Source organism: Pinus tabuliformis, chromosome Q (genome assembly GCF_031772625.1).
Source record: "Pinus tabuliformis cultivar Carrire ecotype Pingquan chromosome Q, CPIR1, whole genome shotgun sequence".
NCBI classification, from domain to species: Eukaryota; Viridiplantae; Streptophyta; class Pinopsida; order Pinales; family Pinaceae; genus Pinus; species Pinus tabuliformis.
In genome coordinates this window covers 466196365-466268453 of record NC_142296.1, presented here as the reverse complement: position 1 = coordinate 466268453, position 72089 = coordinate 466196365, and positions in this window count along the sequence as shown.

Genomic DNA, 72089 nt, shown 5'->3' with positions numbered 1-72089 from the left:
TGGAGCTGTTGAATAAGAGGAAGGCGAACAGTTGGTTGAGACAGTGCCCTCTTCCACATGAGATTGTGTAGCTCCATCAACGAAGAATGTTGAGCAAGGCTTGATCTCAAAATTTCTCTTGGGATGAGAAGATTTCTTAAGGCAGTACTTGAACCGGTCCCAAAGATAAGAAAATTTCATATGGCTCCTTGGATCTTGAAACTGCAAGTCATGGAAGCGCTGCCAAAAATCAATAACAGATTCATGCAGAGCCCTTCGTTGTTGTAACAATTTTTAGTCAATATGGTCTGGATCAAAATGATAGAACATGTCTTCAATAAGATCACATAAGTGCTCAAATGAGTGCATAGTGTCAGCTAGTAGGCTGAGCATCCAATGAAATGGAGATTCGCAAAGTGTGTATGTAAGCAACAAACTGGCCTGTTCGTCAGAAAACTCATCTGCCTCACGAATCATGGAAAGAAAGTTATGTAAGTGCTTAGGCCAGGCCACTTCGCCTTCACCATCATACATGTGAGCGGACAAGAGATCGAAAAGCTTCCCCGAGATGGAGACATCTTCACGATTCGAAAAACACCTTGGGGGAAGAAGAGTGCAATACTCCATGAAAGATATGCAAAGGTTCAAAACTAGATGAGAGGACATAGCTTGTCATTAGGCCCTCCATCGAGCGTCAGAAATGTTGACAGTGCTGGACTCACCAACATGTCAAGGGGATCTCCCCGGTAAGAAGTCCCAATTAGACCCCAAACCATTTGGTGTAGGAGTCCCAACAGTGGGTCATAAGGTGATTCCTTGACCGTGATGTCGCACAGAGGAAAGTAAGATAAATCTGTCAGTAACCCGGGTGTGACTGATGCAATGAGTCAAGGAAGGTGTATGAGAGGTTCTAACACTTCAAAGGGAGAAGAAGGTAAAGGTGAGTTCCAGGTTGAAATGGATCAGTCCCAACTCGGCTAGGAACACACAACACAAAAGGACATGCACAACTTTCGGTGGAGTAGTTCACTCGGATGCGACTGTCACATCATACAAGGTAAGATAACATGTGCAACACTCACATATCAGTTCGAGACGAGTGCAATGATTGTTACAACAAGGTTCATGTGAAAGTTCTATCTGATGTCCGGTATAGTAGTCAACACAGATGGTGACAACATTAACAACATATACAACACATTAACAACAAGATTCATATAATTGCATGTGAATTAGTTCATACAAAAGTACGTAAGTTAAACAACATACATCATTAACGCAACCGGAGTAGTCCAACTACAATAACAACATATGCATGAAAATTTGCTAGCTCTTATTATATAAAGAAGTGTAAGTCTCAATCATATAATACATCCATGTAAACCTACTATCCCCAACAGTGGAACGTTACAGCCACATCCACCTACTCCTCCAAAGATATTTACTAGCTCCGTGCAGTGGAGAAGCCAAGGCGCATTACAATAATGTCCAAGCCTTCTTCAAGATAGTCTTAGTAGAAGCTTGACTGACCAAAAGCCCTTACAATGAGTTATGAGGGACTATTTATAGAAAAGAGTGGGGTGACCCTTGAAATTACCCTTTGTGATCATTCAACTACCCTCATGACTCTTCACCTACTCTATGACTATTACATCCACTATTGAGACTTGACTTACACTTGACATGACTCAACATTACAATGCACATGTACTCATGTGAGACAACATGGCTTGAGCAAGCCTTTCAAAACATCACTGACACTCGATCTGTTGTGATGAGACCAACTCTTTGACATGCTTGTGATGGTGAAGGTGGTGAGCTGATGCCAATCTTGGTCGTCCATGATGGTGTGCATGCACCTCATGGTGACATCTTGCTGAAGCGAACTCTTGCCTCCGTTGCAACCGGTGCATTGGTTCAGACCCTTCATCCAACTCATCTGCTAACATGCACATGGTCTTCTTGGGTACGGTTGAATTGGAAACACACTGATGCATATTGTCCATGTTGATCTTCAAGTGTCTTTTGGTGGTCATGCACATCAACTTGCCAAAGTACATGTGCATCCCCAGTTGGACTTGCTTCTTGTCTTCGGCTTAGTGACTGTGTTGAATGGGTTGGATTGCATGCATGTGCTCAACGACATGCGTGCTGCTAAATCCCTTACATACGATCAACAATAATGCTTACCATGTTTCCTCTGTGTCAGCTGCTGGGATGGATCCTTAACTTGTATGGGTGCAGTTTCATCCACGAGTGCATGTTGCGCCCACTGTTATTCCTATTCCTATTGCAACTCATTCGTGTGTCTGTGTAGCTTCATCTTCTTCCTAAGTTAATACTTCAACACATGCAACTCCTTATTTGTTCCATCTTCTGCCCTTACGCGGTCTTCATGTCGCTCCGTCACTTCATAGTCGGAGTCTTCAAAGTTGCTTTCATCATCAATGGACCTGCTTGAGCTTGCAACCTTGTTCCGCCTCTGTGTTGTCAAAAACCCTCCTCTTGCATTCGTTGCATTTGGTATGCTATCTTCAACTACTGTTCATGATGCTGCTTGCTGTGATGCTGTTGCTGTCATATCTTGATGTCTTTGTCTATGAAAAACTTGATTTCTTCGTGGAGGGGCAAGTCCATGGACACTTGATCGAATGCATCCCTAAGTGTGCTCTGAAGTGTGTCTTCGCCTCTGATCTCCTGGAAACCATTGTATCTATTGTAGAAATTCCCACTGTAGATCACCTGATAATGCAATATACTAAAGCAAAATACTAGATCTACTTCTATAATCAAACTTTGCGGAAGCTTAATCAATTTGAGCTAGATCAATCAGAACACATATAGCAGAGAAGAAGAAATCATACACATGAAACACAGAAGAATACTTTGGGGAAAGCCTCAGCTAAAAACCCCGATCTCTGTATTATCATACAAGTGGAAATATGTCTAGATTACATAAAGCTTTAGCTCACAAGCTATCCAACTCTCAGTACAATCCCTCTGCTACTCATAGACAGTTAAAGGATTCTCACAAACCTTCTCATCTGACCTCCAAGCCTCCTATTTCCTTGCACAATTTCTCCTGGGGTCCAATGCTGCCACTTGTGTGAATTCACCTATCACACTGCTCACTAAACTGAGAAGTAACTACGCAATCCTGAAGGAGATGATTCCTTCTGCATGGATGAGTTTCCTATATGGGAAAATTCCTCCAACTGATAGTACATTGTCCCTTCCTCGGATCTGAACTGGGTCTCTGACTGAACTGACATGCATGAGTTATTTATGAGAGAATATTCAGTTATTTGAAGTGCAGCAGTTACATGCATGCATGCATTAACTAACTGAACTCACAATTAGTTCAAAAAACTATTTGAACTAATCTAACTGGACTTAACTCAGTTAACTGAGCTAACTAATTACAACTCAAAGTACAACTCATCCTGATCTCCTTTAATCAAGGAATAACTTCCTTAGTCAATGGAGAAACTGTTGCATGTTCACATAGACTTCATGTTTGATTTCCTACAACTAATTAACTCAAGATGAATTAATTAATTATTTTACAAAGAGCTACTAAGATCAAATTTGAATTTTACTTCTCAATTTTAGTTCAGGGACTAACTAAAATTGGAATCTATCTCGAAATTCTATTTATAGCAATGCTATTTTTAGCACTTCCATTTTTCATTCCTTGTTGCTATGTCCAACACTGGTACCTGAAATGCTATTTATAGCAATGTTATTTTTAGCATTTCTTATTGATATTTCCAACACTCCCTCTCAACAAGAAAGGCATTCAACTTGAACCCAATCCTGAACCTTTGGAATGTTCTACATGCAACACTTCTCCCAAGTGTTGTTGCTCCAATAACTCTAGAAACAAAAAATCTCCCAACTGACCTCCCTGTTGGGCTAGAAACACCCTCTGATGCTGAAGCTCCCTCTGCTGCTGACAAGTGCTCCCTCTATGACCTCTGAGTTGCTGCAACACTCCATGCATCTCGCACTGTTGCACACCTCTCTGTGCCATCCTGCACTGGTGCAACACTCCTGTGCCTCTCGCATTGTTGCAGCCTGCTAGCTCTGCACTGTCTTGGGATTCTTGCATTGTAGCTCTCTCTTCTACTCCATCCGCATCTACCTCTACCCACTTAGCTAGTCCTGCTACTCCTCATCGGGGCTCCCGTAGCAAGGTCTAATCAAAGAGGTTGGGTACCTCAATGATCCTACCCCTATTCCAGCCTTCTTGGAACTGTCACTCCATATCGCCCCACCTCTAACCTGGAGGAATGGATGCATGTGATCCCTCAACTCACTTGGCTCAAAATTTCCCCCTACTAGAGGTCTCTGCATGAGTGGATGCCTCCACTTGGTCTCCTCTCAGCTTCTCTAGTTGTGGCTTCTCCACAACCTCCTGAAGCTGCTTCACCAATTATGGCTCCTCCACAATTGTCTGAGACTTCTTCTGGCATTGCATGTTGAGAGGTAATGTACTCTCCCTCTCCACCACCAAGTCTCCAACAGTTTCCTTGCTCCTCAAGGCTTTGCATCCATCTTGAACCTCAAGAGCATACATTTTCTTGACTTGTGAACCGATATGCTTCACTTGTCTCGTGGTGACGTGTCTAAGGAAAACCTTTCCCTTACTGAAGACTACACCACAGCCTGTGTCTTCCAGCATTGTGATTGATACCAAGTTTTTCTTCAGTCCTGGTGTTATAGACATTTTTGGGCATTGCAACCCCAATCATATATGTCCATAAACCAAGGGCTCCTAAGTCCCTAAAAGTGTTGTTCCAACCCCTAAAAGAACAAGGTCAACTGATTACATCATCTCCCAGAAGTTCTCCATGAAAAACTACTCAGAACTGGTCAAAACTGGACCATCTCACCTGCTCCATGGTCAAAGTGCACTGCATCCCACCTAAATGCACACGGGAGGTGCGATGCATACTAAAAAGCCCTTCTATGGGGTGCGATGGGCGAGAGTGGACAAATGGCAGAGTAAATTTGCGAGGTGGAGGATCATGGAATCTTCCAGAAACTTCTCCTGTGACACTTGCCTCTCTGCATTCGCCCAGGGATGAGTAAGAGATCATCCATCTCCAAGTGGAATCAAGAACTATCAGAGAGAGGACACTAATCAAATCTCAGAAGCTGACTCACCTCCCTGTAATCATCTATATATGGATCCCTCATCCCAGAGATCCGGAGGCTGGAATTTTGTATCTTGTAAGGAAGTGCTGCTGGTTTCTTGGTGTAACATCATAGTGTTGGGTGATCTAAGCTTTTCATGAGGTGAAGAAGGGCTTTCTTGCTGAGAGGATGACACTGGGTCAGAACAATTGGTTGTAATCCTCTTTTCTATTCTTGATATTAATAAAGCTATTCAAGTTTTCCTCCACATTCTTGTATGATTGATGATATATGCATTTGTGTGGTCAATATATATATGGTCCTATATTGTTTATGATAGTAGATCTCTGTTCTTGGATAGTGTTATGCTGCTTTGATTCCACAAGTACTCTTTGAAGCTGGGTAGATGAGGAAGCGAGTGGCAGAGATCTATCAGAAGGGAGAGGAATCAAGCGCAAGACAGAGGTTGGTCTCCTTTGTTCCCCTCTTATCTACTTTTCATAAAGGAAAATGAAAGTAGTTTTAGTTTGTTTGTTTCTAAGATATCTACCAGTCTTAGTGGGACTAGTAGCTCTGCATAGACACTAGATTTCCTGGTAACAAAATGGTGACTCCACTGGGGAGTGAATAGATTGTTTGTTTGTCTATATTTGTTTGCTTTATAAACTTACAGACGGAGCCTGAAGTCAAGCCAGCTAGCCTTCGAGCTACATTTGCTATGCAAGTGCAAAGTAGATCAATGCTACTTCAGTCTATCTCCGGGTTTTTTTTATGAACTGAACAATCGATTTACAAACTCTCTAATTTCCCTTGTGGTGGCTCTAGTAACCTCCTTAGATCTACCCCTATGATTTATTTACTGATTATCACTTGCTCGGCCTAAATCCCTGAACTGTGCTGCAAACTGTGATCAAGAACTGGATCAAAAGTCTCCAATGTACCATCGTACCCTCTCTTCAAGGATATCAGTATGCATCGCACTTCCCATGTGTTGTAGGTGGGATGCATACTGGAATCCCTGTGTAACAGGTGCGCTGATCAGAGAAGGCTAATTTTACCTCCAGACTTTGGTTTTTCTTCACTTTCTTCAGCTCTATTCAGGAGTTTTGCTGTCTGTAATCAGTATACCTCTGTGGAAACCCCCTTCCTTGCCATTATTCCGCCTCCATTGTGCAAAGAACTGTAAATGTTTTTATGTATTGTGAGCCATTTTCGGTTCTCTTTTACAAAGAAGTAGCATAATTGAACTGTCGTTTCTTGATTTGGAAGTGTCGCAAGTGTCGTTTTCAGTCATAGAAGAGAATCCGATTATTCTTGATAGTCGATTACACTGTTACCCTTGTATTTGATTTGAATTAGTAGTTTTTCAAGTGTCGAAAGTAAGTTTTCAATTCCAAATCGCAAAGTGTCGTCATTGTCTTCATTTTGTCTTGAAAAGAAGCTTGTTAGTAATGTCGCTTTGAAAAATAATTCAGATTTGTGCTTCGCTTTATTTTTATCATTCACACATTAAGAAGGCTGAAAACAAATACATGAATGTGCATTTTCATTTAGACTGTTGTTGGTTTGATTTAGGACAGTGCATATAGTGTGTGCTCTCTGCTCTATGTTGAAAGAATATCATATCTCTTTCTTTAGTAGCTAGGATTTTCATTGCAAAAAGAAGATTAAACGATTGTTTATCATCTTAGATTGCATTTTAGGAATTGTATATCTACATCACGCGGTGAACCTGAAAGGAAAATTTCTTAAACAAGATGAACTGTAAAATAAATTTAATGATCTAAAAACACTTTGGAACCTAACGCACAACATTTAGAAGTCTAGGCTAGAGACGTATTTCGGCGTCGTAAAGCCTGGTAACTGTTGTTTTCATCGTTGGTTGGGTGATTCCTCCACTTTGAGACGACAAGTGCCAGTACGGACTTATGCTCCCACGTACCGTCGAGTATATATTGGGAGACCACAATAGGCTATATCCTTTATCCATAGGAATCTGTTTCTACCGCCCTATCGATCGCAATGCACTGAACACAACATTCAGGAAGATTGACTGCCGTACCGTAAAAAGTATTCTGCAGTTTTGAAATTGGTTTGGTAATCCCTCTGTCTAGATTTCCAGAGTAGTCTCTTTCATTCCTTTTCAGACTCCTTAAAGGAAAAGGTCCATCTGAGCACTTGTCACTTCAAGCTCATTAAAAATTGAAGGCGACTAGAGTCATCTTTTGTTTTTTCTCGACTCTTAAAAATTGAAAAAACAAGTTGCGTCAAAGCGTCTAAAATTTATTTTAATCGGAATAAACATCACTTTTCCTACATTGGTCTTAGGTTGAGGAAAATGGAGTCCACAAACCAAGGATTTCCCCTTGGAGGAAATCCTAGTCCTTTCTCCTCTTGGGGAGATGTTGGTGCACCCCATATGGCCACATTGTCGCTTCCAGGATTGACAATCGGCCTGCCCATATGGCTCTTCTCGACCTCTGTCGTTCAGAACACTGTGATTCCTGAGCAATCAAGCAAGCAACTAGACGATACCAAAGCTACCCCCCAACCTTCTACTTCGTCTGATTCTCCCTCTCCTCCTTCCTCTTCGCTTGATGAAGCTAGTAAAGCCAAAAGTCAAGTAACTAAGAAGAAGAAGGAGAAGAAGAAGAAAGAGAAGAAGAAGAAGGAGCCAAAGACGACAGGGGGCAACCAAGCATCATCTAGTGAAAATCCACACACTGCACTGTCAAAGCCTAAATCTCCATGTGTCATTTGCAAAGGAGATCACTATCATCGAGATTGTCCTTGCATCCCTCGGATCTTAAGGGACTGGTCTCCTCGTTTGCACAATCTGGTGTCAACAACCTCTGATGATCATGTTGAAAGTACACCGTCAACTAGTGAAAGCAAAGCGTCGGGACAGAAAAGGAAAAGTAAATTCCCTTGTAAACTGTGTGAAGGTGATCACGCCGTCCACCGTTGTCCCTTCCTAGACGAGGCTAAAAGAGTTTTGGACGATCGTCCAGTTTCACCGTTACGGCTTCCTCCTGGATATAAGAAACTCTTGCCAAGTCCATCACTAGTTGAAAATCCGAGTGACACACCATTGTGGTCAGTCGAAGCATCTATCATTGAAGATAAACCATCTGAATTCACACCAGACGAAATTCAAAAGGTCGAGGCGGCAGTTGACCCGGTCTTGCCTTCAGAAGGTCCATCTTCAGATGATATAGTGACTGGAGAGAACAAGAACGACACCGTTCAAATTCTCTTCGTAAACACAGACTCCGATGAACATGGGAGCAGTCTACCCATCCCTTTACCGCAGGAAGGAAGTTCGTTAGAGTCATATCCGGCCGTCTATTCGGTCCCACCTACAAGCAACCTAGTTGTTTCCTTCGATTGGAATCTACTAGGCAGACCCCGTTTATCGGCTAGTGTACCATTTCGAATCATCACTCAAATATACAGAATGGTCATGGCCGGTACCATCATAGATGAAGGGGCTTCTGTGACTTGACTTTTGGCTTTCAACTGCTTGGAAAGCACTTGGTTCACCATCGCTTTTGCCTGAAATGAGAAATCTAACAGGCTTTGAAAAAGGAACCAGTCGACCGTTAGGGATCCTTCCCAATGTGCCGATAACATTGAGAAGGAAAACCGTTCACATGAACGTAATGGTAGTCCAAGGACCCTTAGATTATAATCTACTCCTTGGACACGACTATATTTATTGCATGGGATCCATTATCTCCTCGCTCTTTAGAGTAATGCGTTTTCTGCATGAAGGAAGAGTGGTCAAGATCATAGACCAGCTTTCATTCCCCGGCTCACACATAGAAAATAGTCAAATACCATCCCTGAATGGTCTTTTCACGCAAGGAATGTCTCATCAATCCCCAGTGTGTCCACCTGATGAGCGCGAGTGATTCGGGAGGACATGACTGAAACCCAGGGGGCATGCAGCCTGGTCTGTTTCGGCAGGAAAACCTTGGGTATAGGGTAGGTTTCCGTGAAGGATATATGACTGGTTTATGAAATTAGACCGGAATAAGATACCTCCGTTAGAAGGTAGGCCTTTCCCGATAGAACAAATGTTTTGTCTTCAAATTGAAGGGTAACCTGGAAAAGGTAGGCCTTTCCCGATAAAACAAATGTTTTGTCTGCAAATTGAGGGGTAACCTGGGAAACTTTAATTCGCTATACCTGGGGGCATGCAAACCTTTTGGCATGCAAGCGAAGAGTGACCATTCATTTTTTAAATTTGTAGGTCCTCTAACCCTTTAAACTCGTAGCATTGGTCGTTTCCTAACTTGCATAAAGAAAGGATGCGGGGCAAAGCTTTGTAAAAATGCCATCTTAGATGAGACATCCTTATTATACGACTGGAGCGAGCAGTTTTTATGTGGAGTTCAAGCTCGTTAAAAAATAAACATAAGCAATGAGAAAATGTTTCCCCTAGAGTTTAAGCTCATTCGTTAAAAAATGAACCAATTTTTTCGGTAAATAACCATCGTGAATGCATTATCATCAGCCTTTGAAGCCTTGGTCGTGTTCTCGTCATCACCTCCACTCTATTTTGGCCGATCATTCACCTCCATTTGATTGTTTACCCTTTTTGAGGAACAGCTGCGAAGAGTGATCCTGTTAGCCATCCTTGTGACACTACCATGATTGGAAAATTCCAAACCTTACTTGGAATTAGCTGCTACCTGAATTTATCACTCGTTCCTCGAAAAACGAGTCTCCTTTAAGCTCTTTTCATCTGACTCGTAAAACATGAAAAGATTGCTGAGTAATTGGCCTCTCCAGCTCGTTAAAGTGACCGAAAGTGCTATCCCTCCTTTAGATTTTAATCTTTTTGGACCTGAGGGATTATTACACAAAAAGATCGAGCGCTTGTTTTGTTCGGCTCATTAAAATTACCAAAAATTCATCCCTTTTGTATTATTTTGTACTTTTTTGGACTTAAGGGATTATAAGACAAAAAAGGATTATTGGAGTTTTCTTTACGTCCCTTTCAGACTCTCTAAAATTGAAAAGTATTGAGTTATCTTTGTCGTTAAACTCGTTAAAACCGAATAGCGACAAACTTGTCCATACAGACAAGAACAAGTTTCACTATTGCTAGGATCGTTGAAACATAGCGATGGGTTTGCCTGAAGGGAAAATTATAGAACAAGCATATGTTATCCTCCTCAAGCTTGACAAAAATAAAGAGGTACTGGTCAGCAATGACTGGGGAAAAATTGGGAAGAAAACTTGAAGAAACTTTATTGGTAGCAAGTCGCTCTTGAAAATGACACTTTCACTCCGCATCCGAGTCGGGTTGGGTTGTTCTGTTCACTGGTCATATCACCATTGGTCCATCACACCATCCATATTTGGGGTTAATGCTACCAATCCATCATGTTAGTGTCGCCGGTATGTTCAAGAGAAGTCACTCAAAGAATTCACCTGTGTCTCATCCACTGCAATACATTCACGCTCCATTCTTTCATGACCGCCACCCTGAACCTTATATCATCAGATCGTTTTTCACCTCCAAAATCATTTACTCTGTTCCATGCCATAGATGTGGGATTCATTAAGGCCCTCCTACGGTGGATCGCTTCTTGTCGACATCAGCTCATTATGCAAGAAGTCGACTTAGGGACAACCCTTTCAGTACTTTGAAGCTTGCATGCCTCAATGGCAAGTTTCTCACTTCCGGCAATAGGTTTACATCAATGGCCTTCGACTGAAAGATTTTGCGTGGTGTTCGACGCCAAGTCCCTTATTCACACCATGTGAATTGTACTGTAGTACCTTGAGGGTCATCATCATTATCGGTGATTCCTCTCGCGCCTGTTAACAGCTTACATCATTGGCTGGTAATCAGGCGATGTCTTTCCATGTTCGACTCTAGAACACCTCTCACATGGATCGACTTGTACCTTGAGTGAAGATCGAACGAGATTGAAGACCCCAGATCTAGTTTCATCCATCCAGGCTGCGATATATATTCAAGAAAATAAAGACATCAAATGTACATCGTTGCTGCACAGATAATCATCCAATCTAAGGGATGATGGCTCTACCAGAATCATCAGTCTGCACTCAGACGATTGTCTATCTTATGTACATGAAAATGAATTTATAAAGCTGAGCATGGGAATGCCCGCCTCAGCTAGATCATGAAAATATTATGAAGATAATGTATTGTATTGTATCTTATTACAGGTCACCTTCCAGCTCGAAAAAACTTCGGATCCTCATGATAAAGCATTTCACCCGACATCAAAATATTAATGACCTCATGCTTTGGGGGAAACTGTTATAGACATTTTTGGGCACTACAACCCCAATCATATATGTCCATAAACCAAGAGCTCCTAAGTCCCTAAAAGTTTTGTTCCAACCCCTAAAAGAACAAGGTCAACTGATTACATCATCTCCCATAAGTTCTCCATGAAAAGCTACTCAAAACGGGTCAAAACTGGACCATCTCACCTGCTCCATGGTCAAAGTGTGCTACATCCCACCTAAATGCACATAGGAGGTGCGATGCATACTGAAAATCCCTTCTATGGGGTGCGATGGGCGAGAGTGGACAAATGGCAGAGTCAATTTGCGAGGTGGAGGATCATGGAATCTTCCAGAAACTTCTCCTGTGACACTTGCCTCTCTGCATTCGCCCAGGGATGAGTAAGAGATCATCCATCTCCAAGTGGAATCAAGAACTATCAGAGAGAGGACACTAATCAAATCGCAGAGGCTGACTCACCTCCCTGCAATCATCTATATATGGATCCCTCATCCCAGAGATCCGGAGGCTGGAATTTTGTATCTTGTAAGGAAGTGTTGCTGGTTTCTTAGTGTAACATTGTAGTGTTGGGTGATCTAAGCTTTTCATGAGGTGAAGAAGGGCTTTCTTGCTGAGAGAATGACGCTGGGTCAGAACAATTGGTTGTAATCCTCTTTTCTATTCTTGATATTAATAAAGCTATTCAAGTTTTCCTCCACATTCTTGTATGATTGATGATATATGCATTTGTGTGGTCAATATATATCTGGTCCTATATTGTTTATGATAGTAGATCTCTGTTCTTGGATAATGTTATGCTGCTTTTATTCCACAGGTACTCTTTGAAGCTGGGTAGACGAGGAAGTGAGTGGCAGAGATCTATCAGAAGGGAGAGGAATCAAGCAAGGAACCAAACGCAAGACAGAGGTTGGTCTTGTTTGTTCCCCTCTTATCTACTTCTCATAAAGGAAAACGAAAGTAGTTTTAGTTTGTTTGTTTCTAAGATAGCTACCAGTCTTAGTGGGACTAGTAGCTCTGCATAGACACTAGATTTCTCAGTAACACCTGGCACATACTTCACATCAGTCAAGGTAATGCAAACTCCATGCTCCCTCTAAAAGGCAACTTTGCCTACTCCTGAGACACTATACTTTTCATCATTACCCATCGCTATTAGTATCTGGAGATCTTTCTCCTCCAAGGTACTGAACAAACTCTTATCGCCGGTCATGTGGAATGAAGCTCCACTGTCAAGAAACCAACCACATCCCACCATGGATGAAACCATGCATGCGAAGAGGGTGAAATCCAACTTGAACTGTGAGGCCAATGCCTCACCTTCAGATCCTTCCTTGGATCCCATCTTGGATTTCTTCAATAGACAATTTGTTGCAAAATGGCCCACCTCATGACAATGAAAGCATCACACTTTCGATTTGTCAAACTTCTTCCCACCATGGGAAGAAATCGATTTGGGATGAGAAACCTTCTCCTTCCCTTTCTTTTTCTTACTCGCTAAGGCAAAAATTTTCTTCATCCTCCTCGGATGAAGAACCATCTCTGGTGCTTCTTCTTATCTCCTCCTGCATCAAATCCACCCAAAGTCGTTCCGAATCTGGCAGTTTCTCTCTTCCATTTACCAAGTCTTGGTAGCTATGCCGGCTCTTAGGAAGACCAAGGAGAGCAAGACTCACCATGTCATCATTGGCTATTGTGATCCCTACACTTCCAAGCTCATCCCTGCAGGTGGTGAGCTTGTTTAGATATGTAGAGATCATGTTGCCCTTTTCACACTTGATTTTCCGAATCTTGTCTTTTAGCACTAGCTTCCTTTGATCGCTGTTGTTTTGATATAGATATTTCAATGTTTTCCACATTGAAAACAGTGTCTCCTTCACATGGAGGCTCAAGACAATGTGGTCTCGAACTCCCTCCAGGAGGATTCTCCTTGCTCTAGCCACACATTTCTTCCATTCTGCCAATTTTGTAGCATTAACTACTGCCGTCTTGGGGACTTCTTGATCAATGAAGTCCTTTAGACCATTGTCCTCTAATACTGCTTCCATGCGATCCTTCCGGGATATATAATTCGAGCTGCCATCAAGGGCATACTCGAGTCTTAAACCGTTGAACGCCATTGGTGAAATTGAGATGTGATAAGAACTCGATTTCTATATTTAAGAACTTCAAACTTCAAACTTCTCCCTTCTTTGTATATTGTTCTTCGCTTTGATCACCTTTGCTCTGATACCATGTAGAAATTCCCACTGTAGATCACCTGATAATGCAATATACTAAAGCAAAATACTAGATCTACTTCTACAATCAAACTTTGCGGAATCTTAATCAATTTGAGCTAGATCAATCAAAACACATGTAATACAGAAGAAGAAATCATACACATGAAACACAAAAGAATACTCTGGGGAAATCCTCAGCTAAAAACCCTGATCTCTGTATTATTATACAAGTGGAAATATGTCCAGATTACACAAAGCTTTAGCTCATAAGCTATCCAGATCTCAGTACAATCCCTCTGCTACTCATAGACAATCAAAGGCTTCTCACAAACCTTCTCCTCTACCCTCCAAGCCTCCTATTTCCTTGCGCAGTTTCTCCTGGGGTCGAATGCTGCCACCTGTGTGAATTCACCTCTGACATTGCTCACTAAACTCAGAAGTAACTGTGAAATCTTGAAGGAGATGATTCCTTCTGCATGGATGAGTTTCCTATATAGTAAAATTCCTCCAACTGATAGTACACTGTCCCTTCCTCTGATCTCAACTGGGTCTCTGACTGAACTGACATGCATGAGTTATTTATGAGAGAATATTCAGTTATCTAAAGTGTAGCAGTTACATGCATGCGTGCATTAACTAACTGAACTCACAATTAGTTCAACAAACTATTTGAACTAATCTAACTGGACTTAACTTAGTTAACTGAGCTAACTAATTACAACTCAAAGAACAACTCATATTGATCTCCTTTAATCAAGGGATAACTTTGTCAATCAATGGAGAAACTATTGCATGTCTTCACATAGACTTCATGTTTGATTTCCTACAACTAATTAACTCAAGATGAATTAATTAATTATTTTACAAACAACTGCTAAGATCAAATTCGAATTTTACTTCTTAATTTTAGTTCAGGGACTAACTAAAATTGGAATCTATCCCGAAATGCTATTTATAGCAATGCTATTTTTAGCATTTCTTGTTGCTATTTCCAACATCTATACTGTTGAGAGGAAGATGAACACCTGGGATACTTGGAGACATGGAAACACTCATGGAAAGTAATATGTAAGTTGAAAACCAAAATGAACATGAGAACTGACTTGCAACATACCTAGGTGCATGATCATGAAGGTTGCGCAATTTCGGCTGGGAGGTCGGGAGACCGACTACCAAGACTACACAAGGCAAATTTTGGGATGTTGGGAGATTGGATGACTACTGGAACTGCACAATGCACAATCCAGTCTAGCTGTTGACTGCTGGGATTGTGCGATGTGGAATTCTAGCTGGGAAGGACTGCTAGCCTAGGGACAAATTTGCACTTTTTCTTGGGCCAAGCAGCCACTTTCCTCCATAAATGCACAAAACAGTCCTGGAGGCCAGTGCTGGGCAAGAATGTGCAAATCTGGAGAGGAAGGTGGGCCTTCCTTCCCTAGATTGTGCAATGTAGCCTTGGTGAAGGTAGAGTTTGGGCCAAGGTTGGCCCGACTCGTCGACAGGCAACTGAAAGAAACTAAGACCATAAATTCATGGTGACACTAAGTGATAGCAGAAGTGAATGACAATGCATGAAAAACATGAATAAAGGATTCAAAAAATAGACCAACATGCACATGGGTGAAGCAGTTCGCCGATTGGGCGAACGTCCGTGCAAATGGTTTCATGCATGCGACGACAGTGAGATAGCAACGAAAATGTAAACAGAGATAGGAAAAGCTAGTATATATGTAAACTACAACAAGCGTTCAAAGAAATAAAGCAAATAGTACTCCCACAAGCGAAAACACAAAAAGCGACAGAAATGCAGGACAAGGCATGGGAAGCGGGCTTACCCCAAAATAGCTAAGCTGAATGTGCTGACTGCTCCTAGACGTGATGTGGGATGTCAGAGCTACAAGGTTGATGTGAGGAATGATATTTGCAGCATCCGGATGATGAGTTTTGATCATATCGAGGTTGTGACGCGCATGCCAAAAATCTAGGGGAAGCGACACTTGGTGGGAGGTTTCAGAATTGCTCCTTGCATGCAACCTCCAACTGCTAAACATAGATCCATGAAAAAAGGGATGCCTTGCATGTTGCCTTGGGAGAAGCAACCCATGCATTCAAGTCTATTTTGCTTAGTGTCGGAGGGAACTAGTGAACCCAGCTGCACATGCAAGAGACTGCTCGACTATTGGAGAAAACATGCGCATTTTTGGCTGGGAGCTGGGCTAGCTGCTGAGCAGATTTTCACAATTTATGGGCAGAGTAGCTGACTACTACCTAGATTTGTGCAAATTCTGGGCTAAGTAGCCTTGCTGGGGGAATTTGCGCAAATCCTGATGGGAGTGTTGGCAGGCAAGATTGCAAAATCCTAGAGCCTAGCAGGCTGCACGAGAGGATTGTGCAATTTCTAGAGGGAAGGTTGGTTTCCCTCCAGAAATATGCAATTTTCAAGGGGAAGTTGCTCAGCATGTAGCTAGACCAAGTCTGGGTGAATAGCCTATGAGGGGAATGGATCAAGTTATGATTGACAGGTTGCCTTTGTGCGGGAAAGACACTAAAGCTTGTGAACTTGACGAAGCAAGGCAAGCTGCTGTGAAGTTTGGAAGGGAGGCTCCAAAAAGAGGCTAAGGAAAATTTTTTGAGGGTGGTTGTAGCTGCTACAACAATAGTATAGAAGAAAATGTGGCTGACATATTTACCAAGCATGTTGGAGAGAATATGTTTGAAATTTGTATGTTGTAGAAAATTCATTCTCTATTAAAGGGGAGTGATGGGAATAATCGAGAATATGAAATAATTAGGAAACACAATTTAATCATTATAAATTTAGTTCAAGAGAGTCTAGGTTTAGCCTAAGTAATTTATCTTGTCCTAGTTTGTAGGAATTAGTTGTGTGATTTTTATTATATATTGTAATTTGTCTCAAGTGATAAATTCAATTCCATTGTGTTTTTTGTTGTATGATACTAATAATCTCTTAATGCTTGTTCTTTGATTACTATTCAAGAAAGCCACAGAGCAGTAAAATTGAATAATTAATTATTCATGAGGTACATCACTCGAGGTATTCCTTAGTAGGTGGATAAATATGCTCTTCTTAATTAAATATATTTAGTTCTTGCAAGATTAAGGATTTCAAATCATGATTTCAAACACATTTATGCTAGTAATATTGGATATTTTTCCCATGTAAGATAATTTTTCACTCAAATTTGAAAGAAAATGAACAATAGTGAAAAATTACATCTCTATTATCAAGGTTAGGCCAAAATATAATTGATGTTAATGGATAGTCTCTATAAACAACAACAAATACATGTTTTGTTATTTAACACTAGCTTATGGACCAATTTCTATGTCAATTTGAGAGAGAGGTCTAGTTTCCAATGTTCTTTATGAACAAAAATTAGGTATGGTAGTATTTGATCTAGTCTGCCCCTCACTAGGGCCAAACAGTGGTCTCATAGTCTCTTTCTTGAGGTGTCACTCTTGGTTAGTTTCACCTTGTAGCTTGTACTTGTGGGTCACCTCAATATTGATGAAACATTGTTCCTATGATCTCTTACTACCCCTGGTACATTTCTAGCATTGACACCTTCCTTGTGCTAATTTTAGAACCATTCTAATGTATGTTGCCCCTATGATCACACTAAGTGCTTGACTAGTGTATGGTTCCTCTAGTTCTAACATTAGATTCTTCCTAATGTATGTAAGCTTGATGATCACATCAACTTCATGCCAATCTAGGTTGCCTTGTATCCTTGCACACACATCACAAATAACAAATTTATATTTTCTTTTACATAGTTAAAACAACACACAACACAAACAATACACTTGAAAAAATAAATTGTAACACAAACAACACACATACCAATTTAAAAATCCTTTATGCACATAGAAATTTTACTTTCTCATTATCTTAGTAACATTTCTAATGAAATTATAATTGTAAACATAAACAAAAATTTTAAAATTCTCTACAATGCATATAACACTTCTAATTTCTCCTAATTGATCACATTTGTCAGTGGGTCTCAATCATCTCTCTCTTATGATTCTAAGCACTAAAGACCCACAAATTTGAGACAATCATGGATAGCATAAAGAGGCATGGAGTGTCTCAACCAAATAGAGAGGAGGAAATCATATTGTAATTTCGATATTCTTAAGTAAGAAGGACCAATATCAAATAGAGGGATAAGACATCACATATCTTGATCGAAATCTAGATTAGCGGCAAAATGTTTCTCTAAAATTAAAGTGCTCGGAATCGTTCAAAACCTGAACAACCGCATCTGTCTCCGTGATACGATCCCAACGCAACTCATTTCACACAAAATGGAGTTCGTATGAGAATGTTAGAGCATGTCGTCTATTTTGTCAAATAGGCAAATTTTGGGTACAAGTCGACTGTGATGCTGGTTAGGCATCTGTACAGCCCAGTCAGAAAAATAATATTCTAGGGAATATTAAGATGCAAAAGATATATTCACTTCTCATATAATTACAGAATCCAGATATGAGACTAGCGCTCCGTGATGCAAGCAGATCGAGAAAACTTCTCGCAGATGCAGAGCAGGGAGATCTTGTCTCGTCTCAAACTCAAAGAACTCAAACTCACAATACAGACTATAGAGTTAGACTCCGTGGTGCAAGCAGATCGAGAAAACTTCTCGCAGATGCAGAGCAGGGAGATCTCACTCAGACTTTAACACTTCTCAGACTCTCTAAAAACTCTCCAGACTCTAATGCCCCTAATGAGCTTACAATGCTAGTATTTATAATATCCTAGCAGGTCATCCGGTGAAAGCTTTTACCGGGAACTTGAAACCAAAAGAATCAAACTTTCGCTAGAACATCATGCAAGATGTCTATCACGAAAGAACTTTGTACAAAAAGTAATGAATAGTTCTAAAGATTCGGGCAAGTGGGGACAACCACTTGTTATCTCGTCCCTTGGAGGCTAAGCCATATGGGGACCGAATCATGACATCTCTGAAATGAAAAGATGGCCGGAATCTAGGACATCGGCTCTTATACAAAAGTAATTACACAGTGGAGATTTTATTCGGACTAAATCCCACGGAAACCAAAGAACAGTATATGTACAAATAAAGCAGGATAAAGTAATTACACAGTGGAGATTTTATTCGGACTAAATCCCACGGAAACCAAAGAGCAGTATATGTACAAATAAAGCAGGATATGAAAGGATTTCATTTGATTGATCCCTTCAATCAGTCGCTGTTAGCTCTGTCATCATAATCATGTGCATGAGTATCTGGAGCAGCTGGATTATTATGGCCAAGTCTGATTTGGTCTTGTTCTATCAATTCCTCAATTAGTTCTTCATTATTTGGAGCAAGCACTTCATATGGGATAGATTCATCTAGCCAATATGGTGCTGTATCTCTGGTACAACAAAAGAATGGGAATGTGAACATGAATGTTGGCCTGTCTTGTGGGTCCACTGATATCAATCCTCTGAATCTGACAGAAAGCTTAAAGGACTCATCTTCTTCATTAGGAATGACAATTGTGTGTTTGTGGATGAATTCAAACTCTAAGACGTAATCATTCTGGACCGCTACATGCATTTCCCAATGGAAAATTCTGACAAACTCAGCAAAAGTCCTATCAAAAATGCTTTTAGCTCTAGGAAAATACCTAAACATGAATAGCTTAAACCATGGACTCCACCAATTGTTAGAGGGATCTATAGCTGCAGCATAAAATATGACCTTAACCGAACCATGTATCCTAGCTCTCTGGTGAATAGAAAAATAGTCTGACCATGTCCAGTCAGTATTTTGAATACACCCAAAATAAACAGGATCTGGTTCCCTAGACAATGCATAATAAACACGCCATGGCCTAATCCTATATGGCAACTCTTTTGTATATGACCATCTAGATTCCTCAGAATCAAACCATTTTTGCAAAATGATTTTTCTTAAGCACAATGGCAAGACTCAGACCTGTTTTGATAGACATTCTAGACAAAACTCATAATGACAGTTACTATAGATTGTGACATACTTAACTCTTTTAGACTCGACATGACTGGACTGACTTGTAGAGGCTTCGTGCTGATTAAGTGGTCTGAACATCTTGATCTCCTTGATTTCTTGAGCACCTTCTCTGGTAAGCATGTCAGCAAGATAATTTTCTGCACCAGATTTGTAAATAATATCAAAATCAAAACCTTCAAGCCATAGTGCCCATCTTAGTACTCTGGTACTACCTTGTTCTAACAATCTTTTGTTTGCCAACATCTGTTTCATATGCTTTAGATCTGTTATGACAATAAATTTAACACTTTTCAAGAACAAGTGAAATCTCTTTATTCCTCTCTTTACTGCAAGTATTTCTTTATGAGAAGAAGGATACTTTTTCTCTGTATCATCAAAAGATCCTGAGGAATAGGCACAAACCAATTCTTTTCTTCCATGCTTTTGTAACAAAACTGCAGCCCAAGTGTGATCAGAAGCATCTATTTCAAGTATAAAAGGAAGATTAGTATCAGGAAGCTTGAGTTTTGGCAAATCATTAAGCTTACTCTTAATACTAATTATTGCTGCTGTCATTTCATCTGTCCAACTGACAAATTTCTTCTTTAGTCTGTTCAACAGTATCTTTGTATCCTCTGATTGTTTGGCATAAAAATTTCTTATATAATTCAGACATCCAAGAAATCTCTGCAGGGTCTTTACATCGGCAATTATATCAGGAAACTTCAATAGATGGGTTAGTACATGTGGCTGAAGTTCTACATGTCCTTTTTCTATGTGTAAACCCAAGTAATCAATCTTGACTTTCCCAATCTGAAACTTCTCCTCTGAATCTGAAAGTACTAATCCATGCTTATATACAAGTTGGTAGAATTGTTCTAAATGGATCTTGTGCATATTTACATCTCTACTAAATACAAGCAAATCATCAATATATACAATAATGTACTCTACCCCACCAAAAATGTCTTCCATCCTTTTTTGGAATTCAGATGGAGCATTTTTCAGACCAAAGGGCATCACAGTCCATTGATATTGGCCATGAGGAACAGTGAAGGCTGTTTTATACCTGTCAGCAGGAATAATACCAATCTGCCAAAATCCACTTTTAAGATCAAACTTGCTAAACACATTTGCATTAGCAATCTTAGCAAGTAACAATTCTTTGTTAGGCAGAGGATATCGAATAGGAAGAAGAGCATCATTCAAGGCCTTATAATTAATCACAAGCCTTTTCTTGCCTCTTTTCTGCTCACTATGCTTATTGACATAAAAAGCCGGGCAGGCCCAAGGGCTCTTACAGGGTTCAATAAGCTTTTGTTCCAACAATTGTTCAATTTCTGCTTTGCACAATTCTTGCTCTTTTGGACTCATATGATTTGCACTTGCTTTTTGTGGCCTAGGAATATATCCTTCTCGGTAAGGTAGTGCAACAAAATATTTTTCTCTTACCCAAAAGGCATCTAGCCTACTGGAAGTACAATCTGCACGAAGTTTATCAGAAATTTGTTGCAAAGTTTTAGGACCATGTAACTCTGCATTTTTTACAATCTTATTAATCTTGGTCAGATCTTGCAGACTATACTGGAGAGGATCCTGATCTTCAGGCTGCACATTAATTTTGTAATCACTGGAAGCAGGGACTGTGATAGGACCGGCAGTGGTGGAGAATATAACATAATCTTGTCCAAAAGTGACTGGCAAATATTTCTTCAGAAAATCTTGTCCTAACAGAACATCAGCACCAGTATCAAAACTATACAAAGTGACAAAAACCTGGACATCATTCAAGAAAATAGGAAATTCAGGAGCTATATGACTTATTTCCATTAAATCACCAGTGATAGCCCTGAATTGGAGTTTAGTAGGCTGCCAATAATAATGAGGAATGGCTTTATATTTGCAGCAGCTACTCATAGCACCAGAATCTATTTGAGCATCCAAAGTATAAGGTTTAATGCTAGGGACTTTAATTCTTATTGGAATAACCACTCTATCTCCGATGCCCATAACATTAAAAAGCTCAACATTTTTCTTTGGGGATATCTCTTCAATATCTTGCACATTTTTCATCAGTAGACTTGTTAATTTAGAATTACAATCATCATAATCAGAAATAAGTATTTGGAGTTTGGATGAAAACTGTATCATTTCTGACCTTGTACGATGAATTGAAGATTCCAAATTTGTAATCTTCTTTTTAAGAGCATCAATTTGATTCATACCCGGAGATACGGAAATCTGCAAAGGTCTGAACATTGAATCGAACTCTTTCTCGATGAAGTCATCATCATCTGTTTCTTCTTCTGAAAATCTTTCTTTCCTTTTGGATGGTAGTTGTTTCTCAAGATTCTCAAGTTTCTCAGTCAATCTTCTTCTTGCTGTAAACTGAACTGGATCTAACTGTGCTAGATCAGCTTTGACTGCTACAATCTTTGCTTGTATCTCTCCTGAGGAATTCAAACTGAACATTTTAATATCAGGAATGAATGTTTCATCAGAATCAGATGATTCTGAATCAATTGTTAATTTCTTGATTTCAGGAATTTCACTATCTGAAGATTCTAAAGAAGAACTTGAAACTTCAAAATATTCTCCATCAGAGTGGGATATGAGATCCCAATCTTGTGGATCATGTATTGTAGAAAAGATATTCATTATCTTCATCTGCTTCTTGTCTTTTCTTTCTCTGCAAGCGTTAGCATAATGACCTTCTTTACCACAAATAAAACACACACCTTTTTTAGAAGGTTTTGATCTTTTCCTAAATACTACCCTTCGTCCTTTAAATGATCTTTTGGAAGGAAAGTATTTTTTCTTTTTAGGAAAGTATTTATTAGTCTTGCAGGAGCAGGAGTTATCAAACTTTGTCTTTTTAGAAACCTTTCTTTCACTTTTCTTGTGACAACCAAAATTATAGGTTTCTTTGAAATTATTACAAAGCTTTGTGCTAAAATGCATCTGTTTTGAAAAATTCTTCTTAGCTTTGCTTTCTGCACATTCTTTCTACAAAATTGTGACAATCAATTGGTGAATAGATGCAAATGATTGTCCTTCCAAATTCACTTTATGATCTGATATGTACTGATTAATTAGATCAAGAATTTTACCAGGCATAGACTGAATGTAATATCTCAGATAGGCAACATTATGTGGATCACTAGCCTGATACAAAAGTTTTTGCATGACACAAAAATACTCTTGAAAATAATCAATGTCGCATAACTTCTGGGAGAGAAATAGCTTTGAATGATGGGCTGAATCTTCAGGGACTAATCCAACAAATTCATGTTTTAAAGCTTCAAACAATGCTCTTAATGGATCAGTACTATGTTCAACTATTTGATCTTTCTCTTCCTCTACAAGCCTTTCCCACCATTGCTTTAGTATGCCAGTAAAAGACCATACAATTTGAGTAACTACATCAGACCATGATACTTTGGCTTCAGCTTTCCTCTGTAATGCCCAAGCATGGACATTATGCAAAACAACAATTACTTCATTATAATCAAGGCAATCAATATTTAGTAACAATGAATTTCCATATCCTCTGGAAGCAGGATTGTCCAGCCTTATAGGTATAGATTGCATATTTTCAGTATATCTGCTGAACGGGCTAGACGCTGATGCTTCATGTGCATTTGTATCACCAGTACCTCTTTTTCCTTTGTTGGAATGGAAAAAAGAATCACTTCTATCTCTTTTAGAACTTGGTTCACCTTGTGTCTGCTCACCAGTTACTCCTGACATGGCCATTATTGTAGGAGCAGATGGTTGGCCATTTTGTTTCATCAAAGAACTAAGGCTGACATAGTTCTTTGGCAGTCTTAGACTTTCAACAGAAGGAAGATCAACTATTCTATTCTTCATCAACTCTGTCTTTTCTCTAGCTAGATTGATTCCTTTCTGGATCTTCTCAAGTTTGGCTTTATCTATATTCTCTACCCCTTTAAAAAAGATTTGCTTTGATTCATCAGAATTGGAGGAGAATTTCAGCTTTGAGCTTGAGACATCTACTTCTCTATAATGAGGTGGAGAAGCAAGAGTGGGGAGTGCATTTGTAAGATGTTCCAAAGACTTAGAGATGATACCCATGTTTGACTGAATATTATTTAACTTTTGTGTGTGTGTATCTTGGATTCCCAATGTCTCAATATAACCAGTATGCATCTTTTTGATATGCTCTTTAGTTTCTAAAACATCTCAGGCTATATCATCAATATTCTGAAGCATACAAACTATTTGGTAGTTTGTATAATTATGCAGCTTTTCATTTTCGTTCTGATCTGGATCAGAAGTTGCTCTCATAGATAACCATTGGAAATCTGCTTTCTTAGTTCCATTGCTAAATGTCCTTCTAGAATTTCCAGATTCTAAATATCTTTCTGGTATTTTTGCAGTAACTTCTGACTGAGCTCTAGGAAGTGAGAAACTTTTGATATCAGGTATAAAGACTTCAGAGCTAGGAGATTCATCAGTCTGGAATGTAGAAGATGAAGATGGAACACAGAACTGACAATCATCAGGTTTATGAGAGGTGGACTTTCTATGATCCTCTCTTGGAGCAGAATGTCTTGATGATAAACTTCTGGGAACAGAGGGTATATGTGGATTCCTACCACACAAAATTGTAGATCTAGGGAAGGATGACATAGATCTAGTAAGTGAAGGAGTGGTAAATTTAAGACCAGAGGATCCGTCAGGATGATGGACGAGAGACAATTTCGAAGGAACTTTAGATGTTTGCAGTTGAGTATATTTCTGTGAAAGTGGAATATAAGTACTATTCCATTCATCTGGAAGAGTACATTCTGCAAAACCAATCTGTAGGGCAGCAGTGTTACCAGGGCCAACAATAACACCTTCTTTTAACGCTCTACCAGCTAACTTTGGATTCAGAGGAGGCATGGAGGTGGAGACAAATCTCAGGCATATAGAAGCATGGAGCTGAGCAATCTGTGACTGTGGGGCAACGTCAAAACCATAAAACTAAATATAAGCATTCAAGAATTCATTGATATAAGGGTCTGTCAATGAAACTTGATATCTGGGGATAACTGATGACCAAACAAGGCCATTATTGAGGGGACTTTGGAATCCTCCCAATAAAGCGTCGTCGAAGTTATTCATTCTTGTATCAAGGACACATGTCAAGCATGAAGTATTTAGACCAGGACGGACTAGAGGATTAATTCCAAATTGTATGATACCGATATGGATATATCTATAACCATTTTCTAAACCCCATTTGATATTTTCTGGCTGTATTAGTGGGATTTGATATACAGACTGGCCAGTGGAAATAGGAATATTCACAGATGTAAATCTAAATAAATGAGCAGCTCGAAACTGGAAAACAGGCATTTTATAAAGCTTATCAATATCAATCTCTGGCAATGTCCAGTTAGGCTGTGGTTGAAACTCTTGTACTAATACTTTTTCATCATAGAGAACATCTTCATTTCTGGTTTTATTTAAAAACTTATTCATAAAAGACCATCGATTCTTATGAGCTATCTTTCTGTCTTCGGGCTTCTGAAGAGAAAACTCATTCATATAACCAGTCATTGAAAGAAAGTATGAGTAAGCACCTGAACAGAGGAGAAACAAAGCTTTTGTGCACCAGGAAAGCAAACACGAGATTCCTTCGCCTTCACAGCTCTCTACCAGTTCCTTATCGCAAACTTAGACTCGTGGACAGTAGCTCAGACAAATACTACTTAATGGGAGAACCAGACAATTTAAAACAACTCTTGGACAAAGAACCAGATGGCTCTGATACCATAAATATTAAGATGCAAAAGATATATTCCCATAGGTGGCTCAATTGGGATGTGATAAGTGTTGGCATTGGATTGGTCAAAGGAATTTAGGTGGACCAATGAGAGGCTGACATGTGGCAAGTCCAGAGGCTGCCACGTGCCCTCTCAAAGGTCGGGTAATTTTTTTTTGGCAGGCCGAGGAATTGAACTCGTGACCTCACCCACACAAACCCAAAGACTTACCACTATGCCACACTATTGTGACTTAACATATAATGGGCGCATGTTGTATTTAAAGTTAAAGCATTGAAGTTTGGAGGAGAGGGCCAACCCCGCGGGCCAACCCCCTCCACATGTGACCACACACCGAAAACCACAAGCCAGTGCTTAATGCTAACCGCACCACTAATTCGCTAAATGGAGATTAGTGGTAATTAATCCAAGCTTATCATTTAATTAAATTCAAATTTAGTTGGCAGTAATTTTGGTAGGTCTGACAAATCTAGAGCTACTCCAAATTTGGTAGAATTAACTGGTGTTTCTCTAGCGTTGGTGGATTTTTCATAGGGAAAACTAAAAATTCCATAACTTTGGCATATTTTGATCAATTTTGGCTTAGAAAGAGTCATTCCTAGATGATTTGGATGCTCTGAACACATTGGAATAGTTTGTAGAGGTAGAAAGACACTTATGTATGTGATTTTGCTACGTTGAAGTTTAAGGAAGCCTAGGGCCACCAGGAGAGGAGGTCAAGCCTAGATCAGTTGAAGTCCAATTCCATAGCTTGGAAAGTCATTTTTCAGGTTTTTGGGTCTTCTGAATCCAATGGAGAGGGTTTCAAAGCCATTGGAGCACTTTAGGTGCATGTAATCAGATAATTGACCATTAATCCAAAGAGGACTTAGCCATTGAAGCGGGTCCAAGGAGATGTAGCCCAGGAGGGGTGAACTCCTTTATCATCTTTGTGTTATGAGTTTGCTATGTTTTTTATTCTCTACATTTTACTTGTTTTTTTATGTGTTTTAAACAACTAATTAACCTCATAAATTTCTCATGAAATACACTCAATACTTGACACATAATTCCTCACATTTTGGTTAATTTGAGATGATCTTAAACAAATTTTTAATACTGATGAGGGAGATTTCATAGCATTAACAAGTTTTCCCAAAATTTCAGATCAAGTTGGTATCATAGCACTTTTTAGATCATTTTAATCTTGAGATGGTTTGCCAAGGTTAGCTATAAAATTAGCTATTGGTTTTGTAGTTGTGCAAGGAAAGTTTAACTGTGTGCAAGTTATGTGTGTAAGCTGAAGAAGGGAGATGCTTCTTTGTTTAGAAACCTTTTGAAGATTTGTGAAGATTTTTGATGCATTACAAGTGTGATGCCAACTTCAACAAGTGATTTTTCTAATCCATCCTCCTTAGCAAGACTCTTTGATTTAGAGATGTTTCAAGAGCTTATCATCATGAGAGATATGGTGCAAGAGATGAATGAAGATAGGAAGGATAACATTATAATTCAATAGGAGTTGATGGCCATGAAGGAGGAGAAGCAAGAGCTTCTTGAAAAGATGCATGAGATGGAGATTCAACTCCATGATGCCAAGGAAACCCTACCCAAGTATGTGCATGAAAATGAGGTATGCAATTCAAGTTTATCTTCAATTTACTCTCAAAATGAATGTTTTGGTGCTTTTGAAAGACACACTAGAGGAATAGGATCCAAATTATTGATGAAGATGGGTTATGAAGCTAAAGGGTTAGGCAAACATGCACAAGGCATAGTTGAGCCAATTTTTGTTGAGGAAAGGCCTAGGTATTTGGGTCTTGGTTATGGACATCATGATGGAGAATGCTCCAAAGCCAAGGATGCACATGAAGGTGTTCCAAGAAGGACTTTCATTACATTTTTATTACCTCAAGCTTGTGAATTTTGTGTTCATGAGGAATGCAAAATTTTTATACCCACTTTGCAAGAAGATGCTCATAAGCATGCAACTAGTGGAAATGGCAAACAAGAGGATGTTGAAAGCTCTAAGGTCATTGAAACCATTGTTGGTATTCTGAAGAGAGCCACTACCTCATCAAATTCACCTCCTTAAGAAGGAGACAAAGGTGAATGTGCAAGGTATAAATATGCCTTTAATCAAGTTTCTTTTGATTATGATAAACATGGTAAATCTTCACATAAGATTTGGAGAAAATTTACATGTTCCTTTTGTGGTTTGAATAACCATACTGTTTCAAGGTGTTGGAAGAGGATAGCCATACACAGGAAACTTTCAAAACAAAAGAGATATAAATCCAAAGGTCTGTTGGATAATGGAAACCATGTTGAAAAGAAGATGGAATTATTTTGCACTCATTGCCGTAAGCAGGGTCATATTATAGAAAAGTGTTGGAATTTTCATCCAACAAGTCATCCATGACATTTGAAGAAGGTGGAAAGAAAATTTGGCAAGAATGGAAAAGTGGATTCCATAATTAATGTGGGTTAGGATGATACATGATGAAGTGCAGCTGAAAGAAGCGCCATTGAAATGGTTTCGAAAGAGATGGTTAGATTTCTTAACTAATTAAGGCCTTTCATTTCTTTTGATAATTGATGCAAATCTTTCTTTATTGATGCATTTCCTTGTTATTTGGATGCATTTCTTTTCTCCTGAAACTATGCTGCATATTTCATGAAGCAAGATGTTGGAAAAGTAGAGTTATGTTGACTCACTTAGATGCATCAAATATGGAAATTTGCAACTACAAATTTACATGCATGTTGCATTCTTGAACTTGCATGTTTATGCCAGGAAGGTGTTTGAAAGTGGAGTATGTTGACTCACTTTATTGCAGCAAACTTGGTCATTTCAGCTCTTTAAGTACTTGTACATACCAATGGGATTCTTGTAATTGTGATTGTACTTGTGAGAGAGTTGAGAATTGTTATACATGCATGAGAGTTTGTGTGTGTCAACAGTGGATTTTTTAATAGTTTCATTGTGCTTGAACATGCATGAGTGATTGACTTGTGTTGGTTGATTGCTTTGTTAACATGTATGTTGTCAACTTGAGAATGTTGATCATTTGCACATGCATGAGTTTCAATATGTGTGATCGATTGATTGTTACATGTATGTTATATAGACTTGGAAGAGTTGATTTTGTCTCCAAAGATGAAAGGGAGATGTGAGGAATTGTTTCATGAGAATGTGGAATTCTTGTTGTAAATCGTCAAGTTGTTGTACATGCTTTTTCTTGATTTGAAAGTCAGTTGTTTGAAGAAGCATGTTTTGTTGACTTATGTTTAGTCGATGGTTTATACAACAAGATGTAAGAGTATATGGCGATGTCCACATGAGGTGACATTTGTTGCTTTGAAGAAGAAAAAGGAAGAGGTCGTCAAGTTCTATTCTTGCATGAGTGTTTTTCAAGGTTAATGGTGTTTCTTGTGATAATATGTCGCAGGACTTTGGAAGGTACATGCTTGAGCAAGAGGCTCATGATTAGCCTTCATGTTATGCTCTTGACCTACGAGAAGATACCAGAATACCAAATATGCGAATAAATATACCCAGAACACAGAACAATAAGAAATAACAGCATGTATTTTATTATTCAGAAAGGAAAGCAATGTTCACTTGCCTCTTTAAGGGGGCAACCTCCAATAGAGATGGGCTCAATTACAAAATAAAACACGACGCTCCTCAATGGGAGTCTCTATCCTTTATATAGGATTCATACATGCAATACCATGGGTCAGTACCATGGTTCTTATTAATACCATCTATCTAATACCATGGCCCATTTGCAACTAACTGTGGTGCCTTCTTTAAATGTGGGTCAACCACTTACAATTATTAATATGGGATTTATTGACTCTTTAACTAACTATAACTATGACTCGACCCTATTACATAAATAAGGGGGTTAGGGTTGGGCCCTAACATGCCCTCCCCCATAAAAATAGCCTTGTCCTCAAGGTTGAAGCTGCGGAAACTGCTGAAGAACAGTGGTTGGTTCCCAAGTCGCATCTTCTAGAGATGTGTCTTTCAACTTGATGAGGACTTCCTTGATCATGCGGCCACGTAGGTGCCATTCTCACGTGTCAAGAACCTGTTCAGGTTGGAACCAGATTGAACCTTCTTCATCCAATTCCGGTAGACTGGTTTGAATTCTACAATGGTTTCCAACCACTTGCTTGAGGCATGAGACATGGAAGACGGGATGGATTTTTGCAGTGGGTGGGAAGGCTAGCTTGTAGGTTACTTCTCTGATGCCCTGAAGTATTTGATACAATCCGTAGAATTTTGGAGATAATTTCTGACAACCCTTATTTTTGAGTGATGTTTACTTATATGGTTGCAGCCTCAAGAATACCTGATCCCCTTCTTGAAATTTGTGCTCTGAACGATGTTGGTCTACCTGTTGCTTCATGTGATTTTGATCTTGATGGAGATTCTCTTTGAGGTGGGCCAACATGGTTGCATGGTTCTATAGGAGTTGATCCACTGCTTGTACCTTTGAGCATCCCTAGATATAAGAAGTAGGTGAAGGAGGGAGTTGACCATAATCTGATTCATATGGAGTCATTTTGGTGGTGGCATGATAGTTAGTATTATACCACCATTCGGCTAGAGGTAACCACTGTACCCATAGATTTTGCTTATCTAAAGTGAAACACTTGAGGTAGGTCTCCAGACATTTGTTGACTGCTTCAATTTGACCATTAGTTTGGGGATGATAGGAAGTACTGAGTTGTAGTTGGGTACCTTGTAGCTTGAAGAGTTCCTGCCAAAAGTTACTAGTGATGATCGGGTCACGATCAAACACAATGGAAGTGGGCATGCCATGCAATTTGAAGATCTGGTCCATGAAAGATTGAGCCACCAAAGCTAGTGTGAAAGGGTGGGCTAGGGCGCAAAAATGAGCATACCTAGAAAGTCTGTCCACAACCACCATGATGAATGACTAGTTGCCTGACTTTGGAAGAACCATAATGAAATCCATAGAAACCTATGTCCAGATTGAGGCAAGGATGGGCAATGGATGTAATGTGCCCAGGGATTTGACTGTTTCTCCTTTGTGGCACTGACACACATCACACTCAGCTACAAAAGTAAGAATGTCCTTTTTCATGCCTGTCCAAAAGAATGAACGTCAAGTGTGAGCATAAGTCTTCTAAAAGCCTGAATGGCCTGCAGTGGGAGATGAGTGCAACTCTGCCAAAATGTGACTTTTAAGGGTGGATGTTGGTGATATCACTACTTTGTCCTTGTAGCAAAGAATCTCATCCAGCCAAGAGTAGCCCATTGTGGAATTTGGATCCACCTGCAATTTATTAATGAGTTGGGAGAGCAAAGGATGTGAAAACCATTCCTTGTGAGCCTCTTCAATCCACTCTAGAATGGGAAGAGAGATTGCTAGCAGGGTTCTTTCCTCCTCAAATTGGCATGATAAAGCATCCGCTACAACATTTTCTCACCCTTTCTTGTAAATTATCTCATAATCATATCCCAACATTTTGGCTAGCCATTTATTTTGTTGTGGCAAGGATAGGCGTTGCACCAAAAAATATTTAAGGCTTTGATGGTCTGTGCAGATTTGGAAACACCGCCCCAATAAGTATGGTCGCCAGGTATCCACTGCATGTAAGATGGCCATCATCTCCTTCTCATAGGTAGATTGTCCCAGATTTGTCTCACTTAGTTGTTGGCTAGTGAAGGCCAAGGATCGACCTTCCTGCATTAAGATAGCCCCAATACCCGTACCTGAAGCATCACATTCAATCACAAAAGATTTGGTGAAGTCGGGTAGTGCCAATACAGGAGTGGAACACATGGCGTGTTTGAGAGCTATAAATGCCTGTTGCGCTTCATCATTCCAAAGGGATGAATTTTTCTTGAGAAGGTGAGTGAGGGGTCTAGCAATGCGACCATAATTGTGGAGAAATTTGCGATAGTAGCCGATGAGACCCAAAAATCCTCTCAAGCTCTTCAAGGTATTTGGTTGAGGCCAATCCTGCATTGCCTGGATCTTTTTGGGATCCACCCTGACACCTTCACACCCCACAATGCGGCCCAAATACTCAACTTCTTCCATGCCAAAAGAGCACTTGGAGAATTTGACAAATAATTTATGCTTCTGGAGCAGTTGCAAGAGTAGATCTACATGCTGAAGATGTTTTTCCCAGGTGAGGCTGTAGATGAGGATGTCATCAAAGAAAGCAAGGACAAATTTTCTGATATATGGTTTGAGCAGGTGATTCATGAGGCTCTGAAAAGTGGATGGGGCATTACAGAGACCAAATGGCATGACCAGGAATTCATAATGGCCTTCATGAGTTCGGAAAGCAGCCTTTGGAATGTCTACTTCTTCCATGCGAATTTGGTGATAGCTCGAGCGAAGGTCAAGCTTAGTAAAGAATTGAGCCCCATTTAGTTCATCCAGCAAATCATCAACAACTAGGATGGGAAATTTATCTTTGACCGTCAGCTTGTTGAGGGCCCTGAAGTTTGGACACATACGCCATTCCCCATCTTTCTTGAGCACCATGACCACAGGCGATGAATAAGGACTAATGCTAGGACGAATGACACCGACTTCCAGGAGTTCCTTGATGATTTTTTCAATTTCATTCTTTTGTGCGAAAGGATATCTATATGGGCGCACATTTGGTGGTTGTGCCCCTGGGACCAAAGTAATGCTATGATAATTTTCCCCTCTGAAGGGTGGAAGCTCATGAAGCTTGTCCAAGACCTGCAGATGGTTGTTTAAGACCTGTTGCATCTCAGGATGAATATGAAGAGAAGTGGGTTCGAAGGCCTGGATGGCATTAAATTGGGCTATAACTCCATGGTGGCCCTTTTTTAACAATTTTTCCATCCTATGCAAACTGATGATAGCAGGAGCACCTGCCTGGAGTCCACAGAGGGTATGTGTGTGGTTATTCTGCTTGAAGCTCATATATAACTCTTGGAAATCCATTGTGATTGGGTCGAGTGTGCGGAGCCATTCAGCACCCAAGACAATGTCACACCCACCCATTTTGATGGCAAAGATGTGGGTCTTTAGGTGATACTCCCCCATTTGAAGTTTGACATTTTCACAGCGGCCTTCACATTTCATTGTGCCCCCATCAACAATCTAGATCTGGAAATTAGAGACTACTCTGACAAAACAATGTACTGCTTCCACGATGCTTTGATGTATAAAGTTATGCGTACTGCCACTATCAATCAAGACTACTACAGGGAGATGCTTAATAAAACCTCTGATTTTGAGAGTTTGGGGAGAAGAAATTCCTACCAAAGCATGAAGCGAGATAACTTGTTCTTCCGGTGTAGCTGGGAGCTCATTGTCTAGCTGCTTGTCCTCATCTTCCTCCTCTAGTCCCTCAAATGGTGGGGCTTCCTCAGATGAACTGTGATCAGTAGCATCAATTTGAAAGAATTTGGGTTCCTTGCATTTATGCCCCGGGGAGTATTTCTCATCATAGTAGTAACACAATCCTTTCTTTCTTCTTTCCGCCATTTTCGCTGCTGACACCTTTTGAACCTTAAGTGTTTGGGTAGTGCTTGGAGCCTAGGTGGGGCGTCCCTTGGCTATGAAATTTGGATGAGTCGACTAGGCCGCTAACGCGCGTTCTACTTCACAAGCTATCTTGCAAGCTGCCAGCCATGAGACTGGGTGTTGTAGTCAGATGTGGGCTTGTATGGCGTCTTTGAGACCACTGATAAAACATTCCAAGTAGAATTCATCTGCTAGACCTCCTGTGCGGAAGGCTAATGCTTCAAAGGCTCTAATATATTCTTGCACTGTGCCTATTTGTCGGAGACTAGTAAGATGTCCCAAAAAGTTAGATTCATGGTCAAAGCCATCAGAAAGGGCTTTTGATAATATCTACCAAGTCAGTGGCATTGCATAGCAGTGTTGATGCCACTGCCACCATTGCCATCTTTCTTGGTCCAAGTACAAGCTTCCCACACTTAGCTTCATCATCTCTGATGTGATTCAATGTGAAATATTGCTCCATTTGTGCTAGCCATATGGCCGGATGAGAGCCATCAAATTTATACATGTCCAAATTGGGTGGTCGAAGCTGGGACTATTGGTGGTTTCCATAGAAGTGAATAGAATGGCTAGATTCACCTTCAAGGTTTTCATTAAAAGCATATGTCTCCGATGGTTCCCCTGAATTTCCCTTTGTGAGTGAGTCAGCTAGGTTTGGATCTGCTTCGTTAATGCATCCAACTTTTGTTCAAGGGTGTTGATCTTCTCATTGGCCATAGCTTGAGATTTGGTTTGTACCATGCACCGATCCGGTGCACTTGTTGTTACTGTGAAAACAAAATTGGGGTCACCACCCAAAATTTTGACGCTGACAAGTGAATGGTACCACCTTGCTCAACCCGTCGACCTGATTCTTATGGGCTAAGTCTCCTATAAGTCTCCTAAGTCTCCGCAAGGAGTTTTACTCCTCGCTTAGGAATACTGCAGTAGTTGATTCCTAGAAAAGTTAATTCCACCCAATGTCATGCAAGAATCACACCCAGGTATAGGAGCCACACAAATAGTCAGATCTGTCAGCGAAACCCTCAACTGCAGAGTATGAGTAGGAATGTGGCAGTGATCGAATCCCTGCTGCTAGATCTGAATGGTGGATCTGATTATTGTGACTACTACAGAACCCAAACTGCACGATTTGAATGGCAAATCTTATATATCTGATTGGCGGATCTGATAGATCTGAATGGCAGATCTGAGAGATCTGAATGGTAGAACTGATTGTTGTGGCTGCGACAGAACACAACCTGCTAGATCTGATCTGGCAAAGATGATGCATGATCTAGAGAGAGACAAGGGAACTATGGTCTCAAGTAGTGTCAGGTGCTACAGATCGCAATATACATAAGGGTCCGATAGTAGTACTCGGCCTAATCTTTCAGGGCACTAACCAAGGAGGATCAACTGTACCCTTAGCCGTACAACCCGACTACCCTATCATACGTGCTATTAATCTCCCCGAGTGCTGTTCTCGGTGTACTGTAGCAGCAAGACGGTTAATGGTTTATCTATGGCGAGGTTTGAAGAGAGCCTATGGGGCTTCCGATATACCCAGAGGGTACTTGGAAGACAGTCTGTGTGCGGTTCTGTCTAATGCGCTACTACTCGAAGGGGTACCCACAGGGGTTACAAGGGAGTCCAACAAGCATGACCACCTCTTGTATTTCCTGCGTGCATGCCTCCCCAAATCTGTAGGTTTATGCGTTCAATGACAGATCCCGTGGTTTAAAGACGCCGAAACATGTCTCTAGCCAAAAAAAATTCTGCTAAAAATGGAGATCCCACCAGCCCTGGAAAGTGCTCTGATACCACTTGTTATGCTCTTGACCTACGAGAAGATACCAGAATACCAAATATGTTAAAAAATATACCCAGAACACAGAACAATAAGAAATAACATCATGTATTTTATTATTCAGAAAGGAAAGCAATGTTCACTTGCCTCTTCGAGGGGGCAACCTCCAATAGAGTTGGGCTCAATTACAAAATAAGACACGACGCTCCTCAAGGGGAGTCTCTATCCTTTATATAGGATTCATACATGCAATACCAGGGGTTAGTACCATGGTTCTTATTGATACCATCTATCTAATACCATGGCCCATTTGCAACTAACTGTGGTCCCTTCTTTAAATGCGGGCCAACTACTTACAATTATTAATATGGGCTTTATTGACTCTTTAACTAACTATAACTATGACTCGACCCTATTACATAAATAAGGGGGTTAGGGTTGGACCCTAACACTTCATTCTCAAATCATGACATGAGAAGCATTTTAATATTGAAGGATGATGGAATCAAGAAGCGAAAGTGGACAAAAATGAAAAAAAAATTTGCAGCCATTGTAGACCATTTGATGTGTTGATGCCAAGAAGCGAAAGAGATGATGAATGCATTCTTCTAGATGTGAAATTTGGAACCGTGGATGTAAAAGAATGGTCATTTATTTTCTTGTTATTATTGATATTGGAACTCATTGTTGTAGTTCACTCAGATGGGATTAACTTGGAAAAGTGATTTCCAAGGAGAAGCTTGCATTGAATGCATGTGTTGCAAAGGAGGAACATGATTCTCAGTGGGAAGGACATTAGTCATCTTTCCAAGCACCGAGGGATCGCTTTGGTATAGTAGGGTGTTTAATTAGAAAGAAACCAAAAAGTGTTAGATTGGGTCAGCAGCAAAAGGACAACATTGGTTGAAGTGCCAAGCCATTTGCAAGGCAAGGCATGTTAGTGAACCCAAGTGGTTGTCATGGAAATTTTTCCAAGTAGAATCAATTGATAGAACTTGGGAAGGAGAAGAGTATTCATCTCTCATTAGATAAACAACTTTTGTGGGTCCAAAAGGTTGTCAGTGGGAAGGAGTGATTAGAATCTAGATTAGGGGCAAAAATTTGCTCAAAAACCAAAGTGCTATGAATCACTCAAAACCTAAACAAATGCGTCCATCTCGGTGATATGATCCTAACACAACTTGTTTCACTCAAAACAGATTTTGTATGAGAAAGTTAGAGCCTTTTTTCTGTTTTGTCAAAGAGGCAAATTTTGGGTACAGGTTGACCGGGATGCTAATTAGGCATCCGTACAACCCAGTCAGCACAAAGAATATTCCAAGGAATATTCCCATAGGTGGCTCAATTGGGATGTGACAAGTTTTAGCATCGGATTGGTCAAACGAATTTAGGTGGACCAATGAGAGGCTGACATGTGGCAAGTTCGGAGGCCGCCACATGCCCTCTCAAAGGTTGGGTAAAATTGTTTTGGTAGGCCAGGGAATTGAACTCATGACCTCTCCCACACAAACCCAAAGACTTACCACTATTCCACGCTATTGTGACTTAACATATAATAGGCGCATGTTCTATTTAAATTTAAAGTGTTGAAGTTTGGAGGAGAGGGCTAGCCCCGCGGGCCAACCCCCTCCACATGTGACCACACACCGAAAACCACAAGCCAGTGCTTAATACTAACTGTGCCATTAATGAGTTAAATGGAGAGTAGTGGTAATCAGTCCAATATTTTCACTTAATTAATTTTTTATTTAGTTGGTGGTAATTTTGGTGGGTTTGAAAAATCCAGAGCTACTCCAAATTTGGGGGAGTTAACTGGAGTTTCTCTAGTTTTGGTGGAGTTTTGCTAGGGAAAACTGAAAAGGCCATAACTTTTGCATATTTCGACCAATTTTGGCTCAGAAAGAGTCATTCCTAGATGATTTGGATGCTCTGAACACATTGGAGAAATTTGTAGAGGCAAAAAGACACTTTTGTATGTGATTTTTCTACATTGAAGTTTAAGGAAGCTTAGGGCCACCAGGAGAGGAGGTCAAGCCTAGATCAACTGAAGTCCAATTGCAGAGCTTGGAAAGTCATTTTTGGGGTTTTTGAGTCTTATGAATCCAATGGAGTAGGTTGTAAAGCCATTGGAGCAATGTAAGTGCATGTAATCAGAGAATTGACCATTAATCCAAAGAGGGCCTAGCCATTGAAGCAGGTCTAAGGAGATGTAGCCCAGGAGGAGTGAACTCCTTTATCAGCTTTGTTTTATGAGTTTGTTGTGTTTTACTTCTATGCATTTTAATTTTTGTTTATATGTTTTAAACAACTAATTAACCTCATAAATTTCTCATGAAATACACTCAATACTTGACACATAATGCCTCACATTTTGGTTAATTTGAGATGATCCTAAACACATTTTTAATACTGATGAGGGAGCTTTCATAACATTAAAAAGTTTGCCCAACATTTTAGATCATATCTAAGTCTAAAACTAGTGGTAGATAAAGCCATCATAGCCAAAGCCTCTACAAGTTTTTAATTTATGCTAACTTTAACCACACATACAGCACTCAACTTTCATGTCTTTGGATTAAAAGCACTTAATGGTTTTTGAATTTATGAAGAGACAAGATTATCCACACATACGTCTAATTTTACTACAATGATATGCATATCAATCTCAATGATGACCTTAGCTAAAGTGACTGATATAGATGTCAATATGAGAGTCTTAGATGCAATGATGTAAGTGTCATCAACATTAGATATAAATTAAATGGATGGTAAACATTGATAGGCATAAATCTATAGAAAGCATCAAGACACTTACCACATGATACATCTCACATTACTAAGATTAAAAAGATATCATAAAAATAAACTAAATTGTAAATTTATTTTAAATTACTATTATTATTATTATTATTATTTATAAAACGAATAAATATGAGTTAAACATATACATTTAAAAAAACATGTAACAAGATAAACATAGTAAAATAACAATAAGTAATAAAAAGTTAAATCACTATTATGAACATGATATTTTTCTTAATTAAATTGAAAACAAAAGGAACATATGAGATAAATTTCAATCCTCTATATTAACTACAATTAAAAATATTTTGTAGATATTCTATAGAAGTTAAATCCCTGCCATCCACTTAATAACTATTTATAATTAAATTAAAATTTTGAAAATCTTATTTCAAAATAAACACTCTATCGATATAATAATGAAAAAAATAACTTGTACAAAAATAATTAAGTCACATTACATTAATTTAAACCAGTCCAATATATATATATATATATATATATATATATATATATATATATTACTAAGGATGAGACAAGAAGCAGTAATTCTAACTACCATGACATTAGGACAAACTAGATTGTGAAAGTCAATGTTGAAATGAAATGGCATGGGGGACGGGTAAGAACCCGATACCTATACTTACCTAAGAGAAAGCGATGTGATGCAAGATGTCACTTTTGGGCGTGCTATATGAGAGAAGAGAGCTTGATTGGGCATATATATATATCTATATATATATATATATATATATATATATATATATAACTTTGACTAAGAAGGTGAAAACAATATTACTTAACTAATGCGGGACTAATGAAATCAAATAAAACATATTTCTCATGCTTTATTGAGCCCAGAGGCTCATTCTATAGCCCAATATGATGTGTAACACTGTTCGTCTGTCATCAAAGTTGAAATTTTTCTCATTTCGGTCAAAATAAAAAAAATCTAAAAATCTAAAAGAAAAAAAAGAAACTATACAAAACATTTAAATAATGTCGACTCATAAAAAAATTCGCACGTGAAGAAATTGGATCCCCCTCGGCTCATGTTAGATCCATACTTAAGATGGATCTATGCTGGTAATAACAAATCCAAAAGAACATCATGATATCCCTCCATAAAACAAGTACGCTATACATTTGTAGCCCTTTACGTTTGATTAATTAAGCAAATGGCATGGTGGCATTGAAGTTTGATAAGGATATGGGAGGTTATTAATAGAATCCTTAATGTGGAAAGGATATATGTACCCATAAAAGAATTGTTACATGATTAAATCTTGCGACCTGTCGTGTCAAATCAACAATTTTAAGAAGAAAATTAAGCGAAGTGCTTAGTGACTCTACATTGATAATTAACATTATATATATATATATATATATATATATATATATATATATATATATATATATATATATATATAAGTGAATCCATGAAGATGGTGTATATTTTTGGGTCAAATGTGGCGATGAAATTTCAAAATTTTACTTTTTTTTATCAAATTGAAGCCTTCAAAAATCATATAAGCTTTGTGAATTTTGATTTGGAGTAAAAAGACAATTTGTGGAGAATTATGTTGTTGTCCTAATGATATTTTTTTCAAAAAATATTAATGTCATATAATTTGTCAAATTTCCATTAAATTAAATGCTTGTCCTTGCAATTTCCCACATCTTAATAGGTATGCGTGTGTTCGATCAAAATAACTTAGTCTAAAATGTATATTTTAATATATATATATATATATATATATATATATATATATATATATATATATATATATATAGATAGATAGATATATATATGAGCATGATCTACACATAGAGAATTAAATTGTGCATATTGAAACTTTATTTTTTATGCAAAATTATTTTTTTATTTTTATTTTTTGAAGTTGGTGAATTAATACTTGTATTACATTTTTCAAACATGTGTTCATGTATGATTTTTTTCTACTACTTAAATAAATTAAAAAACCAAGAGTATCCTTTTAAAGAAGACTCATAAATGAAGAGTATGCAATTTTATGATTTTTTTTTTATTTTGTATATCTTTTGTTATTGATTTTTCATTCATCCGCTTTGAAACTATCCAAAAAAAATTCAAGCATAAGGTTTAAAATAAATTAGATGGAAAATATCATATGAATTCAAAAATTTCAATCTCATATGCCATTGGATAGAGGATCCCTTCACAAATCCAATGTGATCAACTCTGCCACCTAAGGATAAATATTGCATTAGGTTTGCCATGCTATAAGATGGTGTTGCAGCGAAATTTGTGGAAAAGGAGCTAAAAATCTATTTTTTAGGCCCTCCATAGCTTGATCAAGCACTTAAAAAGCTCGATTGAGAGCTTTATGTAAAATTTGAAATATCTCAATCAAGGTTTGGCAAGCCCTCGATTGAACTACTATCAGGTTTAAGGAAAACTATCGATCAAGTTATTTTCTCAAGTGCACACCCACGAGGACTGAAGAACTCGATTGAGCTATGATAGCTCAATCAAGCTCTTCTAATCATTAACCCCCACAAAAACCAACAACCAAATATTAATATATTAATTGAAATTAATTGAGATTGTTACGAAGCTAGGAGATCGATAAAATATTGCTAGTCATAAATTTCCACTAACCAAATATTCATTTATGCAGGTAACTAGGAGCTCGATCGAGCTCCTTCTTCACCCATAAAAAAACAAAATAGAACACAGGAAAACATTGAACAGAACTAAAGGTTCATAGAAAAATAATACAAAACGCCAAAATTACACAAGGATTGACAACAAACATGGGAAATTAGAGGCTTCATTCTCAAAAAGGGGCTCGAGTGCAAAACCAAGAGGAATCTCGAGAAATTTCTAAATAAAGGATTAGGCAAAGGCGAGCAAGATTGAGAGAACAAAAACAACAACAAGATTATCCAATTCAACCAATTGATGCAAATATAAGTAATTCTTTGTCTCACTTTTCATATTACAATTCTAAATTTATGCATTATTTACTATCAACTTAAGAAAATTATATTATATATGGATTTCAAAAATATTATGTACATCCTATAGAAGATAGAAGAAGGAAATGAAATAAACTGAAAGAATATGAAAAAAGAATGGTCATATAAACCTAGGCATGAAAAAAATATGCAATGAATATCGATAATCCAAGAAATGTGATTAAAAAAAGTAAAAAATGGAGAAGGAAACAATAGAAATAAGATGAAATAACCAGGGAAAGTAATACCATGTATTTAAAAATTGAGATGCGAAAACAACTAAAGAATCCATAAAAAAACAAAATTGTATAAAATCCCCAAAGAGAATTTATGATATCCTTGATAGTAGTTTTCAATAATGGACCCATTTTTAAAATGGCTTGGATTCTTTTGAGATAAACACGCACAAAGAATTTTGATTTTTGTATGTACATTGGTCAAATGAGATCGATGTAATGCTTTTAAGCCATGAGAAGGAAACGATATCCCCATAATTGCATTGTTGATGGTTCATGTTAAACCAATAATCACTTGTGTTATACAAAATTTATGATTGCGGAAAAAAGTATCTTCCCTAGACCTAGTGGACTGGTCTAGAACAAAAGAAACCAAATAATATAGAGTTTCTCTTAGAGAAATTGAAGAATGGGAAAGAGGCTTACTTGGAATCCGTTGCAGGCTTTACTTTCCTCCTAGCTTGTAAGCTCTAATCATAGCTCGAAATTCTATATGTAGAACCTGCACATACAACCAAAACAAGTCAAGGATCCACAACATCTACATAGTATAATTAAATTAATCTATTTAATGAATCAATGAGGCATTTAAATACAAGAATGTAAATGTAACACAACGCATATAGGAAAACATCATACTCTTTGTATTAATAGAAATAGGAGAAAGTATACAACCAAGGATGGTATATGATCTTGTAGAAATCTCCCCAAGTTGACTTGTCCTTTCTTGTAACACAACACACCTCAATGTCACCCTAATGCATAAAAATGATGTCTTTCTTAGATTTAAGGTAGCAGCATGAGGGCATGATTGATGAGCCCTATTATTGCACCAAGAGTGTTGCAACTCCCAAGGGCTTCTCAGCTCTATTTATCAACTAGGGGTTCGTATAAAATTCGAGGTGACAGTGCTATGTGCACAGTTGATGGGATTCTACTTATGTCACCCTCAACTAGGACATCTGATCAATAGTGTTCCAAGACCCTTCCTCCTACTAAATGATAATGAAAGATAACTAGTGAAGGTGCAATTTAGAAGCTACCTCTAACTATGAAAAGGAAAATGATATTAACTTCAATTTGCAAATGCTATAAAAACAATTCATGAAAATGCAAGAGCTAAACTACCGGCATTAAGGAAACTACATTATCTTGCAATCATCCATCTAGTGGTCAAATCTACTTTCGAATAAGAAGCTAAACTACCAAACCATAATTAAAGACTTTATGTTCCCTCTAACTAGATCACACTTGCATATAAATCAATGTTCTATTTGTGCCAAATCTGTGATAAGGAAACTAACACTGTTATGTTTTTGCAATGAAGGAAAAGGAGGGTTTGGAGTGGCCTAGGAGCTTATCTTGATCATGAAGTCACAATAGGGGAAGGATCAAAACTAGTGAGGAAACAAGCTGCTACAAGTGTGCTAGAGGAGGCTGCTACAGGTGCCCTATATTGCTACAAGAAGGCCTATAATGCTACAAGAGGGCTACTGAGAAGGTTTAAGAGGTGGAAATGATGGTCTCAGGGTGTGGAAAGGTGGATGGAGGTTGAGGTAGATGAGTGAATGGTGGCCAAAGCCCCTAGTCAATATCAGAGCCTTTTGAAGGCTTGTTTTTCACTAGAAGGGATTCTCTTGGTGATCTTAGGAAAATGATCTCATCAACATAATTTTTAGGATAGAATTCAGGGTTCACAAGAGAAGGTGAGGACGTAAATGATGGAGGTGGTGAAGGTTCGCTTGCTTTCATATCCAAACAACCCTACAATCATCAAATGAATATATCCATTTATCATTGATAAAATGAAACAACTAGTAGTGGAAAAGATGACTTGAATTTAAATGTTATCCAATCTATGTCAAAACTCTGATCTAATCAATAAACCAACTCCTAAAGTACAACAAGAACATGCAAAATAATATGACTAACACAAATATTCTTCCAAGAAATCATAAACATAATAATTTTGGATTATGGTTATAAATCCTTCTACCATCCTCCCATCAGAGAGATGAGGTAGAGGCCACAATCATATATTTTGATGGATTATTCTCTATTGAAATGCAATAAACTAGAAGTTCTTTGAACTAAATAGAGATACACATACACAAGAGCGACCTAAGCCACTAGGGTTAGGACCAAACCCAAGAGCCTCAACCCTCTGGAACTAACTCAGTGATGAATCAATAAGCAACTTCTCATTATCATTGAATCAATGTCTAATACATCACATAACTGTAAAAAATAACATTTCCAAGTTATTGAGCTCAACAAATACCTAGATGAAAATAAAACTCGAATCCTAATGAGCTCTTTTACATGCTTGTTTATACAAGAGGGTAGCTACTAGCATCTCTTTAGAAAATAGGAATATTTGTCTCCCACAACTCGAGAATGGTGGATCTCGTTACTCATTACTTGCACTTTCTTAGATGCCAATGATCTCATTACTTTCACTTGCTTGGCTGCCAATGACCTTGAGATGATGTGAGAGATAGTGTTTTAATCTTGGGCTGATTAAGGGAGTTAAAGAGGTGGACAACCACCTATATTCTTTCCTTGTTTTCTACTCCTAGCCGTTGCATAGTAATCATATAAAAAATTGCTCCATTTTATGCAATTAAACCATATTAGGCCACATGACATAACAAACATCTTTTATCCTTCTCATTAAGCATAACCTAATAAAAAATGTAAATAAATGTGAGAAAAATATTTTTATAAAGCTAGAGGATGGCATCATGACCCTTATAATGTAGCTATTGACGAGCCTCATCATCAACCCCCTACTGAAATTATTTATTATCCTCTAAGAAACTCAGTCGTCCATGTGTATCTCTCTCATGGCCTTGGTGGCCTCCCTGACATCCCAAGGCTCCTGAGATGGTTTGCCTTCTTGGGGATAGAAACCTACATTCTTCTCTATTTTTGTCCACTCCTTTTCCTCCTCTACTTCATCTCTTCCTTCCTGTAGGCATAGCAGCAAGGGTGGACTAAGCTTAAGTCTTATCCACTTGAGTTTCAAGCTTTGCATGATCCTCTTGTATAAGGGTGTTCTCTCCAAGGCATTCCTTAGCCTTCAAGGAGAGTGATATTCTCTGAGCTAGAGGTTGTGGGGCAAGGAATACCATCTCCTTTGGAAGGCTTGTAGGAGTTATATTCTCAACAACTTGAATGTGCCTTTAAAATGTAGGATGTCTTGTTCCGAGTTGGAGAGGTATTTAGGTGCTAGATCAACATCATTGGAGATGATTCCATGATTTCTAATGACTTCCATTGGGCTCACTAGCTCTGCCCTAATATATAATGGTTCCTTTTCCTCCTTTTCCATTACTCTTTTCACTTCCTCAGCTCTTTCCTCCTCAGGATTAATCCAGGATGCTAAGGCCATCAGCGGTGTATCCCCTAATCTTGCATTGGGATCCCAAAATTCATATATGTTAGGGTGAGGTTGTGTATGTAAAATTCAACCAATTTTTCTTTGTCCTCCATGCCATCTTGGTTGAAAAATTCATTGAACTATTTGTAATCCTAAAAGGGCATAGATCCATGTTGTGCTAAGGTTTTTATCTGGAATTTTAGTAAATGTTCTTTGAGAAAGAGGGGATAAGACTTTTATGGATTTCTCCAATCTAATTCCTCCATGGAGAAGCTTGCCATGGTGGGAAGTTTTGTTTCTTTCTCCTATAGACTCTTTCTTTCTCAGCTCACTTAATTCTTTGCTCATTTCAAGAACCTTTTCTTCCATGAGGCCCACATACTCTACCTTATTATATTTAGCAATTTGCATGCACCTGTGGGTTGTTCCTCTTTCTATTTCTAACTCATAAAAAATTTGGACTACACATTTTTTGGGAATAATCCTCCCTCCTTCAATGAATTTGTAGTAGGAGCTTAGGCTAGGTTGTGGACTAAGCTCTTGGAGATATGGGTAGTCCTTCTCAAATTTTCTTGGGGAGGTCACTACCTCTTGTAGTTGTTGTGTCACATTTTTCCCCTCTTGTAGCATACCCTGTTCTTCATGTAGCATATTATGCCCCTCTTATAGCTTCCATTTTTCTTCTTGTTGGAGGGTTGTTGGTGTCCTAGGTTGTTTGAAGGAGGTTGATTTGGTGGTAGGCCTCCTCACATATGCTATAGGAGTCTTTGTTGTGGGTTTTGGAGAGGTGACCTCTTCAATTTTTCCTTCAGTTGGTCCTACCTCCTCTTTCTTGCTTGGGGACTCCTCAATTATGATGGGGATATTTTTGGGAGTTTTTGGCCGCCCTTTCTTGATCCTAGTGCTTTTCCTGGTCTTAAAATATAGTGGGGCCTACCTTTGTCTCTTTTGTTTAGGTTTGACCAAGGTGCTAAAGGTAGATAAAGTTGTATCTACCTCATGTTTAGTGGTTCCTGGAGACAAACTTGTTTTCTTTGGGCCCAATAGTCTTCTTAGGACTTAATTTTTATTTTTCTTGTTCCCCCCATCTTCTTTTTCATCTTTTTCTTCTCCTACCTTTGCCTCTGTTTCTTCTTCTTCCTATGTTTTCATCTCTTCTTCTTCTTTTGTCCTTTTTGCTTATGTCCCTCTTTCTTTTTCTTCTGACCCTGCTACTTCTTCCTCTTTTTTCCTTGCCCCTTCTTATTCTCCCTCTATTTTTCCCTCTCTTCCTCCAACACTAGAGGTTGGGGTCTCACCTGGTGTGAGGGCTTGTGTCTCTATGAAAGTTTTTCTATCCATGTCTATGAATTTGGACCAAAGGATATAGATTCTCAAATTGTTCAAGGAATCCACCACTATCAATTTAATTAGGCCATGGTGGCCTAGGAGTTGGTGGTTTCCCTCTCTTACTTTTTGACTCATTTCCCTGGTGGACTACAAGAGGAAATATGGCACACTAAGTCTTTGATCAAGAGCCAATTCTGCCTTGAACCTAAGTTCATGAAGTAATCTAAAGTGATAATCATATACCACACTCATTCTTCCCTCACAGGATATGTACTTCAGAATATGGTAGGCCACCTCATCCCAAGGATAAGGTAGGCTTTCCCTCCTAACTCTATTCTTGTCCTCAACAAGATTTTCATTGTGAGTGAAGAAATTCTTTTTAGCAATGGCACTAGTGGATTTGTATTCTCTTCTCCACTTGATCCCTAGAGGTAGGGTTGTTACTTTTCTAATTATTTCAGCGCTGAGAGAGATAACCAATCCCCTCACAATAGTGGTGGAACTATCCTCTGTTTGCGAATTTAGAGCCATGGCAAATTCAAAGGCAAGGCCATCATCATACCCCCTCAATAACTTGAAGAATCACAATCAGTGGTGTCTTCGAAAAATTTCTACCACAAGAGTGTGTAGGTGGATTCTCTTGGTATCTGAGGGCTCCCTCCTAATAAATCCTCGCCCCATCTCTTCTTTATGTTTTTAATTAAGTGAGGGAGAGATTATTCTTCTATACCTTCAATGTTTGATTTAGTGGTGACAGTGAATCAAAAATTCCTTGTTAATGAAAATTGCCTATTTTCAATCACTATACCACTCAAAAATACCTTTTAACTTCACAATTAGATTGCCACTGTCTATAGAATTTGAGTAAAATTTGCATGCAATATGATGGATGGATGAAGGATATGGTGGCACTTACTTCTTTTCAAGTAGTCTGGGATGCATATGGTAATTTGGAAATCATTTTGAATCTATGTGGCTCTTCTTCACCTTCTCAACCTTCCCGTAGCAGTCTCTTGACCCTCCTATAGCAGTTGTAGTCCTTCCTGTAGCTCCTTCCTGTTACAATTGTAGAACGAGGTTTGAAATTCCTCGATGGCACACCAAGATTTTCTTCTCCCTAACTATTTTTGGAATGAGTGAGTATGAAAAATAACTCGAGCCCAAGTACATAATATGCCATTTTTGAGTTGAGGCTTGGAGAACTGTGGTGACCTAGCATCACATAGGGTTTCCTCTTTTGGACCGTTGTCCCCACTCTGAGTAATTATTTCTCCTTCCATCATAATAACCACCCACTATTTTTGATCCCAACTCGGTTGATGTGACATATCCACATTGCATGAGTTCTTAAAATCACTCTTAGTTCATTAGCCAACGGTGGCCAAGTTAACTGTCCACCTCCATCTTATTAAAACATCCACTCTCAAAATTTATACATTTTCGCTATTCACACATAGTGAGGAGGTAAGAATTTTCCATACCTATACCTACCTGATGATCAAAATTTTCATGCTGGAGCTGGACCATATTGTTGGCATCAAGGGCGTTGACTTGTTGTCTTATTTCCTGTGTATTTCTTCATTTATCCTCATGATACTTGGTTGTTGTATTTGTTGTTTGTGTAGGTACCTTGTTGATGTTCAGATGATGTTGCTGGTGGAAAGTTCTCATGGGAGTCATATGAATTCTTTATAGTTGTCTCATAAGGTTCCATCATTCCCCCCTCATGATAAAAAAACAAGATCAATTCTTTCTGTGATGTATGCACAAGCTTCTACAGGGGGAGGTTTCCTTCCTGTAGCAGTCCTTTCCTTTTCCTTCGTGGTCTCCAATATGCATGGGGTGATGAGAGAAATTGTAACAAGTTCCGAGGAAAATACTAGGATCTTGAGGGAGCAGTGTATACTTTTAGAAATGAAGATGATGGCTTCTGTGTTTCTATTTTTTTTTTTTAAAAGGTAGGACAGAGTGGAGGATTTGAGTGAATTTTTTGAGGAATGAGTGATTGATGGATGATGGAAAGTAATGGGGGAATTTTCTTCATCATTTTTCAATTCATAAGGTCCATATTGGGCTGTCCTCGTCCTTGGATCTCCCTCCTGTAGATTTTCAAAACCCTCCTATAGCACCACATGGCATTCCTATAGCAATTACAGGTCCTTCCTGTAGAAGTCCAATGAGGAGGTGGATCTTGAAGTTCAGGCTAATGGGATGGTCGAGGGAGGTAATCACATGAGTGGAGATGATGGATAGGAAGCAGATGGATGGAAAAATGAAAGTAATCTTGAGAATTTTTGCCCTGTAGCCATGAAATCTGCCACTGTGTATAATCCTGTAAAATGGAAAAAAAAAGGTCAACAGACATGGAGAAACTCTTTCCTTGTGTTTTCTCTTTTCTTTTGTTTATTTATTTTTTTTCTTTTTCTTTTTCTTGAGACACACAGGCTGCCTCGAAGGATATTTTCAACCTGCATGCCTGCACTAGGTGCCTCAAGTGAGGTTTTCACCTAGGGATCTTTATTATTATTTGATCTAAAATTATCATATGTTAAAACTGAAGTAGAATTGATTATGCCAATAGTGAAATGAATGTTAACTTAAAGTACTTAAATCGTGAGAACTGCTTGAGAAGAAAGACTTTACGATAGATGATAAACATAAGAAAGATGTAAAACATAAGTGAAAACAACAAATACACAATGATACTAGACAACAAGATTGATTACGGAGTTTGTCCCTGATGGACTACGTCTCCGGGTCCACTTTCAAGATGGGAGACCACTTTATTAGGATTGATTTTGAAGAGGTCAATTACACAGAAACTTGAGAAAACTGAATGTGCACGCAGACACTTTTGGTAACCCTCATAAGAAATCTCTCTGAACCAACTTTCCAACACCTGTCACAGTGCCCAATTCGGACTCTGGATGCTCTTGTTACACTGGAAACAAAACATCCTATATCCTCCAGAACCTGCACATAAAACTGAAAAACCACTCATCCTCTCTTCATGAACAAAAAGGTGCTTTTAAAGGGTTGCAAATGCATCCGAGGTCTTCCCAGCCAAGTTTGGCATGAACACTGAAAGTAGGACCTGCAATTGTGTTCGTATGCCCTCGGTCTTGTTATTGTTTGACACCTTAGGGTTAACATGCATGGTCATTTTAATTAACTATCCAAAACTCCAACAAAAACCAAAAATAGAATTTATGTTAATTCGAAGACCATTTGTTGTTTGCTAACTAGGCTGGAGGGGAGATATCTAGCATGTGACTATCGCGGTCTAACCACAGGCTACCACCTCCGCATTGATTGCCGACAATTTCGGCTTGCGGTGCTCCAGCGGTTTGTATGTGACAACTATTGGTGCAATTACAGCTTACCTGTGGCGGTTTCGATTGACAGTTGCAATGCATTCACATGCTATCATCGCCACGATAATGTTACCCCACCTGACCATGATTTCATTGCCAAGGTTAACCTCTGCATGACTGTTAACTTTTGTTCATGTGCCCAGGTTACGGTTTCACATCTGCTACAGTTAATTGCTAACTCCAACACCTGCTACTTGTCGCAGTTATCTCCATATCCACTCACATGATGCGCTATGGTTATCTCCCCGCACAGTCTAGGCCAGTGGTCAGGGGAATGATATGTGGTTTATTTGCAATGTTTTGTATTGCCTTACAAATCCGAGGGTTTTAGACTTAGGGTTATGGTATTTGATTTGTATTGTAATGGTTTTAGAACTTAGGTTTAGGTGTTTTAATGTATTTGTAATACATGGGTTTATGTTTTGGTATAGGTTATTGGGTTGAGACTTAGGATTAATGTATTTTAAAATACATTTGATTTGTCATGTTTGTTTTGACGTATGGTTTAGGGTTTTTATTTGTTTTGTAACATAGATTTTTAGGTCCAGGACTTAGAATTAAGGTTTTAGTCTTTACATCATAAAAACCCATTTACAACCAATTGTCACAAAACAAAATTTGCGACGACATCACATGAAGACAAAACTCATCGACAACCAAAACCTGCGAGACGGTTGACAAACCCATTTCGACGATCAAATCCTAGCGGAATTGACGACAATCACATGTCAACAACCAGGTATCAAACCATATCACCATTAAAACCATATACATTACCTGAACAACCTGAACCATAAACATCACTGTCAAATTTGGTGACACTGAAACTAAATGCTGACGAAGAAACTGAACTTGTACAATTGATCTGACAAGATCCTCCTGGATCAATCCTCTCCACTTGAAAGCTTTTGGACCACAAAAGTTTGACTAGATAGATAGTAAAAGAGGGTAGATCTCCCTCACTCTCCACCTTGTCTGGAAGATGTACCAATACATTCGATCAACCACCTGAAAGTGATGACCCTGATGATGCTGACCATGGCACATTTTGAATCAATGGCCTATTCCATCCATCTGTAGTATACACAACTTGCGAAGATGGTCAAACAACCTGTTATGAGCATGGAAATTGATTTATTTCCATGAAGAACCATGAGTTAGTGATTCATAATGATCTTTGAGAACAATCTCTACAGGATATTGTTCAATACTTTTGACATGTATTAACAATCTATATTGCAAAATGATAGAGACAATCAAAGACATTTTTGACATCAAACTAGCTACTTGACTTGATATACTTTCCTGCTTCCTGATTACTAAGTGAACTTGCTGCAATAAACCCATCAAACTATAAGGTGAAAACTACTGCAACTTAGTTTGATTTTGAAAGTATTGAAGTGGTTGTTGATTTGTTTGAATCACTGTTTCCTTATTCATTAAATGATGTTTCCATTGATTAGCACTTTCCCCTGATGCATAAGTTTCCCTTAGATGTATTGGATAATTTGACACTGCTTTAGAAAAGGCTTTGATATGAAAACAAATAGGCTTCCTCTCCACTTGAAAAGAGGCTTCCAAACTGTTTGAAACATGAATTGGTGACACAATACAAGAGAAATTTAACACTGACTTTCCCCAATACTGACCTGCATCCTTGTAACTTATAACTTCCAAACTTGGACTGAATTGATTCATTCTGACATTAGGAAGAGGAGCTTTAGGCACAAACTGTAATTCATGTTGTATTCCCTGCTTATGAGTAAGATGTTTGGTTTCTTTAAATAGAACTGGAAAAGTTTTTACATTTTTTATCAAACTATCTTTAAGCTAAGACTCATAACTTGAACAAACATCCTATCGATTCTTATGTTGTTCCTTTACACACATGATTACAAATCTCTTATTTGAACTTATTAATCACTTCATCTGATTAGCAACAAATAAATTCAAGTGATTTTTACTTTTATGTGCCCTTATAATAAATTCAACCCAATCTTTCTTAAGGTGATATTTATGCTCTCTTCCACATATGTCTAGTGGAACCACACCTAATTCCACTTCATCAATGTAATTAGCTGTAATGGAAAATATTAATCGACATTGTTTTGTGACTTTTATCTAAGTTGATTTATTTATCCATCCTAATGGGTAAGGTCTTGGATGATTCTGTGTCTCCAAACCCAAGTTCTTAACTAAATATTCAGATATTAAATTGGCCTGTGATCCACTGTCAAATATTGTATCTATTTTTATGTGATTAGAAGTTATCCTTATGTTAAATAATTCAACTATTTTATCCTCATTTGAAGGATTTATGTTTGATGACGATGCAATAGTATTCAAACTTGAACCAGTGTTAGAAGTTTTACCTCTCGAAACTATGGCAGTTATCCTCCTTTCATCACCTGAATCGGAACCTAGATCTTGCTGGACTGCTGCAATTACTTTCTTTTCATCCTTCTCTTTAAGGAACTTTTTGGGCTTAAGTTCTGGATGATTTTTCCAACACTTAGATTCATCATTACTGATTCTCTAGCAATGGGAACAAGTAAGTCTTTCCTTCTGAGATATCGTTGATTTCTTTCTCTTCAAATTATTCTTCCCTTTACTATCATTCAAATCTTTGATTTCCAACTCTTTGGATGATTGTGGTGAAAACATGAATGGTCTACCACCTGATTCAATATGTATGGCTTGAACACACACTTCATCAAAATCATCAAGATTAAACATCAATAATGTATGATGCAAATATGAATGTAAATTGTCGATGTATTTTAATTAAGTTTCACATGAATCCAATGAAATACCAAGCACCAATGCTTTTTTTCTAAACTCTTGAGTAAACTCCTGAACACTCTACCCTTTACCTTGCCTTAAATGCTACCAATCAATAACAACTTGCTGCATGTATCCTAAAGAATAGAATTGTTTTCTAAGAGCTTTTAAAAACTTAGACCATGAAGAGATGACCTTACCTTTTTGCTTTACATATATATGAGTTTTACTTTCCCACCAGATTAGAGTTGTTCCCCCCATTCTAAGTGTAGCTAACTGAATTTTTGTTTTATCATCAGAAATTTTCTGAATACGAAAATACACTTCTATCTGCTTAATCCAGTTATCTAGCTTTTCAGGATTCATTTTGCCATCATAAATAGGTAACTCAAATTTACATCAAGTTTTAAAAGAAATGTTTTCTTAGGTTTATTTTCTGTTTTAGATTCTATACTGGAAGAAGAAGAAGAAGATGATGATGATGGAGATGATGGAGGTGAAAGTGGTTTATCAGCCTTGCCTTTACCTTTGTCCTTATTCAATGTCTTTGAAGAAGAAGCTACATCTCTCGCCTTCTTATCTTCATAAAGTTCTCCCAACATCTGCTGCATAGTCAAGAATGCTTGCTGACACTGTTCATCACTCATATTAGCTTCTGGCATCTCAATTGCATTAGATCCTATCATGGTCGACTTATGAATGACTCTTCCCTTTCCAATTTCTGGATCAATCTCCTCGAGGATTCTTTCTCCACGTTGCGACTTTGACCTGGTTAACATTCAATGGAAAAATTCTACAAATGCAACCTACTCTGATACCAAATTATATGATCTAAAATGATCATATGTTAAAACTAAAGTAGAATTGATTATGCCAACAGTGAAATGAATGTTAACTTAAAGTGCTGAAATCGTGAGAAATTCTTGAGAAGAAAGAATTTATGTCAGATGATAAACATAAGCAATATGCAAAACAAAAGTGAAAATAGCAAATACATAGCAATACCAGACAACAATATTGATTACAGAGTTTGTCCCTGATGGACTATGTCTCTGGGTCCACTTTCAAGATGGGCGATCGATTTATTAGGATTGATTGCAAAGAGGTTGATTACACAACAAATTGACCAAACTGAATGTGCACACATGCACTTCTGGTCACTGTCATAAGAAAGCTCTCTAAACCAGTTTTCCAACTCCGGATGCTCCTCTTACACTAAAAACAAAACAACCTATATCCTCTAGAACCTACACATAAAACTCAAAAACCACTCATCCTCTCTTCATGACCAAAAAGGTTCTTTTAAAGGGTTGCAAATAGAGGTCTTCCCAGCCAAGATTGGCATGAACACTGAAAGTAGGAGCTATAATTATGTTCATATGCCCTCGGTCTTGTCATTGTTTGACACCTTAGGGTTAACATGCATGGTATTTTTAATTAACTATCCAAAACTCCAACGAAAACCCAAAATAGACTTTATATTATTTCGAAGACCGTTAGTTTTTTGCTAACTGGGCGGAGGGGAAATAGCCAGCATGTCACTGCCATGGTTTAACTGCAGGCTGCCACCTCCACATTGATTGTCGGTGTTTCCGACTTGTGGTGCTTCGACGGTTTGTATGTGACAACTATTGGTGTAGTTACAACTTACCTGTGGCGGTTTCGACTGACAGTTGTGGTGCATTCACATGCTGTCACCGCCACGGTAATGTTACCCCACCCGACCATGATTTCAAAGCCATGGTTAACCTTCGCCTGACTATTAACTCTTTTTCACATGCCCAGGTTACGGTTTCACATCCACTACGGTTAATTGCTAACTCCGACACCTGCTACCCATCGCAGCTATCTCCATATCCGCTCACATGATGCACTACGGTTAGCTCCCCACGCGGTCTAGGCCAATAGTCAAGGGACTGATATATGCTTTATTTACAATGTTTTGTATTGTATTACAAAGCCGAGGGTTTTAGACCTAGGGTTATGGTATTTGATTTGTATTTTAATGGTTTTAGAACTTAGGTTTAGGTGTTTTAATGTATTTGTAATACATGGGTTTAGGTTTTGGTATAGGTTAATGGGTTTAGACTTAGGATTAATGTATTTAAAATACATTTGATTTGTCATGTTTGTTCTTAGGTATGGTTTAGGGTTTTTATTTATTTTGTACCATAGCTTTTTAGGGCTAGGACTTAGAATTAAGGTTTTAGTCTTTACATCATAAAAACCCATTTACAACCAATTGTCACAAAACTACATTTGTGACGACATCACATGATTAAAAAACCCATCAACAACCAAAACCTGCAAGGCAGTCCACAAACCCATTTTGACGACCAAATCCTGGAGGAACTGACGACAATCACATGTCGACAACTAGGTATCAAACCATATCACCATGAAAACCATATACATTACCTGAACAACCTGAACCATAAACATCACTGTCGAAGCTGATGACACTGGACACTAAATGTTGATGACAAAACTGAACCTGTGCAACTGATCTGACAAGATCCTCCTGGATCATTATTATTTTTTTTTCTCCCAGGATGCCTCAAAGAGGTTTTCAGCCCAGGAGTTGGTCTCAGATGCCTCATAGTGGTTTTCATCTAGGCCTGTTATTTTTTCCTTTCTTTTCAACAAAAATATCTAAAGGTGGTGTGGATTAGAAGCTATGACACTCCCAACCAAATTGACTTCTTTGTTGATTGTACTGATGAATTTTTCCCTAGACATATATTTCCCATATAACTTTAGCCTATAACCATTGAAAATCAAGGGGATCCCTTCCTCATTAATGGTTATTATTTGGACAACTCCTTTTTGATGACATTTTTCTACCAGGTATGGGCCTAACCATCTTGTCATTAATTTTCCTTTAAAATATTTGAATGTAGAATCATATAATAAGGCCCAATCCCCTTCTTAAAAAACCTTCTCCTTGATATACTTATCATGCCAGACCTTCCTTTTGTAATTTTATAACTTCAGTTTGGAGGAGGCCCTCCATTCTAAACTCATCCAAGCCATTCAATTGGAGTAGTATTTCTTGTTGTGTTCTGGTGATGTTTAAGTCCAATTGGGTTTCCATTCTCAAAGTGTTATATTCAAACTCAATAGAAAGTAGAGATGTATTCCCATAAAATAAATCATATGGAGTGAACCTAGTAGTTGTCTTCCAAGTGGTGCTATAGGCCCAGGTGGCCTCCACTAACCTGTCTACCCAGTCTCTCCTATTGCTGCTCACAACCTTGGTGAGGCTGCTTTCTAATGCCCTATTTGTAACCTCTACTTGCCCATTTGCTTGAGGGTGATAAGCAATAGATGTTTTTTATTTAATATTATGTTGCCTCAGGAGATCCTCGATAAAATGTGATGTGAATTGAGCCCCTTAATTGGTGACTATCTCCCTTGGATACCCAAACTTGTAGAAAACATTTTCCCTTAAGAACTAAGCCACTTTCTCCTCTATTGGTGCTTTTAAAACCTTTGTCTCAACCCACTTTCTCAAGTAACCAGCGAACACAATGATGTACTTTTTATACCCTAATGGTGGATCAATTTACCTAATGAAATCCATGCCCCAATTGTCAAATGGCTCTAATGCCACTTCAGGTTGTAGTGGCATCTCATCCCTATGTGTGGGTTTCACCATCCTTTGGCATTGATCACATGTATTGGTTTACCTTCTTACACGTTGATGGAGAGTGGGCCAATAACAACCAAATTGTAAAGCTTTGAAAGTTGTTCTCTTGGAAGAAATATTACCCCCAAAGGGCCCATCATGGTAGGCTAAGAGAATGTCAAAGACCTCCACTTCCTTGACACATCTCCTTTAAATATGATTTAGTCCTAGTTTGAAAAGATTGCCCCTAATCCAAGTGAAAGAGGCACTTTTCCTTACAATTCTGCTCTTCTCCCTGGATGAAATATTTGGAGGAAATATCCCAACAACCAAGTAGTTGGCTATGTCAATAAACTAGGGAGACACTGAGATAAAAAATAAGTGCTCATTTGGAAGCTGATCATTGACCATCCCTTCATCACCTATAGGAAAATTAAGTATAGACAAAAAATCTGCAACTACATTTTATTTTCTTGGCTTGTCAATGATAGTCAAATCAAATTGTTGTAACAATAACAACCATCTAATGATCCTAGCATTCACATCAGGATTATTCATCAAATATTTAATAGTTGCATGATTAGTATGGACAAAGGTTTGGTATCCAATGTTGTAGTTCATAAATTTGTTTAAGGATTGTACAACAACTAAGAGTTCTTTTTCAGTGACAGTGTAGTTCAATTCAACCTTAGACATATTTTTACTAATGAAATAAATGGTATATGGTAACTTATCATCTATTTGCACCAACGCTTCCCCCACAACTTTCTCTGGTGTATCAGTATGGATATGGAAAGGTAGATCCCAATTGGGACCCTTAAGTATGGGTGTAGTGGTCAATTTTTCTTTTAATATCTCAAGGGCCTTTTGGCAGTTACTTATCCAACAGAATTCTTAGTCCTTGGCTAGTAATCCAAACAATGGTGAAGCCACTTTACTAAAATCCTTGATAAACCTTCTATAATAGCCAGCTAAGCCTAAGAAAATCCTAACATCCCTCTGCTTTTAAGGGGTAGGGACCCTTTTGATGATGGTGATATTGTTCGGGTCCACTTATATCCCTTCTTGAGATATTGAATGGCCAAGGACAATCCCTGCATTCATTAATAATTCACATTTCTCAAGACTAGGCGAGGGGTTCATTTCAATGCATTTTCTCAAGACTTTACCCATATTATAGAGAGCCTCTAGGAAGTCACACCCATAGGGAGTGAAATCATCCATGTATATCTCCACAAAGTCATTCACAAGCTCAGCAAAGATGCTCAGAACCGCCCTTTGAAAAGTGGCAGGGGCATTGCATAGACCAAATCAGAGGAATCTATAAGAAAATTTACCACAAGGACATGTGAATGTAGTCTTGTCTTGTGATGGGTTGTTCCATTGAGGAGGTTGGGGAACATATGGCTGAAATGATTGATTGACAGTTTGAGGATGATATGGAGAAGCATAGGGCCAAGAAGGAGGTGTGGGCCATCATGGATGAGTGGGAGAGTACCAAGGTGGCAAGGGTGCATTCTGGTTTGGATGGTAATAAGAGTAAGATACACCTTTCATTCCCTATTGGTATGGCCGAGGTCCTTGATGCCTCCTTTGATTTATATGTAGAAATTTCTCTATAGATCAGCTAGCTCTGATACCATGTAGAAATTCTCCTGTAGATTAAATTGGTAATGCAATGTAACTAAAGTAATATACATAATCTACTTCTACAATCAAACTTGTGGAATCTTAATCGATTTTGAGCAAGCTCAAATAGAACACATATAACAGATGAAGAAGAAATCAATCACATGTGAATACAAAAGAATACTCTGGGGAAAGCCTCAGCTAAAAACCTCGATCTCTGTATTATCATACAAGTGGAAATATCTTAGGATTACACAAAGCTTTAGCTCACAAGCTATCCAGCTCTCAGTACAATCCCTCACTGCTGCTCATAGACAGTCAAAGGCTTCTCACAAACCTTCTCCTCTGCCCTCCAAGCCTCCTATTTCCTTGCGCAGTTTCTCCTGGGTCCTTTGGCTGCCACTTGTGTGAATTCATCTCTCACACAACTCACCAACTTAGAAATAACTATGCAATCCTGAAGGAGATAATTCCTTCTGCATGGATGAGTTTCCTATATAGGAAAATTCCTCCAACTGATAGTACAATGTCTCTTCCTCTAATCTCAATTGGGTCTCTGACTAAACTGACACGCATGAGTTATTTATTAGAGAATATTCAGTTATCTAAAGTACACTAGTTACATGCATGCATGCATTAACTAACTGAACTCACAATGAGTTCCACAAGCTGTTGGAACTAATCTAACTAGACTTAACTCAGTTAACTGAGCTAACTAATTACAACTCATCCTGATCTCCTTAATCAAGGGATAACTTCCTCAATCAAAGGGGAAACTGTTGCATGTCTTCACATAGACTTCATGTTTGATTTTCTCCAACTAATTAACTCAAGATGAATTAATTAATTATTTTTTTAAACAACTAGTGAGACTAAATTCGAATTTTAATTCTCAATTTTAAATCAGGGACTAATTAAAATTGGAATCTATCCCGAAATTCTATTTATAGAAATTCTATTTTTAGCATTTCTATTTTTCGCTATTTCCAACAGAGTTGGAGTATATCTTGAAATGCTATTTATAGCAATGCTATTTTTAGCATTTCTTGTTGCTATTTTCAACACTCCCTCTCAACAAGAAAGGCATTCAACTCGAACCCGATCCTGAACCTTTGGAATGTTCTGCATGCAACACTTCTCTCAAGTGTTGTTGCTCCAGCAACTCTAGAAACACGAAAAATATCCAACCTGAATCAGAATGATGCATCTATCATCAAAGTCTCTGACTACTATTTCCTCTGTCAACTGAAAACTCTGCACCTCTATGCTCTTTAGTATCTGACTACTCTAGCCTCTGTCACTTTGATCTTTGACTGCATCAATCCCACTAATTCCTCCCACTGCATCCGTGCTGCTATTGGTTCTATCTCCCAGCACTGCATCCGCACTGCACCTCCTCTCATCATGTTGCATCGTGCTGCCCAATGTTGCACTGCAACTTAGTTACTGAGAAGTAAGTAACTGATCTCCCAACTGACTTCCCTGTTGGGCTAGAAACACCCTCTAATGCTGAAGCTCCCTCTGCCCCTCCATCTACATCTGTCTCTACCCACTCAGCTAGTCCTGCTACTACTCATCGGGGCTCCTGTAGCAAGGTTTAATCAAAGACGTTGGGTACCTCAAGGATCTTGCCCCTATTTCAGCCTTCTTGGGACTATCACTTCACATCACCCCACCTCACACATGGAGGTATGGTTTCATGTGATCCCTCTGCCCACTTGGCTCAAAATTTACCCCTACTGGAGGTCTCTCTATGAGTTGATGCCTCCACTCAGTCTCCTCTCGGCTTCTCTAGTTGTGGCTGCTCCACAACCTCCTGAAGCTACTTCACCAATTTTGGCTCCTCCACAATTGTCTGAGACTTCTTCTGGTGCTACATGTTGAGATGTAATGTACTCTCCCTCTCAACAACCAAGTCTCCAATAGTTTCTTTGCTCCTCAAGACCTTGCATGCATCTTGAACCTCAAGAGCATACAGGTTCTTGACTCGTGAACCGATTAGCTTCACCTGTCTCGTGGTGATGTGTATAAGGAAAACCTTTCCCTTACTGAAGACAACATTGTAGCCTTTGTCCTCCACCATCGCGATCGATGCCAAGTTCTTCTTCAGTCCTGGCACATACTTCACATCAGTCAGGGTGGTGCAAGCTCCATGCTCCCTTTGAAAAGCAACCGTGCCCACTCCTGAAACACTATACTTTTCATTTTTACCCATCTCTATGAGTATCTTGAGGTCTTTCTCCTCCTAAGTACTGAACAAACTCTTATTGATGGTCTTGTGGAATGAGGCTCCACTGTCAAGAAACCAACCACAACCCATCATCGATGAAACCATGCATGCGATGAGGGAAAAATCCAATTCGAACTGAGAGGCCAATGCCTCACCTTCAGATCCTTCTGAGGATCCCTTCTTGGACTTCTTCAATGGACAATTAGTTGCATAATGGCCCACCTCATGACAATTAAAGCATTGCATTTTAGATTTGTCAATCTTCTTCCCACCATGAGAAGAACTCAATTTGGGATGAGAATCCTTCTCCTTCCCTTTCCTTTCCTTATTGGCTAAGGCTAGATTTTCTTCATCCTCCTTGGATGAAGAACCATCTCTAGTACTCCTCCTGATCTCCTCCTGCATCAGATCCGATCACAGTCGTTCCCAATTTGGTAGTTTCTCTCTTCCATTCAATAAGTGCTAGTAGCTATGCCAGCTCTTAGAAAGACCGAGGAGAGCAAGACTCATCATGTCATCATCAACTATCATGCTTCCTACACTTACAAGATCATCTCTGTAGGTGGTGAGCTTGTTCAGATATGTAGAGATCATGTCACCTTTTTCACACTTGATTTTCCGAAGCTTGTCCTTTAGTGCCAGCTTCCTCTGATCACTGTTGTTCTGATATAGATCCTTCAATGTCTTCCACATTGAAAATGGTGTCTCCTTCCCATGGAGACTCGAGAAAATATGGTATTGAACTCCCTCCAGAAGAATCCTCCTCGCTCTCGCCACACATTTCTTCCATTCTGCCAATTCTTGGGCATTAGCTACTGCTCACTTGGGGACTTCTTGATCAATGAAGTCCTTCAAACCATTGTCCTCTAATATCACTTTCATGTGATCCTTCCAGGCTATGTAATGTGAACTGCCATCCAGGGCATACTCGAGTCTCAATCCATTGAATGCCATTGGTGAATTTTGAGATGTGATAAGAAATCGATTCTGTACCTACAATCAAGAACTTCAAAACTTCTAACTTCTCCCTTCTTTGTATACTGTTCTTTGCTTTGATCACCTTTGCTCTAATACCATGTAGAAATTCTCATGTAGATTAAACTGATAATGCAATGTAACTAAAGCAATATACTTAATCTACTTCTACAATCAAACTTGCGGAAGCTTAATCGATTTTGAGCAAGATCAAATAGAACACATATAACAGATGAATAAGAAATCAATCACACATGAATACAGAAGAATACTCTGGGGAAAGCCTCAGCTAAAAAACCCGATCTCTGTATTATCATACAAGTGGAAATATCTCAGGATTACACAAAGTTTTAGCTCACAAGCTATCCAGCTCTCGATACAATCCCTCACTACTGCTCATAGATAGTCAAAGGCTTCTCACAAACCTTCTCCTCTTCCCTCCAAGCCTCCTATTTCCTTGCGCAGTTTCTCCTGGGTCTTATAGTTGCCACTGGTGTGAATTCACCTCTCACACAACTCACCAAACTCAAAAATAAATGCGTAATCCTGAAGGAGATAACTCCTTTTGCATGGATGAGTTTCCTATATAGGAAAATTCTTGCAACTGATAGTACACTATCCCTTCCTCTGATCTCAACTGGGTCTCTGATTGAACTGACATGCATGAGTTATTTATGAGAGAATATTCAATTATCTGAAGTACACTAGTTACATGCATGCATGCATTAACTAACTGAACTCACAATCAGTTCCACAAACTGTTGGAACTAATCTAACTGGACTTAACTCAGTTAACTGAGCTAACTAATTACAACTCAAAGTACAACTCATCCTAATCTCCTTAATCAAGGGATAACTTCCTAAATCAAAGGGGAAATTGTTGCATGTCTTCACATAGACTTCATGTTTGATTTTCTCCAACTAATTAACTCAAGATGAATTAATTAATTATTTTTTCAAACAGCTAGTGCGACTAAATTCGAATTTTAATTCAGGGACTAATTAAAATTGGAATCTATCCCAAAATGCTATTTATAGCAATGCTGTTTTTAGCATTTCTATTTTTTGCTATTTCCAATAGAGTTGGAGTATATCTTGAAATGCTATTTATAGCAATTCTATTTTTAGAATTTCTATTTTTAGCATTTCTTGTTGCTATTTTCAACATTATAAAGCAGATTTACTCAACCCCACCTTCTACCCCTTGGTATACAACTTTTAAACCATGAAATGAAGGGAATTTATCTATGGCATGGTTTTCCTCATAGACTGAGCATACCTCTATGAAATTTAATGGGCATTCATTCTTGGTGTGCCTTCTAGTGCATAAAAGGCAGAAAATAACTAGGGATCTCTCTGCTTCCTCTTGCTTCCTCTTGATCTACATGGTATACATTTGCAAATCAAAGGTATGCAACATTTCACTTTTAAAGTCATCCAACATGTTTCCAATCTCATTCTTGAAGAAATTTGTGGAAGGAGAGGAACTGACCAAGCCTTGACTAGCCCTACCCTTCATTCTAATAGCCCTAGAGTGATTTTTTAACACAAATTTAATGTCATCATAAGATAACTGATAGATATCTCCCCTAGATAGCATGTTGAGAGTATCCAACATGTCCACCCTGATCCCTCAGAGAAGAACTTGTTTGAGTGATTCAGGATTAAGGGTGCACCTAACCCTCCAATAATTGAGTTGAAATCTCTCCTAATAGTATTATAGGGATTCATCAAGTCCAAGAGTCATTCTAAAGATTTTATCCTTGGTTTCTTTGGACCTATAGTATTCCCTATACTTGTCATTAAATGCTTGTTGTATTTTAGGCCAAGTCGTGATGCTACCCCCACGCAAACCCATAAACTAGCACAAGGCTGCATCCTTAAGGGTAGAGGGGAATAACTTCAACTTATAGTCATAAAAGGAATAGTCATAGGTCCTATAGAAAACAACAAATTCAAACATGAAGGTATGAGGATCCTCAGAGGTTAAACCATGGAAGTGTGGAAGGGAAGTAGGGCTTATATTCTTCATTCTAGCCTCTCGATGAGTCTCTCTGATAGGGAAAACCTCATTGATCCTATTTTTAGCCATAGTTTGGGTAGGTGAAGTGGGTTCCTGTTCTTCCCCAATAGGTTCTTCAAATATTTCAGGTTGCTTACCTAGAGGGTCTTCTAACTCCCCTGTAGTTAGAGAGGGAAGTTGGCAGTCACCGAAGAAGAGTAAAGGTTGACTGCTTGAGGGTGTGGGGGTTTTTGGTAAGAATTTTCCTTGAGTATCTCTACTCATGCAAGGCATGAAATAATTTTTTTCTCTTTTTATCTTATGTTACTTCTTCAAAACTGTATGCAAAACAAAAAACAATGCTTAAGTAGAAATAACATATAACTAGACACCTCCCCGACAATGGCACCAAAAAGTGGTGAGCCCTAATATTGCACCAAGGGTTATCTAACTCCCAAGGGCTCCTCAAATCTATTTATAAACCTGATGTTCGTACAAAATTTTAAGAGATTGTGCTATATGCATAGTAGATGTGATTCTACTCATGCCACCCTCAACTAGGACATCTGATCAATAGTCCTCCTACTGAATTAGAATGAAAGCTAGATAATGAAGGTCAAATTTAGAAGCTACCTCTAACTATGAAAATTAAAATGATATTAAGTTCAACTTGCAAATGCCATAGAAACAATTCATGAAAAGGTAAGAGTTAAACTACTTGCAGAAGCAAACTACATTATCTTGCAATCATCCATCTAGTGAACATATCTACTTGCAGACAAGAAGCTAAACTACCAAACCATAATTCAAGACTCTATGTACCATCTAAATAGCTCACACTTGCATATAAATTAATTTTCCATTTGAGCCAAATCCGTGATAAGGAAACTAACACTATCATATTTTTGTAGTGAAGGAAAAGGAGAGTTTGGAGTCGCCTAGGAGATTCTCTTGATCATGAAGTCACAGTTGGGGGTCAACATCCTTCTAAAGTAAGTCCAAATTGTAGCAGGATCAAAATTGGTGAGGAAACAAGTTGCTACAGGTGTGCTACAGGAGGCTGCTACAGGTGCCCTATATTGCTACAAGTGCCATGTATTGCTACAAGTGCCTTATATTGCTACAAGAAGGCCTGTAATGCTACAGGAGGGATTCCTATAAGGCTTAAGAGGTGGAAATGAATGGTGGATCTCGTTCCTCATTACTTGCACTTGCTTGGCTTCCAATGACTTCATTACTTTCACTTGCTTGGCTGCCAATGACCTCGAACTAATGAGAGAGAGAGCGTGTAGTGATCTTGGGCCTATTGAGGGATCTAGAGAGGTTGACAACCCACTAGATTCTCTCCTTGCTATCTATTTCAAGCCCCTACATAGAAATCATCTAAAAAATTTATCCATTTCCTGCAATTAAACCATATTAGGCCACATGACATAACAAACATATTTTATCCTTCTCACTAATCATAATATAAAAAAAATGCAAACAAATGTGAGGAAAATATAGTTCTAAAGCTGGAGGATGGTATCATGATGCTTATAATCTACCTATTGATGAGCCTCATCAATGATCAGTCTCCAAAATCCAACCCTGATGTTATGGATGACAATAAATTTATAGGAGAGGGATGGTAGTTTAGGGTTTACCATAATGATCTTGAGATCCACTTATGATGGGAGGATGGGATCAATGGATAAGAGGTGAAGTATCCAAGGTAGGATCAAATAGAACTCACATAGTAAGTGGTTAAATAACCCCTGGAAGATTCTGGAAGAGGAGGCTTTGGAAATATTTTTAATTTTACTGAATCTATAGAATCAATGCACCCTGAATAAGGAGAAACTAGTGCTGACCAACACTAATGTAGAAAGGAGAAACCATCATTGAACGTATTTGGAAAAAGGGGCAAGGTGCGACGGGGCTTAAAACAATGATTTTGAGTAGTGAGACCTAGAAACTCAGACTTTTTGGAAAGATCATGCTTAGAGATTTGTGTAGGGATGATGACAACATGTTCATGGATGTGGATTGATCAGGTTTGTAGACCTATTGACTAGATGCGACAAAATGGCCTATAACAGATTGCCCCCTAAAGCATAAAGCAAAAAATGGTAACTAATGACTCGAGTGATTTATCTTGTGACAAATTCAGATCAAGAAAAATTGGTTGAGACAATCATCTATTATAATACATTTTAATCATGATATTTTTTCTAAGGGAGGCATACCCATGATAAGCACATAAGCTAACATTACATGTACAATGGTCAAGAAGTTGCATCCACTGATTAAAATGTGTGGACTCATGATTGGATGACTGTCTATATGATCATAGCGATCATACTTTATAATATTGTATTAATCTAAAAGCACAACTCGGATGGATGAAACTAGATCCGGGGTCTTCTATCTCGTTCACTCAATTATCCAATGTACGATTCTAACCATGTGAATAAATGAGCTAGAGTCAAACATGGTAGACACCATCTGATCACTGACCAATGATGTAAGTCGTTAACAAATGTGAGAGAAACTACTAATGATGTTAATGGTTCTCAAGGTATTGTAGTATAATTCGTATGGTGTGAATGGATGAGTTGAAGTCGAACACCACACAATTTTTTTGAGTTGAAACCAGTGATGAAAACCTGTGGCCAAGAGCGAGGAAATGTACCATTGATGTATGCAAGCTCCTAGGTACCAAAGGGATTTTCTAGGTTAACTTCCTAGATATTGAGTTGATTTCGACAGGAGGTGACCCATTGCAGGAGGGCCTTGATGTATCCCTGATGAACGACACAAAACAGGTATCAAGATTTGAGAAAGAATGATGTTGATGGGGAACTAGTTCAGGAACAATAGACATGTAGTGAAGGCTTAAGAGAATTGTAGAAAATATCAATTGAATGACTTCTCTTGAAAATTTTGGCGACATTGAATGGAGTTGGCAACATTGACGTAAAACTTAATGTAGATGCTTTGATGTGGTGTGATGAACCAAAAAGACAACCATATTTCCCAACCCAACAACCACACAAATGAAGTGGAAGATTGTCATGTTAAAGAGCGACTCACTGCATTAATGGGTAGAGTACCCTGTTTTCACAATTTTTCCAAACATTTTTGGTCAGTACCTCTTTATTTTTAACAAGCTTGAGGAGTATAACATATGATTGATCTATAAGTTCACCTTAAGTTAAATCCCTCTGAGTATATTTAATGAACCCTGAGAAAGGGTGGTTCAGTTCCATCATGTTTGATGAGTCCAACAAAGGTCTAACTCAGCTCCTTTTTCATGTTTATAGAGTTTGAAAAAGAGGCAAAAAAGAAAACTCCAAAGGTTCCTTTTGTAAATAGTCTCTTGAGTCTGAAAAGGCAGAAAACGATACTCAAGAGAACCTCTTAGCCATGTTTGACTAAGGTATTCATTTGTCGTAAATAATCTATCTTAGATCGGAAAAGGGTTAAACTTATATTGAGAAGATGTTTTTTCATTTACATTAACGAGTTCAAAAAGACAAGTGATCGACAATATTTCATGTTTTGGGAGTCTAAAAAGAGGTTAAGGAGAACTCCATGGCATTCTTTTTTCATAAGTTTACAAGGCCCGAAAAAGGGATAAAAGTATGCTCTTTGGTCAAAATGATCTGTTTTGATTCAAACATCATAAAATCCATCAAACAGTTGTTAACCTACTCAGAACATCATCAAAAGATTAAAAATGATACATGGTAAAATTAGGTCATATTTAGGTCAAAATAATAAAATATTAATAAAATAATCATGAAAATGACCATAAATAGGGAAACAATAATTTCATTCTTACCATTTTACATTTTACCTCTTAGTGAGTGAGCTTTGAGTGCTTTTTCCCCCCGATCGTCTGCAGTTGATTGTGGCCAATCTAGTGGATCATTTTAAGTGCCATCACTTCTAGGTATGAGATCTCACCTTGCTCTTTCTTTTTACGGTTCTGATTTTACATTTCATGCATATTTTTTATAGTTTTTGATGAGCTAGGGATTTCGTGTTTCACCCTCGCTCCAAGACATGCCAACAGTGTCGAAAGGTGCACTGGGCAAGAAAACTTTGCACTATGGAGGGAACTATAACGCACTATCTCCATTTGTTAGGGTGCATTGGGTGCATTTTAAATATTTTTTTTTCTTGCTTCACTCAAAATTTTCTCAGTTTTTTTGCATGAGATTCACTCTAATGATTTTTCTTGTCATGTTTCAGTTTGTAATTGGAACAAAATGGCTCTGATACGGTGAGAAAGAGAACATGAGGAACATGACATGAATGCTGCTAATGATTCGACAACCATCTAGGCAATGAGAAACTTTGGGATTTTGAAATTCTTTTTGGCTTCCTAGGATGAGGCAAAAAATGGACTTATTAGAGTATCTTGTTCGAGCATGGGATGTTCAAGCACAAACTTTCAGGCTTGGAGCATATATTCTTAACATACAGGTGGAAGACATATACTTTCTAATAGGTTTACTGAGGAAATGTGCCCTGATCTCATTATCTGGTTCAAGAGGGGGTAGAGAGACTATCAAGGACTATATTAGTACACATTGTAGACCTCGATCCCAACCAACCAGAGATGGAAAATCAAGGTAAAAGATGTGGTATGTTTTCCTTTAAGGATAATCATGTTTATCATTTCTAGATTGGTTGGCAAAGCTACCATACATTTTGCCAATGGGCCTCGAATTCAATATGCTCTAGAGTTCATAGATCCAACATTATTTAACTAGAGCAAGGGAGTTTGAGAAAATATGAAAGAGTAACTTACCAAGTGTTCGTGCACTAAGATGTATTTTTATAGACAATCTTAATTCCTACATTAGGCATCAACCCAAGGTAAGTCTTTTTATCTCAAGAGTGTCAGCACTATATGTTCAGTGAATTCAGAGGTTATCTAATGATAAATCATTGCAAGCACTAATAACTATTTCTTCAACTCACTCCAAACAAATCTGGAAGAAATAAATATGTAGGAAATAACTCTTGAAAGAACTCTTAACACACTCTGCAACTCTATTTAACTTATTCCAAAATCAAATGAATCTGAATGTAAGTGAAAAGAATCACACTCAACAATCTTCAAATAGAATTAAGACTAACTCAGTCAATCAAGAAAGATAACTATAACAACTTAACATCATTGATAATCTATAGCAAATCTGAATTGAACAATAAATCCTAATTGAACAACAGATCCTAATTGAACATCAAATCTCAATTGAACGACAACTGATAATTGAACAACAAGCGAGCATATAATGATAAATGATATCTAAATAGCAAATGATTTATGTAAGAAAATTATGGAAATCGATTAATGCTATCTCTAAGATCTATGATAACATAACTCATAATGAATAACAATCTACTACTGAAAATAATATAACCAATCCAATCAAAGCGTTACTCAGATATATCACACAACGAATTCTGAATCTAAATGAATAGAAATATGAATCAGAATCGTCAATCTTCACAAATAAGTGAAATGATATTAACTTAACATTAACAATCAATAACGACTAAATAGAAAATATTATAACACAAGAAAGCAGTAGAACTTCTCTTGACTGGGCCCAGAGTCGCCAAAAGTCTCCGCTAAGAAATACTCAGAATATAAGTATGGATCAAACACAATCTTTCTTCATTAAAATAAGAAACAAGGTTACAAAATCACTAAGATAACAGTATTATATGTCTCAAAAGAATAATTACAAGTTATGAAATTCTGAACTCTATGCAGTTTTTCCTTTTTGCCTTATATATTACATTTAGAAAATAAATAGATAAAAGCGAATCCTCAGGATCAGGGGATCCTGAGGATTTCGCTATACATAATCTAATTCTGTCATGAAATAGCATCAGTCTTCCTGGTCTCTCGCTGCCTTGCCTACCTCAGACGCTGTATTTTTCCTTTTAGGACCTAATATTGCTCTGTCAATTAAACAACTATTGTTCAATCCGTGTCTTTTACATATAAAGATAGCAAAATGTCAGTTTCTCGTGCTCGATTTATGTAATTTGTTACCTAGTGTTTTTACCCAACTTTCGTTGTTATTTCCTTTACTTTGGTCCATAAACAAAGATAATCATGTGATGATAAATGCAAAATAAAGCTATTTACGAAGAGAAAACATACCTTTTTCCTGACCTAACATACTCCCCATCTTACCTTGTTTCATGTCCTCATGCAATTAAATAGTTGATGTGTAGCTGAGTTATGGAATAGGCTAGATATACCTCCTCCTTATAATTTATGAAGACATTTTTCTTCTTTAGTATAGCAAAATCCTGGGTAACGTCTTGATCCTTCAAGGTGTAGTCATAGTGATACTTGTTTGGAGGATACCATATGATTGGAGTCCTATACTGACATCCTATCCATTCAGGGCCCATGGTTAAGACCATGTTACTGTACTTGTAGAAATGAGAGGAGGCAAATTTAAAGTTCCAATATCCAAATGGTTCTCGATTTCTAACAATAATGTTGGAGACCTCCCACCTTTGTCTAGCTACAGACAAGGCTTCCTCCTTAATTTCTTGGAAGTACTCCTTTCCAGCTTGTACAATATTTGTGTGAAATGGCCCTAGTTGGCCCACAACACCATCCCGCTTCATGAATTTCTTGTGTCTGACCAAGAGATGCAGGGGTTTGCTTGGTTCCCCTCTCACCCATAGGTTGATTCCTTCTTCACGCTTCCTAAAATTATTGTGAGCCTTGGCCCACTTGAGTTGATTAGTGGAAAAAGAGAGAAATGTCTGGAGTTGTACATCCCCTATAAAGGGTCCACGGTTGCTGTCTCTATAATCTTCCAGAAATAATTTTTGCATATAAATTTCAGAGAGGAGGCGACGTACCTGCTCATTCTGTTCTCTAAAGCACTTGACAAAATCTGAGTAGTCTTGATTTCCACAGACTTCCCAGCCTTAACAGCTTTAAATTTCAGTAGGAGGTATCTCTCCCAGAAGAATAAGGCATAATTTGTAGCATGGGCTCTACATGACAGGGTGTCTAAATAAAGAGAGCATATAGTTTCCAACTTCTCTTTAGCATTTTTTAAATTGTCCCATGCTTTCTCAACCTTTTTCTATTCAGCCTTGTACTGAGAAAAGGTCTCATCCTCAGTCACTATAAGTGCCTAAAACTTTTTCTTTAACTCTTGATGTATCCATAGGGGCACAACCTCCTCCTTGTGCTGGGCTAATTCCTGCTAAACCTTCAGTAGTTCATTCTGCAGTCTGCTAATAAATGCCTCCCTTACTAGGGGAATATAAGCAGGTGTCTCCTATGTTTGGGTTTCTCCATCTTGGGTCTCCATGGGGTCGGTCTGAACAGAAGCTTCAGATGCCTCTTGAATCATGCAATGAACAATTTGAATGTCCTCTTTAGTATCTGTTTGAATGACAGCATTCACGGTAGGGTAGTCCATTTGGGTCTCCTATGAGAAAACACAGAGGTCTTTAGTCTGCATTTCAATGTCTTCTACAAGACATGGCTCTATCTGAGTTTCCTTTGTATGGGCCAAAAGATCATCAGTTTAGGTTTTAACATCCTTTCCACAACAATTTTCTATCTGTGTGCATGTGGTTTCTTTTTCTACTTTCAAATTCCTGCCTCTAATGGCTTCTTTTAACCACTGCCTTAGTTGCCCAATTATTCACTTTTGTTTTCTATACTTCTTAAGCATTTTTCTGAGCCTTTCCTTGTAGGACTTCTTTATTATGGGACTTCCAACCAACAATGGGTTGACTGCATTTTCCTCTGGTTCCTGTATAGGTGGTATTGTGTAATCATCAGGGAGGGTTCCAACTGGAACTGTATCTCCTGATGGAGCTTCACCTTCTAGCTCCTCTTTGTCATGGATTTATCTTTCAGGAGATCCCAATACAATGGTGTCTCCTGAACAATTGTAATTCTTTGGGTTTTCTTCTAGGTAGGCCTCGTCCTCAAGGGACTTAAAAAGAATAGTATTTCCTAGTTCATTTACATCTCCTAGGGTTTCATCTGCAGGATCTTCTTTAGCTGGGGGGTCCATTAGACCAGTATCTACTATCTGATTTTCTTATCTAATGGCTTTCTCTTCCTGGACCTCGGCTTCAAGGGGTTTTTCAATAGAAGGGATTGGTTCCCTCTGTTCCTCCACAATATCAGTAAATGGGAGGGTTTGCTCACGACTAGGGATATCATCGGAGGCAGACTGGTTGGGGGTACAATTCTGTTCTTCAACATTCCCGAATTGTTCTCTACGCTCGCCAAATATCCCCATGTTCCGCAATACCTTGGCTAATTCCTCCTCATAGTCTTGCAAAAGGGAATTTTGCGGACTTGGAGGTGGTGTGCAGGATGGTCTAGCCTTGTTTGTTTGAATTGGGATACGTTGTTGGGCTCTAACCTACACAGATGTCTACATTTTAGTAGGTTCAAGGGCATAGAGGAATTATTTCTTTTAAGTGTCCTTCTCGGACCTGGGGTTCTTGGCCCTTGCTACTATGTTGCTGTGTTTTCTAGAGGTGGGGCCAAAGTAGGATTTACAATATTGTCCCAAGTTAACTGATGTTGGGCTAGTCCATGTATGATAAGAAATTTAATTAGTCCATGATGACTGATGATAGTGCATTGGTCCTTAACTTTGCTAACTCACCGAGCGACATCATGCAATAGAGAATCCAAATAAAATGAAAAGTTAACTAAAATTTTCTATTTTAGGATGGCTAACAATTTGAGTTGACGGGGCTTTACCACATCCTAGTGACCATCGCATGTGATATACTATTGCACAATGACTGCCAACTCCTGCCAAGGCTGTCTTAACACTGAAGGGTGAATCCCTTTCCCTGTTCTGGCTAACTGCTCATCTGCGTCCTGGAATACTACCACTGCATTGTGCAAAAGGACGTGATTTTCTATCCATTTGGTTCCCTCAGTCGGAAGTCCAATGACTTTGATTATGATCGCTTCAAAAACTACTATCTCCCTGCCTTTGACTGTGCTGTTGCCATTCTGCAAGTTCTGCAAGAATTCGAGTGTCATTTCTTCGTGAAATCCCTGCAATTTATTCAGATATTGCAGCCATCCTGCGTGCTCGAGAATTTCCCGAGCCTAGTCTGATACCTTGAGTACCGAGGGCTCATTTTGGATAGCTCTTCCTCCCATGGCTACTATACCTGTGACTGGTTCACTTGTATGCAATTGTTTTACACTTCTGCAATTCAAAACAACAACAGAGAACGTTAAAGCAATTAACAGAGAAATGACGATGTTTTGAGAATTAATATCATATTTAGTTAAGTCATTTGTCCCATCAACCACACTTAATGCCGGATCATGAGTTTTCATGCCAGCCATAATGGTTTTCATCCTTTCCCCAATCAGAAATACTTGCTAATTATTACACATTCATAATCATCATGCAGTCCTTACCCAGAAGTTAATTCAAATGATTATCACACAATTATCCATAATTGTCACTCATGTCGTTCATACGTAGGCCATCCCCCCTCTGACAAGAAAAGGGCATCCACGTCCTTCAAGCATGTGAAAAGCAAGCGAAAGCATTGACAATTCATAAATGCCGGCAACCAATCCAAAAAAAAGTGTGCTAATCAGTAAGGAAATTAAAGAAATACACGTCATCAGATGTGAAATGGCCGAGAAAAAAAATTAAAACAGATATTTTAATTCATTATGAGAAAATATTTTCACCGTAAGCAGTATTAATAACAAAGGCATAATCGGTGGTATGTATTAATGACTGTCATAAAATGATTTGACAATTAAAATATGATGAATATATAACATAAGTTACCATGTAGTTCGGTGTGTAAGGGTGTTGTTCAAATTGGAAATTCCCGTTGAAAATAAATCCATAGGTGGTAATAGATAGAAATCATTTGGTAGTGTAAGATGATACTCCAATACCACTAGCAGAGCTGCT